The sequence below is a fragment of the Dermacentor silvarum genome, chromosome 7 (assembly GCF_013339745.2).
Source record: "Dermacentor silvarum isolate Dsil-2018 chromosome 7, BIME_Dsil_1.4, whole genome shotgun sequence".
Taxonomy (NCBI): domain Eukaryota; kingdom Metazoa; phylum Arthropoda; class Arachnida; order Ixodida; family Ixodidae; genus Dermacentor; species Dermacentor silvarum.
The window spans coordinates 44,800,997-44,871,372 of NC_051160.1; the positions used below are offsets into that span (position 1 = coordinate 44,800,997).

Here is a 70,376-nt window from a genome sequence, read left to right on the forward strand (position 1 = left end):
CGCTTCGAACTGAATTTGGCGTTGTTTTTGTAGAATTCACTTCGTTCGTAGCAAATGACTGCGTAAACGGCTTTTGCTTAGTCTCATGCCGCTTCGCCGAGAGAGTGTTATGGCTAATCTTGAGGAATTTTCGAGATCGCTTCTCGTTTCGAACGCGCCTAAGCCTAACGAGAGAAATTTTCTCTGTGATGCGAGCGCCATCTATCGCTAACGTCGGGAGATAGGCGCGACGACGACATATGGCCTCTGAGATGGGAGGATTTCGGAGGCTATGGTAAACAGCTTGTACTGCTTGTCTGTTTCGTTGCAGATCGACGGACATGTGAAGTAAAAATACAACGTACTCCTGGCTTCCATTGCGCTGCCTATCGCACTTTCCGGACGCACACACACACAGAATTAGGTGCCCTGTGTATGCGAAATTCAAAGCGTAATGCAATAGCGTCCCGCACGTAAACTACGCTATCACGCTATACTAAAACTCTTTCTGCAAAGTTCGTTTGCGGAACGGTAACGCTATTTCCCGTAACCCCGCTATTACGCTAACGCTAAACTAAAACTGTCTAATATTCATAACACCAGACCCACCATAACCACAGCTTCGCTGGCTTCCATCTTCACAATAGTGTAAGGCTCTTAATTTTTTTTTTTTTTTTTTTTGTATGAGAAAACGGTTATTTTTTTCGCTTTCATGGAGTTGCTGCCTTCAGCATCTGACGACGGTATCATAAATGAGTTTTTCACATTCGTAACATACCAGTCAGCAATAAGAACCGAGTTAAGAAGCAATTACATCTCTGAACAGTCGGCTGGTCTGAGAAGTTACGGCAAGTTTGAGTATACAGTCGATAGTAAGTCAGTTTATGTAGTGGCAGCTGCAGCAGTAAGGAATTACACATCAACTAGGCCTAACACAACCACCCCCGCAGCCCCCCGGCTGAGTACGCCTTCGTGTCCCAGGACGCGTGGAGGAACGTCAGCATCCCGGTCCATCGAGACGGTTCCGTGACGCGCAGAAGCCAGTGTCACCGGTACGAGCCTCCGTTCGAGCATCCTGCCGACAACCCCGACGTCGTCACCCCTCCGGAAAACCGCAGCGTGGTACCCTGCGACGCCGGCTGGCACTACGAGACCGGCGCTAGTTCGGACAACCGGTTGCACCACGGCGCCTTCGGCTTCAAGCACGACCACTCCATCGTGGTCGAGTGGGACCTAGTGTGTGACCGCGGCTGGATTGTGCCCGCGCTCACGGCTGCCTACATGGCCGGCGGTGTGGTTGGCGCTCCGGTGCGTTGCTTTCGACGGAAGCGCTTGCTCGTGCAGTCAAAATCATGGCCTCCTGTATTTTAACGCGATAGCGTTAAAGGCCCTGTGTCGCAGAAAATCCGGCTTCGGCGTGCGGCGTCCGCGGCCGAGAAAATCCTCCCGAACCACGCCGACCACGCAGGCCCTCCGCGCGGTGCAGAGGCGTTAGTGAATGAAATTCATATCTCAAAGTAAAATGCATCAGAAAAATGGTAAAGTACGACTTAACCATCACCTACAGACTTGATAGCGTCGGTTTGTAATTCGAATATACAAGAAAACATAATTCTCTTACGCGGAAACTCAAACACAAACCCCTTTTCCGGCATTTCTACCATTCATACAGCCGTTCCTTGCAAAAACACCCTCCAGATGGCGCTCGCCTCCTCGGCAGCCGCGCGCGGAGGCGTAGTTGGAGAAAAAAGAAATTTGCAGTTGCCGGGAAGCCTGATAAGCAGTCAGGGATCTTTGAATGCTATCGCGTTCCACTCATAAAGCTTAAGCGCCCTGCAATTTTTTTTTTCAGTGCTTGCGCATTCGCGTGCATGCACAGGAGTCAATAGAGAGCTTTAGCGCGTGTAGTTTGGGCGGATTGCAAGTTAGCGTTGAGCGGTAGCGTTAACGTGAGCAGCTGGAGTCGTGACAGTGTGACACCAACTGGTGGTCAGAACTCAATTATACAAACAGAGCTATTAGTGCAGTTGACGAGTGTCTTTACTTTGCTGCTGGTGTATATCTTCGGCAGCGGCGTAATCTTGTTGCTGCGGAAAATAAACACCTGAAGTGAAGTAAAACATACTTGGTCACCGTAATAGTACCTCTGTTTTTGGTTGAGCTCTGCACCACCAGGTGGCTGAACCACTCCGGCCGCTCACGTTTACGCCTCCCGCCCATCCGGCAAAACGCCCAGTCGTCCTGCATTTACGCGAATACCGTAAACGCTAAAGCTTTCTAATTGTTCACTGGACGGCATCACCATCCCAGTCATTTTGTACCTGGTGTTTCTAGAGCATGAACAAACTTGCTGGGCGCCACTGCCGATATATACGTGCCCATTCCTTTTATTTCGCATGACGTGCGACGAAACAAAGTTTACTTTAACCCTTATTATGACCATTAAGTTGTAACCAACTATTAGGAAAGTGGCGCCACCTAAATGGCCCACGTTTGGCTGGCATTGAAGAAATACATGAGGTTATGTAGAAACCAGAGTTCGCTACAAAAATTACTAGCGGGAACTTCGCGCTCCGTTTGTTGATCTACCGTGGCAATAATCGGTAGTATTCTACATGAATTTAACCAATGTATACGTGTTCGTGGTCTCAGACGGTCGTGTAGTGTCATTTACAACGCGGTAACTTTGTAATTTTCAAATCAATCTTTTTTTTTCTACACGCATGAAGACAATAAGTTTCTGCACACGTGCGTACAGGCTTCGAAATAACGCCACATTTTGTTCAATATCATGAATTTGCAAAGCCACAGAGCCGTCTGAAGACAGTAGAAGACAAATATTAAGGCACATCCATTTACATACCCATCATTCTGGTGTTGGCTGAACCGCCATACCTGCAGCTATAATAGACACTATAGGGCAATAGCTCCCTCGAGTAATTTTTCTACTAAACTAGCTGTATTCAAGAAGGTTCCTCCACTAAACTCTTCACCTCGACCCGATGGATGGATGGATGCTATGAGCGTTCCCTTTGAAACGGGGCGGTGGGTTGCGCCATCAAGCTCTTGTTGTTATTTGGATGGTTGAAGATGTGGATGGAGAAGTGGATGGCAGGGGCGGTCACTGCGCTTCAATGACCATGGCCTCAGAGATTTGCGCGCATCGGCAAGTTTTCCAGCCTCGTAGAGGCACGTGCTGCAGCTTGCACTTGAGGGGGATCACGCGCGTTTAAAACAGTCCAGACGGCATTATGGCGACGCCCAGTGATCTCTCATTGGAAAGGTCGCATGCTTATTGGTGAGCGCATGAACAACCGAGGACACAGAGGTAGAGGGACACAGGCAGGTGTCCCTCTACCTCTGTGTCCTCGGTTGTTCTTGCGCTCACCAATAAGTGTGCCTCTTTTCCAACTCACCCATGTTTCTGCCATACTGTAGTTTAGGTCACGTGGTCGGGCATGACATCCATGTTAGTCATTAATGTTCATGTCATCTACGTTATCATGACATGTAATGTGTCATGTCATGCATGCATGCCATCTCATTCATATCATGACATAACATACGCGACTACAAGTTACGGGAGCAGCGGATTGCGATGTGTTGATGGCGGTGAAGGAAACGAAACGTCAGCGTCGCGTCCGTGAAGTTGGCTTCTCCGCAGTGCGGCGGAACATTCGACGTCAATTTAGACCGCGTGGTGGCGCTCGGCAAGTAGCATCGTTTACTGATGGAAGAAAAAAAGCAGGGGAGGTATTGAAAAGACTGCATTCGTTACAGGCACTGGTAACTGCACAAGGTAGGTATAGAATTTTTAAGGAAGAAAGAAAAGATTAAGGAGATGTAGGCAAAATGCTAGACTGATAAGCATGTATAAGCATACCTGATTAACTCAGGTAGGTTATAGGTGCCGATTTGTCACCACCCCGTTTCAAAGTGAGTGCCTATAAATCACCATAGACATCGCGAGTGGCGCAGCAGGGAATAGGAAGGCGCAACTGTGTGCTCCCTTTGGAAGTTTAATATGAAGGGACGCACAAGCCCGTTTTCTCGCAGGTGGCGGGCATAGCGGCCGACCACATCGGCCGTCGGCCCGTGCTCTGCATCTGGCTTCTGCTGCTCCTCTGCTCCGGCACCATGCTCGTGTTCGCCCGCAACGTGGCCGTGTTTGCTGCGCTCCGGTTCCTGCTGTCGGCGGGAGCCTCGGGGGTGCTGGTGGCGTCCCACGTGTTGCTCTTCGAGGTGACCGACACGGAGCACTGCGCCCCGTACTGCGCCTGCGCTGTTGCGGGGGCCACGATCGCTGCGACCGTGTACACCGAGATAGTGCACGTCTACGTCCGCAACTGGCACGCTGCGCAGGTATGACTTGCTCGCCGACTTTGACCCCACCGACTCGTTCGTTCGTTCACTTGATTGACTAATCATTGAATGACCTGACTGATTTGGTCATCACTCATTCAATGGCTAGCTTGACTGGTTGCATGGTCTATCACCGAATGAATCATTTATTCGTTCACTGACTTGACTAATTTATCACTGATTGAATCATTCATTTACCGACTGATTGGTCGATCGACTGATTTGTTCGTCATTGATTGGCGTGACTGACTGATTCACCCTTTAACTGACAGACCTGACTGGTGACCTGACTGGTGATTCATTCGTTCATCACGGACAGGGTGATTCACGGGGTGAATGACTTGACTGAGTGATTCATTCATTCATTCATTCATTCATTCATTCATTCATTCATTCATCCATTACTAAATGACTTTGATATATCGATGAAGCAGCGCACTTGAAATAGACATGTTCACGTACACATTAAAAAGGACATAGTACACAGTAACCAAACGACTAACTAACACGTAGTTGTTCCTCGAGTACAATCCCAATTATGCAGTGTCCAAAGTCGAGCAACGATCGGCGGCGCCACACGTGTGTGACGTTTCGGACAGGGTGCACGGGAATTACACTTTCCAGCGCCTGCCCTCAAACCACTGCACCGCGACCGTATTCAGTTAAAAAGCCCCCTGTCAGATATTTTACACTGCCTGTCATGCTTTACTTAGTATGATTACACTGTGAAATGGCCCGATGGAAATGTTTGGTCGTACACTGGAAGTTCTAAAGCGCCTTAGTATGTTGTACCGCAAGATTTTGTAAAGCGGTTTCGTACTTAGGCAGGTGAAAGAAAAGGAAGTGTTGCCAGGTGATGAGAAGGCGAACTACCCTCTCCGTTGCATCGCCCCTTTCCCCTTACCTGGAACCAGCGTCCGCAAGAACACATTTCTCCCCCGTATTCTCCCATATCGGAGCCGGGTTCCCACGTGATGTGTACGTCACGAGCCCCGACTCCTTTCGTTTCCCCTCTCATCCTTTCTAGCTGAGTTCTCCATGTCTGGAGGTGATCTTGCGCGAGAAAAAAAAAAGTTTCCGTGGCCTGGGCCCGCCACCTGGAATTTAAATTTCCGTATTGTACCAATACATTGGGGGGCCCTTGGGCCCTCGTCTGCAGAACGCGCGGTGGAAGCATTGAAACGCGCGCCACAACAGTGCGCACGGCTTGGAGCATGCGCACCGATCAGGTTGGCTTAAGAATTCGCGCGGGGACTGCCGGGAAGGCGGCTGCCCGATAAGAAGGCAGAAGGCAGCGGCGACTGCAGTCGGTAGCTTTTCGGGGGTGGGCCTGGCGAGGCGCTGGTCGGGAGCTACCCGGCTTCGTTACGTCGGAAAGTTGAGTGGGTTTTGTTCCTTGCGCCACTGGTCCTTAGTCGTGCTGTTCGCGGCTCGTGGACCCCCTGAGCGAAGGCCAGAGGCCTTCAACATATGAACACTGTGTTTCCCAGGCTCACCAGTAGTCGAACAAAAAATCTCGCCGGAGTCAACGTTTCCACAAGGTAAACGATGGCTCCGCGGTAACATTCTTTGTTAGACCAATTGATATTCTGATCACTTCAAACCTCCATTTTGCTGTGAACAGTGTTGTACGACTTTACTGACTGCGGTCACAAACTGTTCATAAATTTGTTTTCTCCAAACCCGCGGTCTATAGACTGTTGAGGTCGACTGTACAGTACAGTCGACTGTTAACGAGAACATGGGACACCAAATTAGCATTTCCGGACTAATTACAGCTCAGTTTTGACATGAAGGCCTCGGCAACAGTTTTTACCAACACAGGTCTACCTATCACGCGTCAAACAATGCAATACCTTCTTTCCTGTGAATAGTATATGGTACGTTCAAGTTACGCTCGATTGAATACTGACTTGGTGCAGAAGCACCACTTTTTGAGCACGGTAAGAAAACGTTCGCAATACCGCAGCGCCCAGGACGTGTGTTGCAGTGTTGCTTGCAATGCACATACCTTTTGAGTGGCCCTTCCAGAAAGGACACAACCTACGTACGTGTGATGCCTTCGTCTCGCAGGTGGCCTACATTGTGCCCACGTGTGGCCTCATCGTCACGGTGTTACCTGATGGAGGAGTCTCCCTGCTGGCTACTCGCCGTCTCCGAGATGCGCTACGCCGAGAGCGTGCTCGTGTGGGCGGCCGGCATCAACAGAATCGAGCCCCGCCTGTTCAAGCGCCGCCTCTCCTTGCTCAGGGTCGAGCTGAACAAGCAGCATGAACAGCTGGTGATGCAGCAAGAACCGGAAGGAGCCATCGTCTCGGACCACGGTGATTCAATTGGCTTTCCTTCCGCGGGTATAAACTCTGCATACTATAGACAGCATAAACATTGTCATTTCCGAACGTAGACCGGTGACTTTCAGAGCAACCCTTCACCTGGGCTGACAGTCACAAGACTCACGTGATATGCCATGAAGGGATGCAGCTACTGAATGACCTTTCATTTAAAGAAAAAATAGCATCCGTGAGTCATAACATTACTGCCCACTGTACCCGATTATTTCTTTTAATTTTGCTATTTTTGGGTTCGTACGACGATTTTGCGAATGCTGCGTCACAATTTACGAAAAATTCTGTTTGCAAAAAAAAAAAAAATCGCCCGTTCGAGGGTTAAATAAATCACTGAAACTTTGGCTTCGATTTTCTCCTTTAAATCTAACCATTTCCAAGAAAAACAAGTGTGGAAAGAAACATACATTAATCTGGGACGTTGGGAGATGACGGCAGTACCATTACATAAACTATAGGCCAGGGCCGAGCCCGTAGCCTGGGCCGGCAAGGTTTGGCTGACGGGTCTACATCTGCGATTACGGCATGCAGTCTAGCTGTTACGACTATAGTTAAGCGAGCAGCCACCCATTCTGCGTATAGGTGAACGTGAACTAGACTGTAATAGTGACGTCGCATAACGGACTCTGTACAGTCATCGTCTTGAATAGCTTCTTGCTGAGCTATTTGCTGTCATTACACTGACGTAATACGCCTTCCTGTCTCTCAGTTGTCATGTTCTGCGTCGAATAGAACATAAACGCCAATATAAGAGCTCCGCCATCTCTTCGGCCACTTTTCCCGGTTCACACTTGCTAGCTATAAACACCTTGCACGTGACGTCACCGTGCTGGGTCACAAGCATGGCGCCTAGGATGACGTCAGTGCAACGGATCTGTAATAAGATAATTTGCACGTGACGTCACGGACGCAGCATTTCACCGTGCTGGGTCACGAACATGGCGGCTAGGATGACATCAGTGCAAGCCATCGATATATTCCCAGCCGCGCACGCACTTGGGAGCAGCTTCGGGAGAAAGCACAAAGCTGGATGAGCTGGTAGTGCGGTAGGGACCTCCTAGAGAACAATATCTGATCGACTCTCTTCGTCGCTTCAGAAAATGCGCACGCAGTCACGTATATATACGTAACGACCTCGAAAAAACACGTGTCCGCGCCCGCAGAGGTCCGCGCCTCGTACCTGCACTCGAACCAGACCCTGCGCCAGCGATCGGCCGTCATCCTCGGCTGCTGGTTCCTGGTGTTCGGCACGTTCTCGCACCTTACCACGGCCCGCGTGATGCGCACGAGCGAAGCGGCGCGGACCGTGCTCGTGCTCCTGCGGCTGCCCTGCGTCGTGGCGGACGTCTACGTCCTCAAGCCCGCCGGCCGGCGTCTCTCTCTCGCCACCAGCATGTTGGCCCTGTGCCTCACAGTCGCTGCCCTGTCCGCCGTCCACCTCTTGGGTGTCAACGACAAACTCGCTGCCGTCCTGCGTATGCCGTCTCCGCCGCCATGTTGCTGCTGTTGAGTACGATGGCGTTCGCGCTGCCGGATACGCGGCAGCTGCCGCCGTCGAACACGGTGCAGGGCATGATGGCGATGGAAGACAAGTGGCTGCTTTACTCCCCGTTGCGCGTGGCCCGAGGTGGAGGCAAGCGCCGGCGCTCCAGAACGGCCTCGCTGGAACGCGCTCAGGCGCGATCACGCAGTTCTTCCTCCGTGCGGCAGCTAAGTGGAGGCTACAAGCCGGCCACTTGCAAATGATGTGCTCGCAAAACATTCCGCGTCAATGGCCTGAGACTAGTGTTGTGTATTTTCCAGATTGCATGCCCCGTTGATTTCTATTTACAGTCATAAGACATTATTGACCAACTTGGACAAATTGCGAGTGACACTAAATGTTATTGAATGTTGAATGACTTGACACGAACAGTATGACGCGGAAGCGAAGAGCGTTCGCTTCTCGCTGTAACCGAACAACCGAACAAGTCGATGAGAGTCGCTTATCGATCAAAGCGGCTTTGATTCGATGGATTCCGGGCGAGTTGCAATTGATATGTATCGACTCGGTCGCGCTTTAGCCGCTGTCGAAGCCAAAATCTGGTAAACAGACTGCTTAGCTAGGACTTGTGAAGCAGCGGCAGATGTCGCAAGGTCGCGCTGTTGTTCAATGGCATCGACAAAGCATTGATCGTCACGCATTTCGCTTTCTTTTGCCTGTGTAACGCACCTCATCATTACACCTGTCATTTCTGAATATGGCTCAGCGGAGTGCGATTAAAACTGTTCTTCGTTGGTAAGTTAATAGTTCGCATTAAAAGTAGACCATCGCCGTCAAGTGTGCTTTAGATGTGACCCTATCACCTCACAATGGCTTGTACGAATTCGAAGACTGGCAGCAATCGTAGCTCACAGCGGAGCCGACCAGCGACTGCAGGAGGCCTACACAGAGGGAACTCGATCGCCTGCTTCCCCATGACGTAAACAGGTGTCTGCGTTCTCAGAACGCGCTGTGCGAACATTCAAATCGTCATTAATTGGGTGATTCTACGAGCATAGTTTGTGTTTTATTACTTCTTGAAAAGTGCTGTCTATTTCACGGGGTTCGCGAGAGGAGTGACGATTTAGGATTCAATAAGGCTGCAAAATGAGATTTTCAGAGGAGCATCTAATACTTATATACACTATTACGATATAACATCTATCATTTTGTAGGCGATTCATGCTTCGTTAGTGTTGCAGAAATTATTTGGCGGGTGCGAACGTTTCTTCGCCACGTTCTAAAACGTTTGAAAGTGTGTTTATGCAACTCATAATTTATAATACTCCTTTACTCATACTTTTCCGCTCCAGACTGTCCGTACTCCGATGAAAATGAGATGGGAAGCGTGGTGGCGAGTTGGGGTGGGCAGGTGAATGTGGGGGCTGTCAGTGTGGAGTGAACGTAGATAGGTGAAGGTGACGCAAGAGGAAAGCTGCTTTGCTGTTGCCCTGATCACGATTGGTTCGTCTTCTCGGCCCGAAAACAAAGGTACAACTACCAGAGATCCTGGACGCAAATGCGTAAGGGCGATCGATCATACCAACACCGGCTTTATCCGGTTCCAACAAAGTCTGAGGACGATTCTCCGCCGGAAATTCTCTCGAGTCCCTGTTTCGTTGCTGTTCAAAAATATCGCATTCCCACGTGGGGCGCAGTCCAGGGTGTCGCGCACTTACATGTGTGGATCACGGCACAGAAATCGCAATAGCATCAGGTAAATTGGAAACGGGTAATAGCCAACTGTTGTTCCCGTGGTCTCAAAACATGGATCACACCAGGAGGGAGAGAGAGAGAGAGAGACACATGCTTTAATGTAATGCTGGAGATGTTACCCTGGCTATTCGCCTGACATATGCTACTCCAGGTGCTGGGTGATGATTATGATATATAGAGTGATAAACATTTAACAGTACATCCGCAGTCATCGAGTGCGATGTGCTCATGTTTGCCTGTGCGCGTGTGACAAAAGTAAGCGAACGTTTACAGCAGTTTATGCAGTTGATGAAACTACTATCCTTACTTTGTGTAGCTGTCAAATAATTTGCTATCGCAATCAGTGCTTTGCCTTTCGGGTGAAACTGTCTTTTATAGCGAAGCTGTATATCCCAAAGCAAAAACACTAGTGGTCCGACCACAGAAATCCTCCGGCGGAAATATATCTATCGAAAACCTGTCGAAAACTCGCGTCTGGTTCACTTGGTATATACCAAAATTGGCATGGAAGGGTACGAGTGTATGATTAACATGACTGATAGGTCATGAGGTCAATAACATTACATGTTCGTCAATTACGTCACCATTAACGATAATAAAATCACGTGCGGTGCATACCCGCATTGGATATGCGGATATGAGCCAGGGATATGCGGGCATGAGCCAGGGACAAGAAAGAAGGAAGGAAGGAAAGAAAGAAAGATAGAAAGAACGAAATAAATAAATCACGTGTGGCTCATACCGGGGCCGCACATTTCATCTTCGCTGGTTTACCATCTGTACGGGGTGCATGGGCGGTGTCTTTTTTTTTTTTTTTTTTTACCGAAATAATTTTTTTCTGATCAGTAATTGAATGCCTGTTACCATACCGTTAGGAGACGAGGGCGACTGCCGAAAGAGACACTCTCTCCCTCTGCCTCAGGAAGCGTCCGCAAGAGACGCTCCTTTCCCTCCTGCTCCTCCTATTCGACACGAGATCGAGCTACAGGTGGCAGCACCGTCGCCGCGTGAGGGTGAATAGGCGGTAGGCGGCACGCATTGAAATGTACACGTCAGCGCTTCACCCTGAACGATTGGGCCCAATTTTATGGTAAATAAACGCGCTCGCTGCAGTGAATTGATTATATATTGCCTTCTAATGCCTCGTTTTTTGCACGAAATGTGCCGAAATGTTCTTTTTACTTGAAGGAAGCGTAAACTGCCATTTTACGGGGTACTGGCACTCAGCCAAACAATGTGTTTCGACACATCCTTGGGGATCTTTGTGTATGTTTCGCTGCCGTCCCGCCTGGTCAGTGGGCGGTAATGTATTCGTTTATGTACAGTTTTTTTTTAAGTGCTATTTTTTCCCTGTCGTACGTATTTGAATAAATCAATTCATTTCTATTTGGGTTTGGCTTGATCCTTTGGTTTAATGCGTTATTACTTGTTCTTTATCAAAAACATATGTCGCAGTTCTGTGAATTTCATCTGTGAAAGCATCTTAAACTGACAACTTTGATATATCTTGCGTGCTATTGGTACATTTATTACAACCACCGATTGTGCTTATCAGCGTTTACAATGGCCTTGCAAAAGCTTTATCAGAAATTAGTGGCATATTCCATAGAGGTGTGTAGTATATCAATTTTGTCCGCTTTAGATTTATCATTAGGTACAGTTTATAAAATTGTAAAATCGTTCCCTTTCTGCGAGGTTGGGGTTGTAAACTTATTATTTCTTTATATTTTACAATTTTCAAGGCTTTCCCAAATAAAGTTTACTGCCTAAATAAATCTCCTTCGTACAGTCACTAGATATTAACTTTTATCTTTTCAATGGCACAAACCACATCAATGTCGGCGCAGTGGCTGCCGAGAAAACGGCGTCTGCTTTCCCCCGTATTCAGATAGGAGCCTCAGTGCTAAAGCTTTCCTCTTGAAAGCCTCGAGTCTCGAGCGCTGATGTGGCGCAGAAACTGCAGTACTGTGCAGTTTTCTGTTCGAATAGCTTAAAACGTAGCACTGAACTATACAGCCACAACAAGAGGATGTGCATCGAATCTTAAAACGGTGTTTTGTTTTAACCCCTTGAAGCACCAATTATTTCTGTTCATTGAAAATTTGGTTTCGCCGCATTTCTTGCATCTTCAGAATCGCGAAAAGCGTACAGCTTCAAAACGGATTAAGAAATTTCAGTTCTCCGGTAAGCGTTGTCAAGTTTACAGAATGCGGACTCCGCGAGAACCCTCATCATGCAATGTCAAATATGAGAACATCAACTATTTTATGTCTAGCATAATTGGACAGCACCGATCCCGTCACTTGATTTTACGATGTAAAACATCGTAAAAGACAACACAACATGTGAACCCACTACATTACGACATACTGACACCGAGAGCAAACACCAAGCCATCTACTTTGCAACTCATGCGTTACATCACATCACGAGTTAGATGTTATCCAAATTTTCAGCAAAGCTCCAATCAGAAATGTCTCAAGATGTATGCGACACATATCTTTCGTCACTGTTTTTGCTTTTTACGCACTATCTTGGTGTGCACAATCGTGCACGCAGCTCCTGAAGGGTTTAAGCATGAACATTCCCGCATTTCCCAATATTTCAGGCAGCGTCAACCAGCATCTGCGTCACTGGACTGATCTATGCAAGGAACACAAGGAGGCAAGGGAGCTAATTAGAATTTAACTTCAAACATAGCCTCGCACTAATGAGAACTCACATTTCAACAGCGAAATGACCTTTCATCTATTCGATGTCGTCGCTATAATGGAAACTCCTGTAACAGCACCGTCATCGCCGCAACGTCACCCTACAGAAACTCGCTCTCTCGAGGTGTCATTGCTCAGCGCAGCCGCACAAAGAGTCCGTTGCACGAAAATACTTAACAGCTCTTCAGTTTTTCTCGTCTTTCAGGCGACGAAGGCGATAAAGCACGTGACCACCAAACGTACGAACAGTCGATTCAGAGAAGTTGGCTTTGAAGTCCCATATCTAGGCCTAACTCTCCACGCGTGCCAGAAACAGCCTCCTCACAACTATTCGATTTCGCGCATGCGATAATGTCCTCTTCGGGACGCGTCATACAAAACACGTTAGTCGTTCTCAGAGCTTCGCTAATGTAATTAGCAATTTGCAAAGCGGTTAAGCGAGATGTTCCGCTTTAACTGCAGGCACTTTCAACGAGGAATAGTCAACAAACGTCACAGGAACAGCGCGTTGACTTTAAGCGCAAAAGTAAAGCGTGACACACGATGAGGAGAAAAAACAATAAAATAAAGAAGCAGCCCCTTGCCGCAAGTTCCTCGCGCACTATGAGCTGCTGGCCGCCGGATTCTAAAGCACTCCAGCTTGCTGTCGCGATAAAGAAGAACTGCGACGTCGCATTTGATGGCTCTCCGGCAACGTCGTCTTGGAGCGCCTGCGCTTGGCTCCGCTTCGGGCCACGCGAAGCGGCGAGTAGAGCTGCCACTTGTCCTCCGCAACCATCATGCCCTGCACCGTGTTCGACGGCGGCAGCTGCCTCGTCTCCGGCAGCGCGAACGCCATCGTGCCCAACAGGAGCAACATGGCGGCCGAGACGGCGTACGCAGCGCTCCTGAACGGCGGCGACCGGATCTCGTTGACGAATGGCGCCACAAAGGCACCGAGCCGACCGCTCATGTAGCAGAAGCCCAGCGCCGCCCCTCGGATCACGGTCGGGTAGAGCTCCGTGGAGAAGACGAACACGGTGATGGCGGACAGGTCGAAGACGAGGAGCCCCGCGACGACGAGGACGGCGGCCAGCTGGTCGAAGACGTGGGCGGCAGACAGGGCGCCGATCGCGAGGGACAGGGTCAGAATGCTGGCAGCGAGGGACAGGCGCCGGCCGACGCGCTTGAGGACGTAGACGTCCGCCACGACGCAGGGCATCCGCAAGATAACCAGGGTGGCGCGCGCTACTTCGTTCGTGCGCATCACGTGACTCGTGCTGAGGTGCGAGAAGGTGCCGAACACCAGGAACCAGCAGCCGAAGATGACGGCCGACCGCTGGCGCAGGGTCTGGTTGGACAGCAGGTCCGATAGGCGTGCCTCTGCGCAACGTTTACCGCTACTGTGGCATCGGTGTATCCAAGGAGGATGCCGAAATGTCACCAGGTAATAGCAGGCATGCGCTCGATTGTATTACGTCAGTATACATTGGCTCTTTTAGACGTCATAACCGGTTCTCACTTAAATATTCGTGCTTTTTTGTCCGCCGCTTCATTAGCTATCGGTCACCTATCGTCGGGTACTGTTATGTGGATGTCGTTGGCTGTTTTTAGTGCGATATCAATTGTATGGACACGCCAGGCGTAGCTCAACCATCGGCGTCGCCGTGATGTTCCGGGTAAAGTCCAAGTGCGATAATATCGCGGCCGCGCGCCGTATGCTGTGGGTGCGAGTGAAAGCGTGCGAGGGTGAGCCGAAAAGGATGGTGGCTCGATCTCGCGCAGGCAAGGGAGGAAGGCGGTGAAAATGCATGCCGTCTTCCTTCGCGCGCAAGGCAACAGTGGGTGATGGCTGTGTTCGGCGTTGGCTGCGTATGACGCGGCTGAACGCGGTCGCACTGGACATACATCGTAAATGTGGTCTGCAGTGGGTTCAGCGTTAGGCGTGCCGAGGACTGATGACGTCGGTGTGTTGTGCTCTCGCCGTTTAGTTCATGTTGAAACGAGAAGCAGCACGAAGGGCAATTCGCTCGCTGCTGCTGCTGCTCTTGCTCACGCCAGCGTTTTGACAGCGAGTGTCCGCGTTCATCGAGTGGGATGTGTTCATGTCTTCGTGTGCGCGCTGCACTATGTCAATTTAGTTAGTAATAGAATGTTTGCCAAGTTTATATTGCCGATAATAAGACTACTATCCTTACTTCGTATAGCTAATAATTTGCTATCGCAATCGATGCTTTGCCTTTCGGACGGAACCGCGAAGTTTTTCTCGGTTGTCTCTAAAGGCTTACCTTAGCACGTGCAAGCCAGCGGTTTCACATCCATACATCCCCACAGGAGCTAGCTATATATCCCTGTCTTCTATCACCGACATTATCCAATAGCTCACATGTCTCTCTCATAGGGGCCTCGCAGGAGCTGCTAGCCGCCGGTTTAAGCGTGTAAATGGCAAATTTGTCGCAATAATCACCGTGGTCCGAGACGATGGCGTGGGCACCGTCCGGTTCCTGCTGCGTCCCCGGTTGCTCGTGCTTCCGCTTCAGCTCGACTCTGAGAGCCGACATGCGGCGCTTGAACAGCTGCGGCTCGACTGCGTTGACGCCCGCTGCCCGCGCGAGCACGTTCTCGGCGTAGCGCAGCTCAGAGAGGGCTAGGAGCCAGCAGGGGGACTCCTCCACCAGATACACCGCGACGACCAGGCCGCACGTTGGTACCATGTAGGCCACCTGCGTAGAGGTCGCGACCGCGAAGTACGCGGACAGGTCCTCCTAAACCCAATAAGAACGCTACAGAATGAAAGTGTATAGACCTCCTTCTGCTTGTGATAACTGGTGCATTAACTGGGTAAACAATGGGAATGTGAATACATTGATCGATTTGTGCCACCGGTGCATAAGAAAAAGAATCGCGTGAATGTTTGGGTAAGCCGATCTACTATACAAATGCAGAGAAAGTTAAAAAGGTTAAAGAAAAAACACCGTTTGGTGGGCGAGTCACGGGCATAGAGCAAATAAAAAACATTCTGATTTGTCCTTTCTATTTAGAACTGAAGTAGCAAGTGACAAAGATAAATATCTCGGAATTTCATTGCCTAGTTTTATTACAAGTTCACCACAGAAATTTTGGCGAACAATATCCCCAACTTCAACCAATGTAGACACTTTTATTATATAAATATAATAAGGTTTCCAATGGCACAAGGATAGGGAATGCGTTTAATAGACAATTTCAGTCCTTTTTTATTGCGATAGCAATTATATGGACACTCAAAAGCAGATTTCTGCCGTCGGCGTCGCCGTCGCCGTGAGGTTCCGTATGACGTCAATGAAGATGAAATCGTCGCCGGTGGTAAGTGGTTCTTGAGGGAAAGGGAAAGGTTGGCGCTATCTTCTGCAGCCCTTGAGGGAGCACGGCTCAGCGCCGCGCGCCGAACGCTGTATGTGCGAGTGAAAGGGCGCGAGGGACGCGCTCTTTCACGGGGAGTGAACGCACGGCGGAGAACAAACGCGCGTTCTGCGCCCTGCTCGCTTAAGGGCTGCAGAAGTAGGCGTCTCTTTCCTCCTTTACAATCACCATATATGTAGAGCAAACGCGCCTTCTTCCGACGCGCGAGAGGCCGTGGGGGAGGGTGAGGGAAGGGAGGCGACGTTTAGCTGCGGCACCAAATGCCTATTTATATCAGAGGCTCCGGCAACAGTCACCAACGCCGCACGCATTTTGAGCGAACGCGGGCAAAACGCTGACGGCGTCGACAACAGTTCTGCGTGTTGCCGGTGCTGCTGCATGTCCAAGTTTATACAGCTGATAAAGCTAATATCATTACTCCGTATACCTCTCTACAAATTTGCTATCGCAATTGATGCTTCGCCTTTCAGGTGAAACTGCGACAACTTTTTCGGGTAGGTTCTGTCTTCTTTTTATTGTGATAGCAATTATGTGGACAATTCAAGCGGATTTCTGCCGTCGGCGTCGCCATCGTCGTCGTCGCCGCCGTGAGGTTCCGTATCAAGTCCAAGGGCGATAAAATTGTCGCCGCGCGCCGTTTGTGCGAGTGAAAGCGTGCGGGGGACGCGCGCTTTCACAGAGAGCGAACGCACGGCGGCGAGCAAACGCGCGAAAGGCCGTGGGGGTACGGGAGGGAGGGATGGGGAGCGACGCTGTGCTGCGGTACCAATGCGTATCTTGCAACCGGGCGCAAGGGGAACTGGTGATAGTGGGGGCTGTCGCGCGCACCGTATCTTGAAAGCGATCTCCAGACGGCTCTGACCTTTGTATGCGCTGTGGTTTCGCCGCTCAGTTTTCATTGAAGCGATAGACCGCATGAACATTAGCTCACTGCCCCCGTACTTGCTCACGCCAGCGTTTTGACACTGGTTGTCTGCGGTCATCGAGTGTGATCTACTCATGTGTGCTTGTGCGCGCTGACACCACGCTTGTTAATTCAAGTAGTAAGCGAATGTGTCCAACTTTATGCAGCCGATAAAACTGCTATCCCTACTCCGTATAGTTCTCTACTAATTTGCTATCGCAATTGATGGTTCGCCTTTCGGGCGAAACTGCGACATTTTTACTAACGACGATGGTAAGTTGCCAAATTTTGTGTCAACATTACCACCGATACCTGACATTGTCGTAAGCGAGCAGGGAATCTATAATATTCTTTTGAAACATGATATAAGGAATCCGGTGGGGCTGATGAAATACCCATTACCTTCCTCAAAAAATATACTGAATGTATTTCTAAATACTTGCACATTCTGTTTTCCAAATCGTTGAATGAAGGACAAGTGCCGACTGACTGGAGGACAGCCCGAGTAAAACCGTTATAAAAAAGGTAAAGATGCAATAAATAAATATCACTAACTTCAACGGTTTGTAAATTACTCGAGCATGTAATTAACAATTATATTTCAGAATTTTTTTTAATTCTGAGTGTCAACACGGATTCAGAAAATGCTATTCGACTTGTATGTAAACAATTAGTAGAGACTGTTCATGAATTTGCATTGGCAATTAACAATAGTATCCAGGCAGATGCTATCTATATAGATTTTTCGAAAGCATTCAATAAGGTGTCACACACACAAAAAAAATAATTTTGAAACTAGAGAACATGCTTAAAAACTCGCAGTTAACTCATTTGATCTTAGCTTACCTCAACAACCGGCAGCAATTTGTGTCATTTTAAGATGAATGCTCTGAAAAAGTTTCCGTAGAATCTGGCGTTCCCCAGAGAACTGTGCTTGGACCTCTTCTTTCTTTTTTGTTTATAAATGACATTGTCGACATAAAAATGTATGCAGATGACTGTTTTATTTATTTTGAGGTAAAAATCTCTAATGATCAATAATGTTAAACGCCGCATTTCAAAAAGTAATCACTTCGTGTGACACTTGGCAGATGCCTATAAACGATGAGAATAGAAAAATCGCCGCCCAAGAACTCTGTATACAGATAACCAGCGAAGCTAAAACGTGTGGCCCGGTATTTATCACCGAGTTAATCCCGAAGGTTCATTAATGTATTTCTCAATGGTTACGGCTTTGTGTTTCTTAATGCGGTTACACACACGTTACGCTACGACGGAGAGAACGACGTCACTGACGGCATGCCCGCTCAGTCCGCCGTTCTCGCATTGCCGCTTGCGATTCGTCAAAATTAAATTGCTTCAGAATTAAATTGGTCTGTCCCGTAAGACAATGAATGGCTCATACCCCCTTAAGCAATGGCTCATATTCCCTTAAGCAATGGCTCATACCCCCTTAAGCAATGGCTCATACCCCCTTAAGCAATGGCTCATACCCCCTTAAGCAATGGGTCATACCCCCTTAAGCAATGGCTCATACCCCCGTAAACGCGGCCTCCCTATTACGACGACAGAAGAGAAGTGAAATTCCCGTCCCCGTCACTTCGTCCCTGTCTGTCTCAGGAGGGGGGGGGGCGAGGGTACGAAAACGCTCCATAGGGGAGTTAAACAAGGACGTACAACGGAGGTAATGACAAAGCAAAGAGGCCATAGCGATCCCTTTGTCCTTGTGACAGAGTACCGGTCGCTTGACCCCACTCCACGAAGTCGACTGAGCTTGCGCTTAGCTCCGAACTGTATATTCGGCGTCAACGTAAGAATGCGACAGCAAATACACTGTCTGACAGTGTATTGCACCAAACACACCTTGACAATTTGTACAGATGCGCCAGTCAGTTATGTTCTCTCATTTCGGCGACGGTATACTACGGTGGAGGCGAACTTTCTTCGCTATTGGCGAGTCTCCTTTGGGAACTGTGCTTTGTTGTATATACAGACGCGCACACAGGTCGGGTCTACGGAGTGCGGATTTGTGGGCGAATTCTTGCACCGAATTCTTACGGTTGCATTACCGAGTATATACAGACTGCGAGCCAGTTATACCTGCGCATCGTGCCAGTTGAGGATGAAGACGTAGACGAGCTCGCTGTACACGGCCGCGGCGAACGTGGCCCCCGCGACGGCGATGGCGCAGTACGGGACGCGGTGCTCGGTGTCGGTCACCTCGAAGAGCATCAAGTGCGACGCCACCAGCACTCCGGCGGCGCCCGCCGACAACAGGAACCGGAGCGTGGCGAAGAGGGCCACGTTTTGGGCGAACGCGAGCGTGGTGCCGGCGAAGACGAGCAGCACGAGCCAAATGCAGAGCACGGGCCGACGACCGATGCGGTCGGCCGCTATGCCCGCAACCTGGAGGCGGTGGGTGCGGATTAGGCTTAAGGTTCGGCCCGGATCTTAAATTTAAGCTTTTGTTTGATCTATACTTCACTTAATTTCCAGCGGTTGGTGCTTCTCGCTCTATATACCTTTTACAGCACCATACCCATAAGCGCCGCCATATTTGGGCACGTGACATCACCCGCCATTGAGCGCCTTCTGGTCGGCGTTGGCTCGCTTGTTTATAGTGGCCACGGTGGCCGCCTGGCACGGCTCAGATCAATACTATTTTGGCAACCACTGTGAGCAATGTATGGGCATACGACACAAAACTTTGGCCAAAGGTGCCGAGGGAGTGTAAGTTTATACCGGGTGTTTCAGCGAACACTTTCAAAAATATTTAGAAGCTACCTGTGGCAGATAGCACAATTCTTGTTCATGAGCAGCTCTACTCGAAAAGGAGGACATTACTTGGCGGACATTATGACCCATATTGCATTGTACAAATTCTAGCTGCCGTGGAGTTCGCAAGGCGGATCCACTTGAACGAATTCTCATGATGACACTAGTTTCAAGATATTAATTCCCGAACTTTGCGGAGAAATCCATTGGCGTTCCAGTTCTTTTGTGCTTCAATGCATAAAACGACGTTTTTTAAAGAAAGTAACTGCCTCAAGAAAGTGACTCGAGCGGCCAGTCGCCCGGCAATTTTGCGTGTATTCGCGGGCCTCTTTCACGCTCGGCAAAACACTTTTATGTAGCACGTATTAAGCAACAGAAAGCTGTATCGGTAGTTATTCAAGTTGCTCTAAAATTTTCTCATTGACACTTTTCATCCAATTATAATATTTGACAAGTTGATTAATTAAGACTAATTATGTATTTAGGCGGATTGCAAAAGGCAATCTGAGTATCTTCAAGCGAAGTCAAACAACATTACCTTGGTTCTGTCCAGCTACGTGGCATTTGCATATTTTTGAATCTTGGTGCATGATAGTTGGGACACCCTGTATAACGTTGCTCTTACACCCGGACACCCGTATAACGTTGCTCTATAACGCTCTTAATTTTATTTTGGTGATGCTTCTTCACATGCGCACCTAACTTGTAGTTTTTTTTTTTTTTTTTTTTTTTTTTTGCATACAGCATTACGCTTACTTTTGCGTTGCGCTCTTTTATTCTGTTACCTCGACGCGATTCCAAAGCATGTTATATGCCTGAACACAAACAGGAGGCAGGATCATTTATCAGGCCTATAGGTAGTGCCCAATCCACGCCCCATCGGTGGATCTATCTGCACAAAAGAATCAGACCTCGAAGGCTATGCTTTTGCTGACTGCATGTTCCGGAAGTGACGCGAGAGCCGAAAGCAGGTCATATATATAGACGCCACGTTTCTGACATCACCTATTAAGCAGCCTTTTTTGCTCTTGCTCCCGTTTCTGTAACAGAGACAAAGTAAACTTCAAACTATACCACGAAGAACAGCGATTGGCTGAACGCACCGGAGCGCCGACCACACCTCCGGCCATGTACGCCGCCGCGAGCGCCGACACGATCCAGCCGCGGCCGCACACCAGGTCCCATTCGTCCACGATGGAGTGGGCGCGCGAGTCGCCGAAGAAAATGCCGTGGCGGGGTTTGCCCGAGCTTGCCCCGGACTCGTACTGCCAGCCGGCGTCGCAGGGCACCGCGGTCCGGTTGTCCGGGGATTCGGCCGACGTCTCGGCGTCCGGCAGCGGGGGCTCGAAGCGCTGGCACCGGCTTCGGCTCTCACCGCCGTCGTCTTCCCGGATGATCGGAATGCTGATGTTCCTCCACGCCTCCGAGTTCATGTACGAGTACTTGGCTGGAGGCCTGTTCCCGTTGAGAGGAGTTCGAAGATGCGTCCTTAGAGTACAGCCAGCATACAGCCGAAGTTCAGGCTGAGAGGGCAGTGGCTATAGTAGGCTCAGTGGCTATAGTGTTGTGCTGCTGATCATGACGTTGGGGGTTCAGATCCCGGCTCCGGCGGCCGCGCTTCCATGGAGACGGAATACCCCAGGCAACAGCAATTAGTAAGGAGCTATCGACTGTGGCGTCTCCTTGGAAGTTGCTTGGGAGCTTTAGGATTGCTTTCAACTTCATTTGTTACCTTTATTTCACCCGCTCAATCACCCCGCAAGTATTGAATTACGGTCTTCATTTTGTTATACATGCTATAGGATAGGGACAGCATGCCAGTAGACAGCATGCTCACTCACTGAGGGAACTGACGTTATGAACGTCAGTTCCACGTGACAGGACAAAACCACTTTGCAGCCCCCCCCCCCCCCCCCACCCATACATGACTATACAAACATCGGCATTGTTCAACACACCACGCATAATGGCTCTACGCTTAGTTGCGAACGCGTTTCGTACCGGTTACTGATGTATGCACAATCAGTGCACTCTAGCATAAACCTATGGGGCCGAAAATTGCAAGGATGACAAGAAAAAGTATCGAGAAGATAAAAAACGCTTAAAGAGTAATGGAAAAGAAAAATTATGGACCTACAGTAAACCGACAAGAAGACGGTATCGCAGATAAGAGCAAACGCGGCAAGGTGCTGCTAAAAAAAAAAGTGTTGCTAAAAAACAGTCTACAGGTGCACCACACCTGCACCAGTGGTCCAAGGGCCTTGCCAGGTTGGCGGAGGCGAGCGCGTGCACGATGGTCGTGAAGAAGGCCAGCGTGGTGCAGACCAGCACGATCGCCTGGAACCGGCCGTGGCCGCAGATGAGGACGTGGTCCCGCGGCGACGAGGGCGCTGCCGTCGTGGCTGTGGCCGTTGCTGCGGTCGTAGCGGCTACGACGGTGGTGCTGTGGCCAGCGTCCTGCTGGCCGTCCGGTGGCGACAGCGGGGACGTCGGATCGGACGTGGGCAGGACGAAGGGAGCAATCTGAATCGCCGTGCACTCTTCAGCGCCGGCAGCCGCCTGGACGGCCTCCCGCTGACCGTCGTGCGGCGACAGCAAGGACGTCAGAGCGGTAAACGGCTCACTGACGGTGGCGGGCTGCTTGTGTTCGGCTCCGGCCATCTTTGCGGTCGCCCGCTAACCCTTATGGGGCGAAACCGGGGGAGGCCGAGCTGTCTTCGGCTGCGTGAAGGCGGTAAGGCGGTTTGCGTTGCAGAGGTCGAGAGTTCGTACTGGCCACCTATGGCGCGAAGGGTTGTGCGCGACTGCCGGAGGGCGTCCCGTGCCTTGGCTCGAGACGTTGCAAAGGAGCGATGCCGAAATGCGACCTAAACGCTGCGTTCAGAGGCTGCTTCTCGCCGCGTGATTCCGCGTGCGCCTGCCACCTCGTGATGGTTTCGTCTGCTTCTTCACTGAAGAAAGGTCGGCGAAATTATATACGGTCGCGGTTTATAGTTAAAACCACTAATAGAGAAAACAGAAGCCGTCTGTTATGCATGCAGAAGGCACATTCCCTCTCATTTTGTTACCTGGTGTTTCCTGTTTGATTGATACTTTCATTTTTTTTTAGATTCTTCAATGCCTCATCTCGTAGAGTTTCTCACTATAACATCCCTCATCTCCTTTGCCCCGTGCTGGATAGGCGACTGGACGTCCCACTTGTTAACCTCCCTACATTTCCTTCTTCTCGCTTCCTATCTAGATTAGATATTTAGCCGGGAGATAAAGTGGAGAATTTGATAGTATGTCTAACCTCCCTGTCTTTCTCTCTTTCTCTCTATCTCGATAGTAAGTGTTTCCTACAGCTCCATTTCACTTCGCTGTAGGCTACAGCGCTATTATCGAGTGAAAAAAATTTTTTAAAAGATGCCAATGCACAGGGAAAAGTTACAAAAACGATTAGTGGAGAACATAACGCCACTTACGATGTGTGCAGTTTTCTTCCCCTTCTGTGTTGTCGATCCCCTCTCTGCGTGTGAGCCATGTTCTAGCTGAGACCACAAGAACAACAATTGGCAATTACCCGTTCGCCGTTTACCTGCGGCTATTGCAATTTGTGTGCCGTGACCCACGCATGTTAGTAAGTGTGCGACACCTTGAGCGGGGAGGGGAAGGGACTTTCTGTAAGTGTCCACTTAATGAACATGTCCATTAACGTCTGCTGCTGAAGTTCTGATTGGCTGATCTGTGGCGCACGTCAGGAGGAGACAGGCGCCCCCAGCCAATCGGCACTTGAGCAGCACACGAAACTGACATGGCCACTAGGTGGACACTTGCAGAATATTTCTTCCGGACTGCGCACCATGTGGGAATGCGCCATTTTTGAACAGTAACGGAACAGGGGGCTCGAGAGAATTGCCGGTGGAGAATCGTCCTCAGACTTTGTTCGAACTGGATAAAAGCAGTGTGTGTATGGCCGCCCTTACTCATTTGTATCCAGGATATCTGGTCGTTGCACCTTTCCATGTTTTCGAGCAGAGAAGGTGAGCCCATCGGGATCAGGGCAACAGCAAAGCAGTTATCTTCTTCGTCACCCTCACTTGTCCACGTTCACCCCATACTGACATCCCTCACATTCACCCGTCCACCCCAGCTCAACACCATGCTTCCCATCTCATTTTCAGCGGAGGACGAACAGTCTGGAACGGAAGTATACGTTTTTTTAAAAGCACAATGAATACGTTTGAAAACATAACAAGCATGAAGGTTGGAGAGACACTTGCAAATAATTTAGGACGTGGCAAGCAAGCCTTCGTACCCGCCAGACAATTTCTGCAACACTATAACGAAACATCAATTGCCTGCAAGGTGATTAAATTGTAATAATGTATATAAGTACGATGTTCCTCTGAAAATATCTTCTTCTGCAGCATTATTGATGCCTTCAATCGTCACTCCTCTCGCGAACCACGTGAAATAGAGAGCTTATTTAACGAAGTGCAAAAAGTCGCAGTTTCGCCCGAAAGGCGAAGCATCAATTGCGACAGCAAATTACTAGAGAGCTATACGGAGTAAGGATAGTAGTTTTATAGGCTGTATAAGCTTGGACACATTCGCTTACTAACTGAATTAACAAGCATGATCTCAGCGCGCACAAGCAAACATGAATAGATCACGCCCGATGACCGCGCACAACGGCTATCACAACGCTGGCGTGAGCAAGCGTTGCGGCAGCAGCGAGCGAAGGTTCGTGCGGTCTATCGCTTTAACGAAAACTGAGCGGTGACAGCACAGCGCATACAAAAGTAGGAGCCGTGCGCAGATCGCTTTCAAGATCCGGTGTGGGCGACCGCCCGCAGCCGCGCAAGGTACAAGTACGAAGTTGCTGGCAGAGTAGAAGGCGCGCACCCCCTCATTCCCGCGCTGCCTTCCTGCTTTCCTCCTTTCGCGTGCCAGATTTAGTTTCCAGTTCCCCTTGCGCCCGGTCGCAAAATACGCAGTTGGTGCCGCAGCACAGCCTCGCCCCCCTCCCATCCCCCCCATGGCCTTTCAGGCGACGGAAGAAGTCGTGTTTGCTCTACGCCGTGCTTTCACTCGCACATACAGCATACCACGCGCGGAGACGATTTTATCGCCCTTGGAATTTATACGGACCCTCACGGCGACAATGACGACAGAAATCCGCTTGGGGTGTCCTTATAATTGCTATCGCAATAAAAAAATCCTGCAGGTAGAATCACTTAATGACGATTTGCGTGTTCGCACAGCGCATTCTCAGAACGCAGACATCTGGGGACTAATTCTGAAACGATCCACTTCGGCGACAGTATCGCCTCGGCGACAATATCGCCGTAAGGCGCGCGCCGGTTGGCTCGTTGAGCAAAATTGGATGACGTCGTGCTCAACCAGCCAATCAGCTCATCCAATTTTGCTAAAACAGACAACCAGCGCGCGCCGTTGGTGGAGGCGTGGCCAAGGTCCCCTGGTTTGTGTCATGAGGAAGCACGAGTGTTCTGCGCATTTGCGTCTCTTGCAGTCTCTTGTTGGCCCCGCTGTGAGCTAACTCTTGGCTTTGACTTCTGCTCGTTTTAGCTGACTACGACTATACAACTATAGCGGTGTGCGTCTAGACGGGAAACGGCGTGTGGCTGCCATCTGGCTACGATTGCTGCCAGTCTTCCAATTCGTACAGGTCATTACGAGGTGATGGGGTCACGAGTTCTAAAGCACACATGACAGGATTGGTCGACTTTTAATGCGGCCAATTTACTTGCCAGCGAAGAACAATTTCAAACTCACTTCGCTGAGCGATATTCAGAAATTACAGGCAAAAGAAAGCGACTCACTTCCACCATGTAACACGGGGGCTGAGGAACCTCAGGCTGCCTCATTGCAGCTTTTACCTTATCCCCCGCCATTGCTTGATTTCGCAATGGATGCGAAGAAAGAAAGAAAGAAAGAAAGAAAGAAAGAAAGAAAGAAAGAAAGAAAGAAAGAAAGAAGACACTTGCCACCAAGAGTAAGAAACCAAGAGTAAGAAACCAAGAGTAAGAAGACACCAAGAGTAAGAAAGAAAGAAAGAAAGAAAGAAAGAAAGAAAGAAAGAAAGAAAGAAAGAAAGAAAATTCTTGACGGTCGATGCCTTGTCGACGGCGTTCAACAGCGTTACCTTACCGCTGTTTCCCAAGTCCTGATCAGTCGGTTTGCCAGAGTTTTGGCTTCGACAGCGGCTATACCGTGAAAGAAAGAAAGAAAGAAAGAAAGAAAGAAAGAAAGAAAGAAAGAAAGAAAGAAAGAAAGAAAGAAAGAAAGAAAGAAAGAAAGAAAGAAAAGTTGTCGCAGTTTCACCTGAAAGGCGAAGCATCAATTGCGATAGCAAACTTGTAGAGAGCTATACGAAGTAATGATATTAGCTTTATCAGCTGTATAAACTTGGACATGCAGCAGCATCGGCAACACGCACAACTGTTGTCGACGCGATCGGCGTTTTGCCCGCGTTCGCTCAAAATGTGTGCGGCGTTGGTGACTGTTGCCGGAGCCTCTGATATAAATAGGCACTGCGTGCCGCAGCTAAACGTCGCCTCCCTTCCCTCCCCCTCCCCCACGGCCTCTCGCTCGTCGGAAGAAGGCGCGTTTGCTCTACATACATGGTGATTGTGAAGGAGAACAGAGACGCCTACTTCTGCAGCCCTTAAGCGAGCACAGCGCAGAACGCGCGTTTGTTCTCCGCCGTGCGTTCACTCCCCGTGAAAGACGCGCCCCTCGCGCCCTTTCACTCGCACATACAGCGTTCGGCGCGCGGCGACGATTTATTCTCCAAATGACGTCATACGGAACCTCACGGCGACGGCGACGCCGACGGCAGAAATCTGCTTTTGAGTGTCCATATAATTGCTATCGCAAGAAAGAAAGAAAGAGAGAAAGAAAGAAAGAAAGAAAGAAAGAAAATTCTTGACGGTCGATGCCTTGTCGACGGCGTTCAACAGCGTTACCTTACCGCTGTTTCACAAGTCCTAATCAGTCGGTTTGCCAGAGTTTTGGCTCCGACAGCGGCTATACCGTGACCCAGCGATTGCAACTCGCCCGGAAGTCATCGTATCAGAACGGCACTGATCGACAAACGACTCTCGTCGACTTGTTCTGTTACAGCTAGAGGCGAACGCTCCTCGTTACCTCGTCATACGATTCGCGTTCAGTCATTCAATATTCAATAACCTTTAGTGTCACAACTCGCGATTTGTCCAAGCTGGTCAATAATGTCTTATGAATGTAAATAGAAATCAATACAATCTGAAAAAGAACACAAAACTAGTTTTGGGCCATTGACGCAGAATGTTTTCCGAGCACATCATTGGAAAGTGGCCGGCTTGTAGCCTCCACTTAGCTGCCGCACGGAGGAAGAACTGCGTGATCGCGCCTGAGCGCGTTCCAGCGAGGCCGTTCTGGAGCGCCGGCGCTTGCCTCCGCTTCGGGCCACGCGCAGCGGGGAGTAAAGCAGCCACTTGTCTTCCATCGCCATCATGCCCTGCACTGTGTTCGACGGCGGCAGCTGCCTCGTCTCCGGCAGCGCGAACGCCATCGTGCTCAACAGCAGCAACATGGCGGCGGAGACGGCGTATGCAGCGCCCCTGAGCGGCGGCGACCGGATCTCGTTGACGAATGGCGCCACGAGTGCACCGAGCCGGCCGCTCATGTAGCAGCAGCCCAGCGCCGTTCCTCGAATCACGGTCGGGTAGAGCTCCGCGGAGAAGGCGAACACGGTGATGGCGGACAGGTGGAAGGCGAGGAGCCCCGAGACGACGAGGACGGCAGCGAGCTTGTCGTTGACGCCGAAGATGTGGACGGCGGACAGGGCAGCGACTATGAGGGACAGGGCCAACATGCTGGTGGCGAGAGACAGACGCCGGCCAGCGTGCTTGAGGACGTAGACGTCCGCCACGACGCAGGGCAGCCGCAGGAGCACGAGCACGGTCCGTGCCGCTTCGCTCGTGCGCATCACGCGGGCCGTGGTAAGGTGCGAGAACGTGCCGAACACCAGGAACCAGCAGCCGAGGATGACGGCCGATCGCTGGCGCAGGGTCTGGTTGAACAGCAGGTACGAGGCGCGGACCTCTGCGGGCGCGCGCGCACGTGTTTTTTCGAGGTCGTTACGTATATATACGTGACTGCGTGCGCATTTTCTGAGGCGACGAAGAGAATCGATCAGATATTGTTCTCTAGGAGATCCCTACTGCACTACCAGCTCATCCAGCTTTAGTGCTTTCTCCCGAAGCTGCTACCAAGTGCGTGCGCGGCTGGGAATATATAGATGGCTTGCACTGACGTCATCGTAGGCGCCATGTTCGTGACCCAGCACGGTGAAAAGGTAAGCTGTCTATTGACCCTTTTCGCGGAGCAGTTTGTTTTAGAGAAACGAGATGGCGCTCACGGCGGCGCGCCATACCTCTCCTCAGTGACCGCGCACGAATACGAGACCATTACCGCTTCTACCTTGCTTCTGTGCGATCAGCTGTCGGAAATGCAACTGAGTTTTCGCTAACACACTGTGCTCCAATCATGCTAGATTGAATCATGTGGATTGAAGACGTGTGCAGTAGTTGGCTGCAAAAATAGTGACTGGCATTTTAAGGAATAGAATGAATCTGTGTGGCCAAGTTCGCGGACCGCTGCTGCAACTGTCCGAACGTGTTACCGGCACTTCGTGATGTACGGCTTTCCTCGAGGATACAGAAATTTGCTCATCCGCCAGCCTTGTATCGCTAACCTTCAAAGAAAGGGCTTCATCCCCAGAACGTCGGCAAGAGTGAGTACCATTCGTTAAACAATGACAAAGGGAGTAGCGCCGCTTTCTGTCATAGCAAGTTTCGCGCAGGTTATCTATACACATCTGTCCTGAATGGCAGGAAAACTTACGCCCACTCTATCGCCGACGTATCAAGAATAAGTGAATGTGCGCACACTTGAATATATGCGCACTATATACGCACAATAAATGACGGACTACACCGATGGCGCACGAATGGTCGAAGCTGAATGTTTCGTGACGATCCGCAAGAGTAAGCGAGTTACTAACTGTAATATATATTTGCTACACAAGGTATTACAATGTACAAAACAGCTACGTTTCAAGCCTTGTGCGCAACAAGAACAAATCTATCGGAACTGAGCACAACCGTGAGAGATTATGCAGAAAATAATCAGATAGTGGCCGCACCGATGAGCTTCACTCAGTAAGAAACTGACAAGCCACTGCTTCAAAATGTTTGCCGAATGAAGAACAAAGAGCAAAACACACTAAACCCGACTGAATTCATGAGCAGAATGTTTGGATAGCTTGGAATACATGTTTAGCCCCGCTTTTAGAACAAGCACCATATACGCTGCTTGCGCCGTTTGGACGTAGCTTAAATCAGCTCCGAAAACGCTTTTTTCATGTTCTCTGAAGCATGTGATCAAAGCTTCGTGTCGTCCACCTAGTCACTGTCTACGATATCTCCGAAAACAGAGGTTTTCTAAGCCGCGCTGGCGTCATACACTTCCATTGTGAACAAGGAGGCAGCGGAGGCAGCTTGAGGCAAGCAATGGACGCGTGACCACGTGATCAAACATGGCAGCGCCCACGGGATCGCCGCGAAAAGGGTCAATAGCTAGCATGTGTGAACCGGGAAAAATGGCCGAAGAGATGGCGGAGCTATTATATTAACGTTCATGCTCTTTTCCGGCGTAGAACATAACTGAGAGAGAGGAAGGGCTATTACGTCAATGTAATGACAGCAACTAGCTCAGCAAGAATATCTTCAAGACGACTGTACAGAGTCAGTTATGCGACGCGGCTATCACAGTCGAGTTCTTATTCGCCTGTACGCAGAATGAGTGGCTGCTGTCTAACCAGGGTTAGCTAACTATATATAGTCGTAACAGCTATAGGTTGCCGTAATCGCAGATGTAGGCTAGTCAGTATAGCCTTGCCGGCCCAGGCAACGGGCTTGGCCCTGGCATCTGCCAATAGTTTATGTAATGGTACTGCCGTCATCTCCGAACGTCCAAAATTAGTGAGTTTCATTCGACACTTGTTTTGTTGGAAATGATTCGATTTAAAGGAGAAATCGAAGCGAAAGCTTGAGCCTTTTATTTACCCCCAAGTGCGGCATCGATTACGTCAGTGAGATATCACGAAATTTCTTGAATATTTAGGTGGTAATACATGAATTTGGGTCACTGCTCGACAGGAGATGTCGAACATAGTTACCTGGTTAATCATTCTAATAACTTTCGAACGCGGCGTGGCATCGCTGTTTGCCAAAGTTCTATCACTTTTGTATCTATAACATTAAACTTCAGTCTACCCAATCGGATCCAATCGCGGTGTGATTGGAGGAAACACTACGTGAACTGAAGACGCCGACTTGTCTTGTTTCATGTGGGCTGGCTGCAATCTTGGCCAGCGCTTAAACGCTCGTAAATGTACCTGGTGGATAGTTTCTCGTCTATTCTGCTTCCAGGTACAATATTACAATTACATTTAGGTTTCCCTGGGCGTGCCCCTTTCCTGGAATGCATGCGTATTTTACAAATGATTATTTACAACTTTGGATGCGCACACAAACCACAACAAAAGCAGCATAAGATGACATGCAGCACACTGTTTTTTAACAGTGACGTTTGCAGCGACCTTGCTGTTGACGATTTTTGCCTGCTGTGGGAAATTGTATGAGCAAACTCGCTCGAAGCATGTATCCCTCTGGTGTCCTTTCGCCGTCAGAAGATTAAATATATATATATATATATATATATATATATATATATAAATTTTCGAAGACCGACGGGCGAAATTTTTTCGCAAGCAGTTTTTCGTAAAATGTTACGCAGTATTCGTAAAATCATCTTACGTACGAGCCAAAAAAATCGCATACCTTACAAAAAGTTCGGCAGAGTTAGCGGATTATACTATTGGTATACTATACAAGGGTATACTATTTCTCTTTAAATAAAATGTCATTCAGTAGCTGCATCTCTTCTTGTCATATCACGTGAGTCTTGCGACTCTCAGCCGAGGTGAAGGGTCGTTCTGAAAGTCACCGGTCTACGTTCGGAAATGACAATGTCTATCCTGTCTATAGTACGCAGAGTCTATACCCGCGGAAGGAAAACCAATTGAATCACCGTGGTCCGAGACGATGGCTCCTTCCGGTTCTTGCTGCATCACCAGCTGTTCATGCTGCTTGTTCAACTCGACCCTGAGCAACGAGAGGCGGCGCTTGAACAGGCGGGGCTCGATTTTGTTGACGCCGGCCGCCCACACGAGCACGCTCTCGGCGTAGCGCATCTCGGAGACGGCGAGTAGCCAGCAGGGAGACTCCTCCATCAGGTACACCGTGACGATGAGGCCGCACGTGGGCACAATGTAGGCCACCTGCGAGACGAAGGCATCACACGTAGGTAGGTTGTGTCCTTTCTGGAAGGGCCACTCAAAAGGTCTGGGCATTGCAAGCAACACCGCAACACGTCTGGGCACACTGCAATATTGCGAACGTTTTCTTACCGTGCTCAAAAAAGTGTTGCTTCTGCACCAAGTCAGTCTTCAATCTAACATAACTTGAACATACCATATACTACTCATAAGAAAGAAATCATTGCATTGTTTGACGCGTAATAGGTAGGCCTGTGTTGGTAAACACTGCTGCCGAGGCCTTCATGTCAAAATTGAGCTGTAATTAGTCCGGAAATGCAAAGTTAGTGTTCCATGTTCAAGGGTAGAGAGAGGCGACCTCAAAAGTTTAGAGGCCGCTGGTTTGGAGAAAACGTTAACTTTCCAAACAGTTTGTGACCGTAGTCAGTAAAGCCGTACAACACTGTTGAAGGCAAGATGGAGGTTTGAAGTGATCAACATATTGGTCTAACAAAGAATGTCGCCGGAGCCATCGTTTACCTTGAGTAAACGTTGGCTCCAGCGAGATTCCTTGTTCGACCACTGTTGAGCCCGGGCAACACAGTGTTTATGTGTATTAGTACAGTACGGAAATCTAAATGCCAGGTGGCGTGCCCAGACCGCGGAAATATTTTTCTCGCGTTCCGTTGTTCCTAAACTTTTGACGCCGGCTGTGTTTTACGAAAACAGCTTACAGTTGAGACGAAAGCCCGAGCCCGCTCGTTCTTGAACCAGCCAGTCCTCTCACCAGCGAAAAAACAAAAAAAGACAAAAAAAATGTCATATACACCCACCGGCAGCAAAGAGAACACTGAGATTCCCCTGAAACGAAAAGCGCGCGAAATCGCCTCCGTATTCTCCCATATCGGGGAAACCCGGCCCCGCTATGGGAGAATACGGGGGAGGAATATGTCCCTTGCGGACGGTGGTTCGAGGGAAGGAGAGAGAGGCGATGCAACAGAGAGGGTAGTTCGCCTTCTCATCGCTTGGCGACGCTTCATTTTTCTTTTACCTACGCTAGTACGAAACCACTTTACAAAATGTTGCGCTACAACATACGGCGCTTTAGAACTTCCAGTGTACAACCAAACATTTCCATCGGGTCATTTCACAGCGTGCTCACACTAAGGAAAGCAGGACAGACAGTGTAAAATGCCTCATAAGGGGCTTTTTAACTGATACCGTGGTGCAGTGGTTTGAGGGGAGGCGCCGGAGGGTATCATTCCCGTGCACCCTGTCCGAAACGTCACCCATGTGGGGAGCCGCCGATGGTTGCTTGTCGTTAGACACTGCTTAACGAGATTGTACTCGAGTAACGACTACGTCTGGACGCACGCCCGCCACCAACCGCGAAACGCAACAAGCAACAACCAACGCAACAATGCAAAAGCAACAACTGCGACCCCGATTAGGGTCGTGCGGAGGGCAACCCATGGGCTACTAATCTTTTGAAAGGGTATTCTGGCGTTCTATTTTTATTCAGTGTGTATATTTGCATTGGTAATTCCTTCAAACCCAGATAAATGGCTGACATCATTTTCACTCTAGCGCACTACAATGTATGAATAAATCAGTCCATCAACGACCCATCAACAAATGAATGAACAAGCCAGCCAAATAATGAATAAAATTAGTCATCTGGCTAATGTGTATCCATGGCCTTTTTCATGTGTACGTGAACGTGTCTACTTCAAGTGCGCTGCTTCATCAATATCAAAGCTATTTAGTAATAAATGAAAGGATGAATGAATGAATCACTCACTTAAGTCAGTCACCCCGTGAATCATCATGTTCGTGATGAAAGAATGAATCACCAGTCAGGTCAGTCAGTTAAAGGGTGAATCAGTCAGTCACGTCAATCAATAACGAACAAATCAGTCGATCGACCAATCAGTCGGTAAATGAATGATTCAATCAGTGATAAATTAGTCAAGTCAGTGAACGAATACATGATTCATTCGGTGATAGATCATGCAACCAGTCAAGTGAGCCATTGAATGAGTGAGGACCAAATCAGTCAGGTCATTCAATGATTAGTCAATCATTGAGTCGGTGGGGTCAAATTCGGCGAGCAAGTCATACCTGCGCAGCGTGCCAGTTGCGGACGTAGACGTACACTATCTCGGTGTACACGGTCGCAGCGATCGTGGCCCCCGCAACGGCGCAGGCGCAGTACGGGGCGCGGTGCTCCGTGTCGGTCACCTCGAAGAGCAACACGTGGGACGCCACCAGCACCCCCGAGGCGCCCGCCGACAGCAGGAACCGGAGCGCAGCAAACACGGCCACGTTGCGGGCGAACACGAGCATGGTGCCGGAGCAGAGGAGCAGCAGGAGCCAGATGCAGAGCACGGGCCGACGACCGATGCGGTCGGCCGCTATGCCCGCCACCTGCGATAAAACGGGCCGCGATGTTTACGGTGATTTATCGGCGCCCACTTTGAAACGGGGTGGTGACAAACTGTCACCTATATACCTACCTGGGCTAATCAGGTATACTTATACATGCTTACCAGTCTAGCAGTTTGCCTGCATCTCCTTAATCTTTTCTCTCTTCCTTAAAACTTCTGTATCTACCTCATGCAGCTACCAATGCCTGTAGCGGATCCGGTCTTATCAATATTTCATTTTTTTTTCACCAATAAATGCTGCTACTTGCAGAGCGCCATCACGGGGTCTAAAATGACGTCAAACGCTCAGCCGCACTGCGGAGAAGCCAACTTCACGGACGCGACGCTGACTTTTCATTTCCTTCCCTGCCATCAGCACATCGTAATCCACCGTTACCGTAACATGCATGACATGAAATGAGTGTTATGATTGGCATATGTAATGTCATGATATAAATGACATGGCATGCATGACGTGACGCATTACGTGTCATGACATGACATCGTGGATGACATGAACATGAATGACTGACTCATGCCCGACCACATGACCTAAACTACAGTAAGGTAGAAAGGTGGACGAGTTGGAATGGATGCATACTTATTGGTCAGCGCGAGAACTGAGGTCACAGAGCTAGAGGGACACCTACCTGTGTCTGCTCGTCGCGTGTCCCTCTACCTCTGTGTCCTCAGTTGTTCTCACGCTGACCAGTAAGTATGCGACCTAAATTAGTGCATGACATGACATGAATAACATGATAAAAAAATAAACAGCGTCTATGGCTTCTGCTACCGGGCCAAGTTTGGCTTCTTCGCCCGTGAGGATCGAGTGCCTTTACCGCACAGCTTTGGAACAAAATGGCGGGCATTTGCTCCCTGTGGGTACATTAATAGCATACGCAGGAACACTAAAATGGACTAAAGTCCCTTGAAAATTTAAAAGTACCGCCACTCTATGAACTCTACCACCGCCGCCGCGCGACCTCCTAATTGACCTCCGGATTTTCTGCGACTTGTTGCCTTTAACGCTCTCGCGTTAAAATACAGGAGGCCATACTTTTGCTGCACGAACAAGCGCTTCGGTCGAAAGCAACGCACCGGAGCGCCAACCACACCGCCGGCCATGTAGGCAGCCGTGAGCGCGGACACAATCCAGCCCCGGTCGCACACCAGGTCCCACTCGACCACGATGGAGTGGTCGTGCTTGAAGCCGAAGGCGCCGTGGTGCGACCGGTTGTCCGAACTGGCGCCGGTCTCGTAGTGCCAGCCGGCGTCGCAGGGTACCACGCTGCGGTTTTCCGGAGGGGCGACGACGTCGGGGTTGCCGGCAGGATGCTCGAACGGAGGCTCGTACCGGTGACACTGGCTTCTGCGCGTCACGGAACCGTCTCGATGGACCGGGATGCTGACGTTCCTCCACGCGTCCTCGGACACGAAGGCGTACTCGGCCGGGGGGCTGCGGGGGTGGTTCTGTTAGGCCTAGTTGATGTGTATTCCTTACTGCTGCAGCTGCCACTACATAAACTGACTTACTATCGACTGTATACTCAAACTTGCCGTTACTTCTCAGACCAGCCGACTGTTCAGAGATGTAATTGCTTCTAATTAAGTCGGTTCTTATTGCCGACTGATATGTTACGAACGTGAAAAACTATTTATAATATCGTCGTTATTGCCTGAAGGCAGCAGCTCAATGAAAGTGAAAAAAGTAACTGTCTTCCGATAAAAAAAAGAAAAACAATACTTTTTGGGTTGCATACACACAGAGATGAAGATGTAACATCGCGTAGCAGGTTCGCATGTTCATGCTGCGTCCTGGATTTTCATACCAACTGGTGGTATTGGAGAAACACTTTACGCGTGATCTTAGTCTCCTGTGACGGCACAATAGTCTGGATCAATTTTATATCAATTTTCACTAAAGGTTGCCCGAAATAACGCGCTTAAACCACTTTCATTCAGTTCCACATGCCTTTGACCCTATACTCGGGATGAAGATTTTACGTAAGCAACTCGAATGGGCACGCGCGTGCTGAGAAGGAAAAGCCGGCACTGTGTAGACAGGCAACCACGAAGCAGTTTGGCCTTGACTCAGTATCGGTACCATCTAACGCAGCCGCCCGTTCAGGTATACTTTCTCTTTTATTATTTCAAGGATGGCTTTCAAAAACGAAAGACAGCCATTTCATTTTGGATATTCACGCACCGACCACGGCGGAGTACGTCAGAGCTACACCACATACTTCGAAGTGCTTCCGCGTGTTAGGACCATTTTGGCCCTATTTTAGTTCAGATAAGCTTTTTTTTTGAAAGGTTGCTCGGGTAAGTCTAACAGTCGGTGACATACAACCTGGCATCGAAGTGACAAATGCACCGCTCTCTAACGCAAAGCGAATCTGCACAGGTGAGCCGGAACGTTCATCATCCACACCCCATTTTATGTCAACTGCAGGACAAGGGAGGAAAGAAAATATACATTTTTAGCATAGCGTGGACGCTGCGCTCCGCTCAGACCGCTGTCTTATGCAGAAATCATCGAGTATGATTGTGAAGATAAGCGAATAGCTTTTTAAATGCGCTTAAATACCTGTGGAAGTCCGTTAAGGCAGTGTTTCTTCCCGTTCGCAGGCGGTCATGGCGGCCTCCCATTGACGCCGAACCCCCTTCTACCCTTTTTCCAACTTCTGTTGCTTTTCTCCCTTAGTCATCGTAGCAGCACGCTGGTCCACCGCTTTGCTGACCCAATAAGTCCACGAGCATCCAGCATCACATCATCGCCTCTCCGACCAAACAGCCTTTGACGCCCATCTGGTCATGGGTTTTTCTGCTCGGGGGCCCTCTTCCGGCCGTCGACCACGAAAACGGCGGAAAGGGCCAAAGAAGGCTAACCGCCTTTATAACATTGATCACACCCATAGAAACTAAGGTCAAAGTCCGGATTTCTCTAGTAGGCTTGTGTCTCCTGGCCCAGCCCATTCTCGACGTGCTTAACCATGCAGAAGCGGCTACCACACTTTTTCGAACTCTTATGAGTGGTTCAGTCCTTCCGCACGTCGAGCCTGTTTGGAGGTAAACGTGGAAAGTCTAATGTTTTCGACAGCGAATTTCGCAGGGCACTGCCTCTCTCAAGAGTTCTACAGAGAAACAGACAAAGACGCCAGGTGCACATGTTACGCCTGAGCAACTGTAAGGCGACAAAATTATAGGGGACGGCCCACCCATGCATTTTATTGCACTGCCTCCAGGATCAGCCCATTTTACTATTACACTGTCTTCTGGATCGGCCGGCTTTACCTATATGGGGGACACACAACGACGACACGCCGAGGCAATCAAAGCTTCACCTTAAAACATCCGTCGTCGCCCTTGTTTAGCTGAAACACATGCAAGACGACAGAGAAGCCGAAGACATGGCGCTACGTCAAAACTTTGCACGCCCTTCTTCCGTCACCAAACGAAGATACAGAACCGCCAAACTACTAACTCATTACACGGGAGCAGTCCATTTCGGACGCTTCTAGGATTGTGGCGAACTGAAACGGCACACAGTGATAAGCTGCAAGCGAGATTACAATGCTCGGATCGGTAGAATGACAGTTAGCAAAGCCCATCGATGCAAAATGACAGATTGATGGGCTGGCTTGTACCGCATAACGTAATGGGTAGCGCACACGGGCCGCGCGAGACGACAAGAAAGACGTCTTCGTGTGTCCTTCCCAGGCGTGTCGCGTGTCCAATTAGCGCTACACATCACGTTATGTGATACCAACTATATAGTTTGTCCTTAGCTTTCGAATTTGTTTAGAATAAAAAAAAGAACAAATACCTGCACCAGTGGTCCACGGGTTTCGCCAGGTTGGTGGAGGCGAGCGCGTGCACGATGGCCGTGAAGAAGGCCAGCGTGGTGCAGGCCAGCACGATCCTCTGGAATCGGCCGTGGCCGATGATGAGGACGTGGTCGAGCGGCGACGAGGGGCCGACGGTCGTGCTGGCCGCCGCCGTGGTCGCGGTCGTCGTGACAGCTACGGCGGTCGTCGTGGTCTGACCAGCCTCCTGCAGACCCGCCGACAGCGGGGACAGGAAGGTCGACGTCGGCAGGAGCGAAGGTCGCTTCGCGGCCTCCTCTTCGCCGACGGACACCTTGGGCGTCTCCGGCTGGCCGTCCAGTGGGGACCGCAGGAGCGACGACGTCGACGTGGACGCCGTCTGGAGGACGAACGGGACGACGAGCTGATGACGGTGCTCGTCGTCGCCCTTGGACAGCTTGGACGCCTCGTCCAGGTCTTCGGACGGCGATCGCGGAGACGAGGTAGGTGGCGTCGGATGGGACGAGACGGCGTGCTCGACAGTGTCGTGTTCGTCTTCGGCCCTCGCCATGATGAAGCGAGATGAGCGCGGGGTGTTGGGGGAAAGAAGGCGATGTCCCGACAAGGTTTTCGAAGGAGCGATGCGCAGCTGCGTCCGAACGGCGAAGTCGAAGAGCTTCTTCTTGGCGCGCGCTGGGCATGCCCTCGTTTGTGATGATGATTTCCTTGAAAAAATGGCACGAACTCCATGGAGGGGATAGGCCGAGAATCGGGCGGTATTACGGTAAGAAAAAAAAAAGATAAACGAAGATGAATAAAAGAAAAATAAAGACGGATCTTAAATCGAATAATATAAAGTAATGCGCAATACAGTAGGCAGGTTTATAGAAAGATGAAACAATTTAGGAAAAGTAATATAAATAATTGAGTGAAAACAAAGGAGATATTCAGTTCAGTTTTGTGCAATTTGTCGTTTAGTGTTTGAATTTGATAATTTTATGAAGTAAATTGTACAAATATGGTCGGGAACGATTAAAATAGGAAATCTTGAACAAGGCAATAATTTTGTTTCGCGGAGGTAACCATAGACAGCGCGGCAAAGGTTTCGATGGCTGTAGCTTAGCCCCAATGCTGAAAGTGAAAGTGCAACGGTACTACATAAGCTCAGGCCAATATTGCGAAGCGGAATCTCCAAAATTTCCTCATTACGATTCCTTCCACGAGGGGAATTCGCCCCACTACGGCAAATGAAATCAGTAGTTGTAAATGAAAAAATTTTGAAATAAAAGCAAGAAAAGGAAATCCGAAGAGAAAAGATAACGAAAATAAAATAATGATTAAACGTACATGTGATAGAAATGGCAGCAGAGATGGCGCCCCTACCAAGCAAATTGCTTTGCTTGGTAGGGGCGCCATCTTATTGGTTTATGCAATTTGCATAAACGTCTAAAAGCTATGAACCAACTAGCCCGCCAGAACATCCTACCAAAGCAATTTGTTCGGTTCGTAATTTCTTCTGGTTCTTCCGCTGTTCGGGCTGCTCGTTCACGGCCTTACTGTAGTGGATGTATGATTACCCGCGACCACGAATCCAAGCAAGGTCACGAGATTTGAATTGACCAAGGTGGGCTGCAGCTGTAAATAGCGCTCCAACGAGGAGTCTTGTCCTCGTTATGACCGTGGGCGTGAAACGCTGGCCATAGAGAAACATACTTACGTAAACAGCGGACACTCGAGTCGTTGCGCGGCCGAGCAAGTAAGGGTCTGACCACTCGCCAGACGGCGTAACGATGCCCGCTTCCACTTCACCTCAAAGGTAGCGCACACGGGGCTTGTGTGCTTATCATACATCCACGGGGTTAGCTGTCAACGTAGACCGCCTCTGAGGCTGACCATGATTGGAACACACCCTATGTTACGACGCCTAAGGCAGTGTAGGATGCTTGTCGAGTAAAGAATTAATGTTGATGTGAGTTGTTTGGCACAGAGGTGGGCGACACATACGTAAATACATATAAGGATTACTTGAGTCATAGCTATAGTGGAACATCTATTCTGCGGATTGGCCAATGTTGAGCACATATATAGTCAGTGGCATGTGCCCCAATAAGTAAAGAATGCGTAGCCCAAGTATACGGAAATCTTGAAAATCATGAATGTTCGCTGTAATGCTCTGTGTTTCTTTTTGCGCCGTATATAGTCACGCATCTCAAACCGCAACTATGGTCACTTGAACGCTATTGTCTGTGTAACTCCCGTAACTTTACATGTCGTTTATACGCTATTCTTTGCATAACTATTTAGTAATATTACATATGTGAAGTAGTAGTATTGTTCTGCTAACCAAAAGTATTGAACTTGAAACTTTTATTGGGATTTTTGCAATACTTAATGTACCTTTTTTAAGCATGTAATACTTTTAGCTCCCGCTGTCGGTGACATTCAAGAGACCTTGAGCCAAAATCCACAGCCGTTATCCGGGCACTCAAGAGGAGAATGGGGCGAGAACGGAACGAGAACATCCGGGCTGCGAGCGCAAAACGAGATCATCCGGGCAACCAGGCAAAACTTAAGAAAATGTGGTCTCCAGCCCCAACCCCTTGTACAGGACCACATTGCATACGCTAGTTACAGCCCAACCAAATTACAAAATAAAATATTGCTTCCGACTAAACTGCTGGTTCTAAAAAAGTTCAATATCTCTCTCTCTCTTCCGATTTCTTCCCAATGTGTGTTCATGATATCACTCAAGCTGTAACTTTCTAGTATGCTGAAGTTTAATTTGTCACTTCCAACAGCGACGTTCAAAAGGCAGATACACTGCACCATACACTTGGTTGTCATCTTTTTGACGTTTGTCGTTCGGTTGCCTGTGCTCTTTCCAACGCCAGCGGTCCGTGAGTTCCGCGGCGCGGGTTTTGCGCCGCCTCCCTCGAGAGATGGCGCCACGCTGCGTGACCAGGCCAGCATAAGCGGCACCTAGAGTTACTGTATATGCTACCAAAGCCCCGTAGGGAGCATATACAGTAACTCTAGCGGCGCCCAGCCGAAAGCGCCATCTCGTTTCTCGAGAACAAACTGCTCCGCGAAAAGGCTCAACAGCTACGGTTTACAATTTCGGCATTTTACGTGCCAGCACGAACCACGCTCCGATTATGAGGCACGCCGTAGTGGCGTGACGCGCCTTCTGCGTCATGACGTCACGACAGCCGTGCGTGCACCTCCTGGGGAAAACCGAACTGAAAGTGGCTCGTAGTTAGTTAGTTATGTAAGGTTTTATGGCGCAAAAGCAACTAAGGCTATGATGCGCCATGCACAAGATGAAAATATATAATTTTATGAAAGTGCTTCAAGCAACAACGATTATTAAAGACAGTGCTGGTTCGTAACTATAGCAAATTACTTGGGGCGCTCTGAGGCCCCTGTCAGCTATATTTCTTCTGGGCATTCGACGTCGAGAATCCATATTTAAAGCAAAATAATTAAAAGTCCTAAATGTCATGTCATTAATTGGCATTTCATGTCATTAAATGTCATCTCATTTAATTGCGAGCAAGCTGCTTCAGACCATACATATACGTTGTAAGTGGAAAGCAGCGAGATCATTCAAGCGCTCAATTATGGCGATGACAAAAGAAACAAGAACGATGAAATAATAATAATAATAATAATAATAATAATAATAATAATAATAATAATAATAATAATAATAATAATAATAAGCTCTGAAAAAACGCACAATCGTTCGCGCAACTCAAGGTCTCGGTTTGTGCAAAACGAATAATCCGATCAGAACACGCCCGCCAATTGTACTTACATGCATAAGTGAAGCCGGACGAAGAAAGAAACAAATAAATAGTGCAAAAGAGCTTCTTCAATCGCCTCTGTGCCTGGAAAGCTTTACAAGGCGCGTACACGACTCACTTCCCCAGCATTTGCAACTCGGAGGGAGGTTACGCGCCGGGTGATTTGATTTCGCCGTCTTATAATTACGTCAACGCTACAACTCTTTCTGCCTCGTCACACTCAAGTGAAAGTGTCGACACAACCGCACTTTCGCGGCCCTTTAAATGTAGAATTATTCCGGCCAGCCAGCGCTCGCACCTACGCCCTTGGTCTTTCTTTGCTTCTTTCTTTTCTTTAGTTCTTTCTTTCTTATTTTCATTGTTTCCTTTCTTGTCGCATTGTCTAGTAGTACTTCACAGTTCGTTTTGATTATTTTTTCTTTCCGTGTCATCTCGCGCCTCGCAGTTCTTCAGACTTACTCAAAAGTGCCGTCCACGTCAAGGGGAGCGCGCGCGCGAGAAATCCTTCGCATTTTAAAAGGCAATGTTTGCCTTGCTGTCAAGTCGGCGACGTCCATCTCATTCCACCGTCGTGGCCACTGCGGCGTTTGTTCGATCGCGGGCAAACTCGGCGACCACGCGCAGTTTGGCGCATAATCGGATTTGAGGGACCGCAAAACAATTACATCGCAAAGGGCAGCAGGGTCCCAATTGGTCGAGGTGTCCGAACGAGGATCTTGACCGGTGAGGACACTCACGCAGATGGACTACGGCGCGCACCTTGAGAGACGAGACAGCGAAAAAGGCGTTTCTTCGAAACGCCTTCTGCCGAACACAACGCTTATACCGCATGTATTCGAATCTAAGCTCTAATCTAAGTTTGTTTTACACGTAACGTCGACAAGTTTCGGGGAAGTCCTGTCCGGTGAGTCGATAAGCTTCGCGCAGGCGGTGCCGCATGTTCGAGAGGCGCGTCCCCAACCAATTTACGGTCGTCCATTTAAGTAAACCTGGAGGGCCACTCACAGGAACACTTACTCAAAAGCCGGTATAGTGCCACCTGGAATATAGTGCCACCTGGAAGATAGCGGAAGCGCGCGCGCGCGTGTGTGTGTGTGCGTGTGTGTGTGTTTTAACTTTGATTTAACCGTAACGTATAATTCCACTATTTTGAAGGGACAATACCGATCAAAACGAAATCGGTTTATGCTAAAAATGTATTTTTCTGCATTTTTGTTAATTTAGAGGTAATTGGTTGAATAATACAAGATAAAATGGCTGTAAGGTTTCATTTTTTTTCTCGCGCCGAAACCCCATTATCAGTACGTCAGTATGACGTAACAGGTTTCAGTAAATGTTGTTCAAACAGATGGCTTTTTTTTTAGAATACAATGGATAGGTAATATTTACCGATACAAAACTAACTATTCCCCGAGCAGCTTGCGCAAAGGTAATTTACCAACTCAGCTGAAATTATTTTTCTCTTTAGTGTACCTGCATCTATCTATCTACCGACCGTCCGTCCGTCCGTCTGTCTGTCTGTATATCTATCTATCTATCTATCTATCTATCTATCTATCTATCTATCTATCTATCTATCTATTATCTATCTATCTAACCGTGCGTCCACCCATCTATGGCGTCCACGTTTCCAGTGTTCCGCTAATATTACGTGTCGTTTGAATAAATCATACGGACCTTATACGTTTATGTATAATACGAGGGCTGTACTGAAGATATGTTGATCAGATTTTTTTTTATTTTTTTTTTTTTTTTTTGCAGCGAAGCTGTATACCTCTCGTTGGTCGGAAGATTTCGTGGCGTAAACACAAAAATTGGCCGCATACCTGCTTGCTTCGATGCAAATGACGTCGAAAGACGATAGTCTTCTGCCACCCCTTATACGTAACACCCTCTATTCTCCCTCCTCCCAGCCCTCACGCTCTTCCCCTCCCCTCTCACTCCTCCCATGATGGATGCAATCACTGTGGGTGCAATGAGGGTTTTGCTGAATTCAATTCAAATTTCCCGCGTTCGCCCCGCTCTCGCGCCATCTCTTGGGACCTTTTTACAGTAACATTTTATTACTGTTGTCTTAAAGCCGGCTTCAGTCGGCTTGTTTTTAACGCGTAGCGTCTCTTCGACACCATTTCTAACCCGTTGATTTTTCATTTACTAACGTAAAAACCAGTCCAATGTGTATTCTGAATTAAATGAACGCTGCGCATCACGGTTATGTACATATATTTTGCCTCAAATAGTCCTGAGGTTTCCTTTGCGCTGTGCAATGTTGACGTGTATGACCCCGTGCCAACAGTGCTTGTAGCTTGGTTGGTTTTGGCCGGGCGGTTGAATCGAGTGACACACAGATAAAGTTTTTCGCGTTTAGGTAGCTCAAGAAAGACTATCGTCTTTAAATCTCCATACACCATACCAGCTGGGGGAGAGATAGCCGAGAGAGAGTGAAAGCAGAGTATAAAAATAGCATCGCGCCGCATAGCGGATGCGAGGTGGAGAGGAGGAGTGAGGCATGTGTAAGTTGCATCAAGGGGCCTTAGTTGTAGTGGGACGCGTCGAGCTGCTGCCGACGCCGATCGCGTTTCCCCGCGTTCGCGCCGAACGTGCCTGGTGTCCGTGACTGCAGCCGATGCCTCTGGCAATGCTTCCTTTCCTCTGGCGGCGACTCGACAGGTTTCGACCAGAGAACTGGACACTAGTTGCTTCCGAAAGACTGAAGCGAGAACTAGGGAAGCTGAAACCAAGCGTCGCAGAAGAGGAAATCCCGAGTTTAGATCGAGGGAAGCCGAGAGTTCGTGTAGGCGAAGAAATGAAGATCCGGATCGAGGCTCGTGAACGTGGCCCGTTGAATTCATCGCGATACTACGCAGAAAATCGCGAAGAAATCCTGAGTGCCAGGAAACTAAGTGTGTGGTTTGCCACTACTCTACTATAGGCTTTCCTCAGCTCCGCTGGTCCATGGTGTTTGCGGTGGAAGAGCCTCGCATAGTTTTTACAGCGAAGCTATATACCTCTCGTTGGTCGAAAAATTTCGTGGCGTAAACACGAAACGCTATGTTAACAGTTGAAGGCAAACGGCATATCTTTTTTTACAATCAGGCATATATATATATATATATATATATATATATATATATATATATATATATATATATATATATATATATATATATACTTAGTGACGCGTCACCACGCTTTCATATATACAAGGGATACCCGTCTAGCAACTTATTCAGTTCATTCAAAGACTACCATGGGCAGACCACGGAAATTACAGACACCAGAATAACAGCGCGAATACAATGCTCGACCATGTGTGGTGTTTGATACAGCTTCACTGGACATTCACGTTCGCAGGGCGAAATGGCGGCCCTTTTTTTTTTTTTTTTTTTTTTTACGCAAGTCTGAAAGCGCGCAAGAATCACAGTTAAATAGTACGTGGGGTCATCTTTTCTGCGATCACGAACGGCAATGTTTGCATCAACCAATTGCATAATCTATAGCCACTAGTTTACGCTAAACAAAATGACGGCCAACCGATGCCTCATTTCGTTGTGTTTCGTCAACGTGAAGGCGATTTGATTATCGGGCGAAAATGCAAATTTCAGACGCAGGAATTCGTAAGAAGTTTTTCCGCTCCCGTGTCGCGATGCGCCAGTGTGGCCGAGCATTGTGCGAAGATGGGTCAGACATTCACCACGTAATTCACCACAAAATGAATACATCTTAAGGATGGCCAGACGAGCATTGAAAATTAGCCTCCGAGTGACATGCTGCCCTGAATACCTGACAGCTAACCACGATTGATACCCACGAAAAGAACATTGACGCACTTGTCAAAGAAGCCAGGCGAGTAACAATGGACGAAATAGCGAGCATGCTTGAAATACCACACGGTGCAATAGAGGAGATGTTCGAAAGCTTGGGCTACCGGAAAATAAATGCCATTCGATACGTTGCAACAGTGCTGAAGCTCCGTCGCTTATTCAATTAACCTGAAAAAAAAAGTGAGCCTAATTGTAAAACAACCAGTGCGCCCTCACACGCTTCTGCAACAGCCTCTAAGGATATCAGCTGCAAGGCCGTCGATATGAGACCCCAGAGGCAATTCGTGCAGCTGTGTGTTATACTGTCTCCTCGACTTTCGGTTTCATGTTTAATCAAACCACCCTGTATAGCGAGGAATCACGAAAATACAAGGTAGCTTGATAATTGTCGGAGTACATTGCGGGAATACAATGTGTACAATATGCTTGACAAGAAATGAAATCGAAACTTTGACATATCATGTCCAGCACAGAGGAGCATACGTGTATTCAAGCTTCCCGATAGGTGGGGGGAAAACGTGTGTGCGGAGAAATAGAGATCGACTATGCGGGGGAAATGATCGAGCAACAGCCTGAAAAAAAAAATGAGGTGACAATGTTTAGCTTTCAGCATAAGGGTACGGCCACGCTAGCGGCAAAAACGTGCGTTTTTTGCCGCTAGAATGGCCGTACGGCGGCGTAATCACGTGTAAAAAAAAGTTGCTCGTTATACTGTCAGTACTATACCCTCGCACGTCCGTGTTTCCCGCATGAAATCGTACGGAAATCGCGCGGATTCCGTATGAAGTACGCATAATTTTGATAGTATATAAGAATTCCGAAAAGGTACAACATGGTATTATATATACTGTAGTGACAAATACGGCCGGACGCCAGCAAAAGACGCAAAAGAAAACTGTTGTTGGCGCTCGCACTCTCCCTGCTTGGCCGTTGATCGGGCCGCCTTCGTACCCTTGATCTTTGTGATAAATCACGCCCACACCTAAACAAGTATGCATGCAATATATATATATATATATATATATATATATATATATATATATATTCTTTTTCTCGCTTTGCCGATGCCCCTCACCCCTTCGATCTTTCTAATACTGGCAAAGATTCGATGCATGCCTATATTCGGGTAAATGCGGTATACGTGCATGCTGGAGAATTCCCAGTAACAGCGGATCGGTGTAGCCGTATGACGGACGAGCCAACGCGGTGATCGGCGCACATATAGGATGGGCCGCTTGCTTTTGCAACGCATGCTTGCGAGGAAAGCTCGGGGCAACACCTTTTTTTTTTTAAGAAATAAGTATACATTCCCCTTGATGGAACGATACAGCTTGACACTAAATTATGGAAACGACGCTGTTGCGTTCCGGGAACCGTTTCGTGTTTGAAGGCTGAACTTTAACCTCTATCCTGTGGCCGGTTGTCGCAATTTCGCAACCTATACGACTTGCAATACCATAAATTCAACCGGCAGGCTAAAGCAAGAGAGAGCTGGATTCCCATAACCTTGTGTAGTAAAAGTTGTATAAACAGGTGGCCGAGGTTCGTTGTGCCGGGTGTTATGCCGGGTGTTATGCCGGGACGTTGTGCCGGGACGTTGTGCCATATGTGCACAAAATCTGGGGTTGTGTGCACAAGTCGCTGGCTGCGCTGGCACCATTTTGACCAAAAGGTGCGGCCCCGTGTGAGGGCCGCACCACATCAAAATTGTGGGAAAAAAGTGCGGCCCTTAGACGAGTCCTTACGGCACGCATGCCGTTAGCATTCGTTTAAAAGATGAAGCTCTTACAGATGAAGCTTCTGAATAGATTGAGCAGTTCATGAAAACCGCATGCACTACTCAATCCATTTCGAGGTGAGCAGATTTTTCGGAACGCGGGACGACATTGCGGCATTCAATAAACTTGCGCGGCAGGGGGATGTATACTTATTTAAAAAAAAAAAGTGTTTCCCCGAGTTTTCCTCGCAGCCATGCGTTGCAAAAGTAAGCGGCCCGTCGTATTGACCCTTTTCGCGGGGCAGTTTGCTCTAGAGGAACGAGATGGCACTTTTGGCGGCGCGCCATAGGTTGCCTCAGCGAATGCGCACGAATACGAAACCATTTCTGTTTCTGCCGCCCTGCTACTGCGCGATCAGCTGTTGGAAATGGAACTGCGTGTTCGCTAATGCACTGTGCCCAATGCATGCTGCAAAATGTGCAACGATATAAAGGGAAGACGTGTACAGTAGTTAGCTGTAAAAATAGTGATTCTCATATTAAGGAATGAAATCAACCTGTGCCGCCGCTGCTGCATAAGGACCTGCCTGTGTTGTCGGCCCTTCGCGATGCACGGCTTTCCTCGAGGTTAAAAAAAATAAGATAATTCATCCGCCAGCGCTGTATAGCTATACCCTCCAAAGAAAAAACTTCAACTCCGGAACGTCGGTACTTAAGAGTGAGTACCGCTTGTTACAAAAGGAAGTAGCGCCACGTACTAGAATAGTAAGTTTCTCGCACGTTATCTACACACATCCATCCCTACTCGCACACAAACTTCGCCCACCCTATCGCCAACGTATCAATAATAAGTGCATGGGCGCACACTTGAATCAATGTGCCGAAGTATGAGTGACGGCGACTACACCGACAAGACACGAATGTTGGAAGCTGAACGTTTCGTGACGGTCCACAGTGTAAGCGAGGGACTAGCAATAATACGTTTTTGCTACAAGCTACTACAAAGTACAGAACATTTACATTCCAAGCTTTGTGCGCAGCAATAACAAATTAATCTATCGCAGCCGAGCACACCCGCGAGTGATTAGGCTGAAAATAAACTATCAGATAGTGGCCGCACCGAGGAACTTTACTGAGTCAGAAACATGAAAAGCCGCTGCTTCAAAATGTTTGCCAAATAAAGAACGAAGAGCACACCGATCCTGATTTAATTCATAAGTGGAAGTTTGGAATACATTTCTAGTTCGCTTTTAGTACAAGCACCGTATACGCTGCTCGCACCGCTTGGACAAGGAGTAATGAGCTCTGAAAGCACTTACGCGTACATGTCCTCTAAAGATGTGGCCAAAGCTTCGTGTCGTCCACACAGTCACCGTCTACGATATGCGTCGAAACGGAGGCTTGGTGCGCCGCACCGGCATCACGCGCTTGCACTGTAAACACGGAGGCACCTGAGGCAAGCAATGGACGCGTCGCCACGTTATCAAACATGGCAGCGCCCACGGGAGCACCGTGAAAAGGGTCAATATGTGCGCCGATCACTGCATTTCTGAACAAAGTAATCAATGCGGTTTGCGTGAAGATCATTTGGTAAAAAGGGCTTATTTATAATACATGATTTTATACAGTCCTTTTGTCTTCCCTGTGCGTTTTGAAGAGCACATAAAAAAAATCACACCACCCGCACGCATATCGCTACGAACTGGGCACCCATTACAAGTCTTACGGCCACGCTCCCATACAACTACTTTCTCGTCTTTTTTTTTTTTTTTTTTTTTTTTCGCACAGCATCAGACTGGAACGCCCTTCCCCACCACGTCGCTGAAATCACTTGCCCGACATCGTTCTTCGACAATGTGTCTTTGTTGGCTGAAAATAATCAGCTTCTATCACGCGTCATCCCCCCCCCCCCCCCCCCCCCCCCCCCACACACACACACACACTTTCTTCTTCTTTCTGTTTTTATGCACTTTCGAAATGGAGCTTTCTTGTACAGCTTTTCTGAATACCTGTGTTTCTGTTGCATTATCAACTGTACCCACCCCTTATGTTAATACCCCTAGCAAAGGGGTCTTTAAGGAAATAAAACTGAACCACTCTAACAGGACGATACACGAGAACACCTAAACTGCACCCGCCAACAAACGTGATTTCGTCAAGCTTCGAAAACGCACTAACCGTTTGTAGACCGTTCAATTCCGTAATGAATTGCACGTTTTCAGGGGGTTTCCAAGCGTGTAAATGGAGACCACAGGGTAAGCGGCTCGCTCACACCTGACGAAACGAGACGTACTTTCGCAAAACCCGCCTTTCGACACTCAAGCCGGCAGCGCGATGGTGGCGCCACCTGTGATCTAGTTTTGAAACCCTACGATACGTGAGATACGGCCAGTCACTGCCGCCAGTTTTCAAGAACACTGTCGTTCTCCGATGGCAGCTACACGATAGTATCCCTGCATAAGCGTACCTGCTCCTGCATAAGCTACATAAAACCAAGCGTCGATGATTCGTACCTTGATGCCAGCATGCGCCGATTGACGCTTGCGCGCTGCTAGGTTTCATTGACTGTGGCGGCCTGCTGTGGAGCACAGGGCCGCAAGATTCATTCACAGCTGATTTGCACTTGTTGCGATGAAAGGCAGAGTGCAAAAATATCCGCGGAGGCGTACATCGAGGTCTCCGTGTACTCTAAAGAGCCCCAGGGAGTCGAAATTAATCTGGGTCCCCCCACTACAGCCCCCCTTGATTGCAACTCTAGAATATTTATTTATAATGTCGACACAAGAAAAAGCAATACATTGCTATTTAGTGATTTAAGTTTCTTCTGGCAGTGTTCTGGCATACGCACCATCCCGAAGTAGCAAACTCTGGCAGAAATTCGTCACGTGTCTTCATTATGCTTCGATGTTGGCACCCCACCGTTTGGTTGGTTTCACTCAGCGTGTCTTCAAATCTTGACAGTGCACTGCCTCTGTTATTCATCCGAGCATGGCTGAATTAGTGACAACATCAAGCGCCTTCTTGATACTTCAGCTGGTTCATGTGAATATGACATTGCTTGCCTGCAATGGATTTCTCGTTTCCAGTGGTTTCTGAATCCCAGACATGTTTTCATCGATTCCTTGTATAGTTACGACAGTGCAGTTGGTCCTTAGTTCCGACTTGGTTTATACTAATGCTGCACTATTATTTCTTTGTAAGTTGGTACTTGTAATTGCTTTCTGCGTCATTGCATGCTTAGGCTATAATGACTACTGTGAACTTTCTTTTTTTGTCCTGTGAGCATTATTTTAACAATCAAGTGCATGGTACGTGCTGAAAGCCGTGCGCCATCAAATTATGGTTATGTAAATAATTTATCTTTTCCCTGTGTAACGTAGCTTTATACTCAAGCTCTTGTTTTCCAGCCTTTTCTTACTGTCTCCCCCATCTCCTTACATTGAAAAATGAAGTCATTTTCATTGAGTTGAAAATGTTACGACAAATGTTAATGCTATGAACAATCGCTCCTGTTGACGAAGAGCAATAACTGTTCGTTCAAAAATAAAACGGCTGGAAGGTGAAGACAAAGGTGCCAAAGTGCACAAGAACAAGCAAACGCTTTATTTCATACCAACAATGAAATGCGACCAGGTAATTGTACAACGTAATGTTAATTCCTACAATTCTACAGACTAGGTGCTAGGACTCTCCGGACTGCTGCTTCATCATTTGACGCTCTTTGAGAATCTTGTTGTACTCGTTGCCCTCCTCCCACGGCCGGGGCCCACGAACATTCTTCCAGTTGTCAATGTCAACGGACTGTATCTCCTGCAAGAGAGAAAGAGAAAAGCAGGCAAGGAGACAGAAATGTCAGGTCCGTAATTTTTCAAGTCCTAAGTAAGTGCATAAATTAATTCGCCATGCTGAATGATTGAAAGAAGCCACATATGCATGGTTCTTTGAGCTAAACCGCTGGCTTATTTGCGGACAATTCTTATTTATAAATGGCATTTGACATTCAAATAATGCCAAGTTTGTGTGTGGTACCTACCTATTTCATCCAGAATAAGTTAGAAGTATGCATCATCTGTGTCAATGCCAGACGAAAAGTGTATATTTTCTCAGCAATGAAACTGTGGTATTATCTGTCAATGTAACATTACAGCAGACACTATATTGTGACCATTCTGGACAAAACCAGCAAGTACTGCATCCAAACATGGTATTCACTAAACATAAAAATCCTCCCCCTCCCCCCCTCCGAAAAATTTTATTGTATACAAGCCAACAGTTTAGCCCGAAAAGCAATGTACACGTGGCTACGTTATTTCTGCAGCATTCAGAATAAAACGACGGACTGAAAGAATGACCTTCGTGACACTTGTGCACTGCAACACTGTGCGCGCCCGAACATGGAGCGCTTGAGATACTGTGAGCTAGCTTCACTGCAGGGCACAATGGTGCAAATATGGCATCCTGACAACTTATTTCGAGACCTAAACATTATATTCCTCAACGGATCATTTAGAGCCTAAGTATGAGCAGCAATTATCATCACACTGAGAACCAATACTGTGAAAACAAGTCCTAGTTCTCAAGACAGGAGCTCCTCCTGCTTTGCTCGAGAGGAAGCGTTGGCTCAGGGACTCCTATCGAAATACATGGGAAAGGAGAAATCATTTCTCTCGGCAACCAGTATGCTAAGTTTGATGAGGTTTGTGCATTTAAAAGCAAAAGTTAAAATGAGTGACTGTTGATTGCAAATATATGGTTTAGTTCGTCAATGTTTTAATAAAAATTGGCAGAAATTGTTCATTTTCAGAAAACGAAGCTATGAAGTTTACAACTCCATAACCCCCCCCCCCCCCCATCAATAAAAAACGCTATCAGAATTCTTTAATTTGCACCTAATAGTGCATCTAAAGCAGACAAAATTGATATATTACACATGGCTCTCAAATAAACCACTAATACGTAGTAGAACTTTTGTAAAACTCTTGTTAACAGTGTAATAAATTCACATAAGATATCAATTGACATATTCACTAACGTATGCAGTTTGCAGAGCTGCGATATCTGTTCCTGGTGCAGAGCTCTCGATTTGTAAACTTTGTGCTTCTATTTCTTTTTGAACTTACCAATTTTTGAAAATACCTTTTAAAATATTCAGGCCCTAAATCGAAATTCCGCTTCCAACAGTCACCAGAATTTAACTTTCTCTCTCAAAAGCAATAAATATCTTTAAAATCGGCCAGCGGTTATCTCGGAAAGGCGTTTCTGCATTTTACATGTATTTGAAGAGGCAGCATCAAAGTTGGGCCTGAGCTAAAGCTTCCTATTAAGAGAAACAAACATTATCTTTGAGGACATACAGTTAGTCTTGGAAGTTGTGAAAAAAAAAAATCGGGTAACTCCAATTTATTTCTATACAGTTGTTTTCTGGGGTGGTCCGGTGTCATCTTTAGAGAGAGATGTTAGACAAGCGAACAACAAATTTATTTTTCTATATTAACAGAAAACATTATGTGACAAAAATAATATTGAGACGTAAGGACCACATAAGCCAGATCATCAGTACATGCAAGCTTTGTTCATAGTGTCATTCTTCCCCACCTGAGGTGGTTGTTCAAATTTCTGATGTTTCAAGAGCACATTCCAGGGCCTTCAAAAAAAAAAAAGGAAACTCAACACTTGCCTTGTATACAGCTTCTATAGAGACCTCCTCGGGTTCCTTCATTTTGATGCCAGCTTCTTCAGCATCCTCTCTCGTGAACTGAACAGAATGCAGAGAAGGATGTGTAATGCAATATACAGTAAGACATGAAAGGTCAGCCCTTGGGGACAGAAATGAAATACACAAGAGAAAAACTAATATTGTCATGTGCAGGCCCACATTACAAATCCTTACTGCAAAGGCAGATCAGCACGTTGCACTTCTGGAATAGTAAACAAGTGGATACTTTTGCATGCCAAAAAATCATGGAGGAATGTACATTGGCTGTAAATGTCACCTTGAAATGCCAATGCTAGAATGCATCCAAGATTGGGACAATATCTATCTGAGGCTAGTAAATTGTTCACAGGCCTGAGAACCTTTAAATATGAGAAATACTGCAGTTGAAAGCAATGCAATACTAACACTAGGTGAAAAATACCAAAATGTATTTAATAACTCAAGACCCCCCCCCAGTGACTCCTTATTAAACTTTTTTCAAAAATACTGTGAAGTACTCTGCTCCTAAGTCCCAGCTAGGAAGATCTGTTCAGCAGAAAAACAAATACATTCGTAAATTGTTTATTGGTAAAATATTCCTGTAACACCAGCCAAAATTTCTATTGCCTTTATATTTATACATTTTTGGAATGAAGTAGCTGGCAATGATGTGGGCAGGATTGTATTAACGAGGACGTCCAGAAAGTTAGTCAGCAATTGCATATGTGTTTTTTGTAGATACATTTACCCCAAACTAAATCACATAAAAAATATTTTTATTGGTGTCCTCACAACAATTGTAAACAAGCTCTAAAAACAGGGGTATTTTGCAATAAAGTTGTAAAAGCTCGCAGGTATGTTGTTGATTATGGGAAACAATGTATTAGTTCAAAACTTATGATTAGTCAAAAAAACAAAGTATTGTGCCAATGAATAAAAACTAACCTGCAGTGTCTCAAAAATCTATGAGCTTGGCTATGATCAATGAATGAATAAATTATTTGACAAAGGATCATTATGAAGTCATTTACGAGGCTTTAGTAGTAGTAAACATAAAAAAAGAGACAACAAAATTTGATGAACTCATGCTACAGACCTCTTGTTTCCTGAACTCATAGCGTAGTGAAGTAAACTGCTTGAGGCCTATAGATCCACCAACCATGAAAACCTAGGAAATAGATTTGAAAGTATGTATAGGATGAGTATAAAATTACAATACAAGCATGATGATTACAACATATGATGACACTATTTCTACTTGGCAAGCTCATAGCATCAAGGAACGGGAAGAAAAGGAGCCGAGGGACCCAATTTTTGTTAGTAGTCACAATCATATGAAGCCAAGGAAAGCATAGGGACAATTATTTGCTCTTTTATTTGAAGTGTAGAAGTGATAACCAAAGGGAAATGAAAATTTCAAATTAAAATAATAAATAATTCCCTTATGCTTTTCTTGGCTTCGTTGTCTGTTGGCTTCATATAGCATCAAGGAAGACTTTTGTTGCAGACAGTGTGAACTGCTAGAAAAAAAAAAAAAAAGACTTGATGGCCCACCTTGCCTGCTCTCCACAACTGCTACAACCTCTTTAGCAAATGTTCTTGTGTCTGTTCCTCATATTGAATCAGTTAAAAAGTACATAGCTCTGCACAAAATTATGTGTGTAGCTTACATAAGTAATGTGCACTTGGTGTAGAGGCTACTTTTGCTTGAAACTAAAGTGACAGGCCCCCAGTCTGAACTTCTAAATAAGAGTGCCTGATTTGCCAAAAGGTGCGAAAACATATAATTATGACTGCATTCCGAGTGAAGACGGTGACCTCCACTCTTGCATCAAAGTGTAATATAAATTAAGCATAATATGTACCTTAGACAGACAAGAGTCAATTCTAAGCACCGGCAAATCCCGGCTGTAGTCTAACGAATGTGTGTAGCAGCTACGGATGAAGGTGTTGCAGAATTCAGCTTGTCCTTTCAACCACAAAATTATTATATTTATTCATGTCGTGCAATGACTCAATTTGTCATTAAAACATAGTTTTAAGATTTGTAAGCACGCTGCACCACACTATGCGAGTAAGACATACACAAGCACCATTTTTCAATTGCCCTGAAGGTCTTCAGTTGACGTGAATGATTCATATATCAGGAGCCCGAAAGGGTACACATCGGAATGCCTTTGAACATAGGATTGTTTGAGATAGCATGCAATGTAGAATCAATCATTCCGGAACTGCCTTTTAAGGAGAGAGAGAGAGAGAGAGAGAGAGAGAGAAATAAGCACGGATCCGCGGTCTGCTACTCTACATGGGGAATGGGCCGGTTATCGGAAAGAGAAAACACGCATCGCGCGCGCTCACCCGTCTATCTCACGAACTGCAACATGTGCGAGTGCGCCGCTTGTAGAATGAAGGAAGGAGAAAAAAGGAAATTAATAATGCGCGGCTAGCAGAATGTACGTATATACGCACACTTACCAACTGACCCTCTACGGCCAGAGCATTAATCGGTGCGACATTGAATGCGGTGGTGATACATATCTGCCAGTCACTTGCTAAACATGCCGAAGCTCGATGTCCGGGCATGAATCACGCGTACCGGTCCGCGCGTGCGGAAGTCACACCGGTTGTAGCAGACGAAGAACTGTGCTTAGCCAACACATCGAGTAACCTGTGACAATCAACCCACTCAGCGCGCATTTTATGTACTGAATTAATAATGCACTTTGTATATGTCATCGTATGCGCGTCATATCAAACATAATTCAGAAGTTTACCATGAACGGTACGCCGAGTCGGAGAAATTTGCGCTTGTAGACATACTGGAAAACGGACCTTAAGTAAACTGCAGCCATATTGCAAGATACTCAACTAGGCAGCAACGTAAATGGCGCTGCACCTATGAGAAAAACTAGCGCATTTGGTTACACAAACATACTTTGTTTTACGCAGGTATGTGAAGATAAACCATCAGAAAACGCATGAACCAGCCGCGAAGACAAGGCGGCAAAACAAGAATGAAAGTTATTTAAACGGCAACTGTTATAGGCTGAGTTTAGCACGCCGTAGTTTACCATTTGTTCTTTGTTTGTCTAGTTACAATCTAATCTAATTTACTATTAAAATTTTTAACTAGAAGCAACAATTATTTATTGTACTATAAGTGAGAATGTAACATCAAATAAAACACTTAGGCTAAGAACAGAATCGAAACCGAAATTGAACGCTTGTACTCGGCGTGCACTACGAGAAGGTGCCCTGAAACAAAGATGGCGGGGCTCGCACGCCTGATCGGCAGGCTCACGCTTCATCCTAGCACAGGTGACAACTTCTCCTTCAATTTAAGTTGTTGATATCGTTTGCAGTTTACACATCACAGTTTAGAGAGCATACTTACGGAGTTTTGAAGAGCTTGTGTATTGCTGATCGCGCCCGTACCGGCGGGCAACAGAGTCACATGGTAGCAAGCCGGCTTTAGGAATTTTTGTTTCGCTTTGCGCGCTGCAAATTGCCTTTTTCTTCGTGTTTTCTTTTTTTTTTTTTCCCAGGTTGCTTTACCCAAGCAAAAGCTGCAGAATGCTTACTCAAGCCCTCCATCGCATCTACAGTTTCTGCTGAAGCAGTGAGAGGCACGAGCTTCTTCGTAAAACGTAAGTTGCTTCAGCAGAACTTGCGCGATTACGATTGAAATCCACTTCGTCGTATCGTAGCTTGCAATTTCTGTTGTTTAAAGAAAAGAACATGGTTGCAGCCGACTTTGGCACTGACTGGCATCGGCGGTGTGAATCACTGGCATATTTGCTACGTTTGACATCATCGGTCTGCTTGTCATTTGCAGTTACTGCCGAGCAGTTGTGGAAAGGAGTGACAAGCGTGAGCAATGCTGGCCGCAAGAGAGGTCGAGCTGCCGGTTCTTCGCGGAAGCTAGCGAAGGACCTGAACAAGGGCCAAGTTATCGGCGTTGGTAAGCTTCCTCGCGGAACAGGTCGCATACGTAGTGTCCAAGAACAACACATAGTTCCTTACTTCTAATCCTTCCGTTTGACCTTCTTGTTCCAAACAGCACTTCGAGAGCAAAAAAAAAAAAAAAAAATTCTTCCTTAACCACTTAATAAACTTACTGCACGTGAAAGAACCCCAGGTGGTCAAAATTAATCCCGAGCCCTCCACTACGGCGTGCCTCATAATCAGAACTGGTTTTGGCACGTAAAACCCCAGAATTAGAAGAAGTACTTCAGGTTTGTTACAGCAAGAGTGAGTGCTACCTGTTCAATGCATGTAACTCGGCATTATGAATGTGGAAGCTGTTGGACATTACATTGCGTGCACATTAAAGAACCCCAGATGGTCAAAATTAATCCAAAGGCCATCACTATGGCATTTCTGGTAATTAGATTGTGTATTTGGCACGTCAAACCCCAGAATTGAACTTCTTGTGAGACTTGTTCCTGTTAGATTCTCAATGACCTCTGTTCAATGCCGTAGCCCATGGTGTAGTGCAAGGTGTGAGGTACAGTAACTGCAGACAAGAGCTTTGAACAACGTTGCACTGACTTAAGTCGCGCAAATAGCATGTCGCTGAAAGTTGAACACAACTGTGAACTTTGTAAGGTTCAAAGTTGTGTGTGCGTATGTGTGTGTGTGAAAAACAGCCCTCATACAAAATTTTCCACTTTCTGTAGAAGCTCTCCGACTCATTCAGTCACAAAAGCGGCCCCACCAGAGCTCATTGGTGTGTATGGCTTCACGACGGAAAAACCAGGGGAACGAGCAGCGCTTCATCCTGTTTGTTCTTTCTTGTCCCATTATTCACGCTGTTTTTTCGATCACGAAGTCACTCAATTACATATTCTTGAGCACAAACATAACCTACAGATTGTGCGTGTGAAAGTTTTCATTCACCTGTGCAACAGCTGATCGGCATTACTTGTTGCTAAGGTGGTTGGTTCATATCATACTGATTAAGATTAGTGAGCATCAAAGGAAGATATGGAGACCGAAGAAGCAGAAACAATAGGACAGACGCTCGGTCTGCATTTTGCGCTCTCACAATGTTTTATCAGTGCAGCTGATAGCCAGCTAGACCAAAAGCTGAGAGCTTTGCAAACATAATGTGGCAAGCTGCACAAAAATGGGACACACCATTAACTGGACAACAGAGGCACCGACTTTGCAGCTATCGAGTTTAAACCTCAGTTGAGAGCCAGCGCCTGTTCCCTTCGTACCTTCACTCTTTTGCCCCATTTTTGCATTGTTCGCCGTATTGTGTCAACACACCAAGAAGCCTGCCTAACAACCATTTTGCAGCTTTGCAAAACTTTGAAGAATGGCTCCGCCTCCGCCTTTTGTTGTGCAGGCAAGGTGAACATGGTCTGGCCGGGCCTTAATGCTCCGATCGTGCGTGGCCGCGAAGTCGTGGAGCGGGTGGAGCTGCCGCCAGACAAGGAGCGCGAGGAACGGCTCATTCAGCTGCGCAATGCCATGCACAGTTTTTCGCCGCCAAAGCTGACTCCACTCGAGCGTGGTTGGAGTGGGCATCGGATGCCCGGGCGCAGCATTGGTCCTCCAGACCCCGTCGGAGACGGTGAGCATGTTCTCAGGACTGGGATTTGCATTGTGCTTGCATTGTGCTTACAACATTGTGCATTGTCATGCTGGTGTGAATCGTGTGCAGGTTTTTTTGAACATTTTGTTTTTGCATGTGAGGTGTTGGTGAGTTGGAGTTCAGGTGAAAGAGACACTGAAGAGGAATGCAGTTGCTGACCGATTATTCGGACACTGACAATTCCGTACCCGGCAACAATTCGCAACTTTTTTTTTATAGTGTACAAATTTGGGCTCATTCGACAAGTTTACAAATGATGCGTCAAGGTTTACGAAAAGTACATTCTGTCCATGAAAAAAGTTTGAAAGGTGTCAAAGGTGGCGCAACATTTTGGATGCAAGAAAGACACTGTGATGGTGACTGTACCACCCTTTCGTGGCCGCACTATATGCCATATACCATATAACTTGCTTCGAGGAAGTTTATCCTGCCATGTTCGTGAAGCTGGCAAAATCGGCAACAGCAAAGTCACTGGAAAAGTCACTGTGGGTTAAAAATACGGTGTTGTTTTCGGCCTCTGCTGTTCTTAGTTGGCTGTTGCTTGTGTGTTGCGTTTAAAGATAACTTGGTGTTAATAAAGCGCGTATGTATCCCACAAAAGGGGAACTCTCTGGCCAAATTGAAAAAAAAAAAAAAAACATTTTGTGCATTTTGCTCCGCGGTCAATTTGAAAATGCTGAACCTTTTTGCGAGCATAAACATTTGTTCTTGAACAAGTTGGTTCCTCATTACGAATAGCAAGACCTGGTGATGACAGAAAGGGCATACAGTCAAAACCACATTTAACAAAGTTGCACCAGACATGAAAGTACCACCATTATATCCAGTATTCGTTATAAGCATATACAGTGTAGACCGCTTATAACGTAAGTCCCCGCAGTTGCTAATATCCGCACTATAAGCGGTACCGCACTATAACCAAAGCAACAATTTTCAAGGCCCACACATATGCAAAACATGTGCACCGAGCCGCCACGCGTATGCGACAGTCGAGGAATGCGGCTAGAACGTTTGCATTCATTTTACAATCGAATCTCGTTAATTCGAACCAAATCACGCGGCGGCGCCTCTGACCGGCATTGCTCCGGCACTGCCATAGTGTAAAAGCTTAGGAGAGACCCCTCAATGTCGCGCGCGAACAGAACAAGAAAGAAAAAAAATGCGGCGGAAATTTCACCCTCTCTCAAATGGTAAGGCCGCCGATTCTGCGTTGTGCCGGAACATGCGTGTACGTGCCGACGTCTCAGCCATGCTACCGTAGCCACGCGTAGAAAATGGCAGTGAACCCTTCTTTCTACTTTATGCTTCCTCTACTTTCTAGTCACGTGTTGACCTTGCACACTGCGCTACGGCGCAGAGGGAAGCAGCGGCGCTGTCCCAGGCGGGCCAACGAAACTGCCCACGCCGGCAAACGCCCGCTTCCCGATACCGGCAGAAAATGAAACTTCGGGGAGCTCGCGCCGGGCTGGCTGGAGCGGCGGCGCCTGCACGGCGGCGGGCGCGCACAGTGACAGTCGAAAGTGAGGGAGCTACGAGGGAGGGCGAGGGGAGCCACCGAAGCGGCGCAGTTGCCGAGGCGAAATCTGCTTCCCTGCCGCCCTCCTCCCTCACATTCCACGGTCTCCGTGTGCGCCCTTCCCCGTGCCGTGCCGGTGCCGCCCGCTCCCTGAAGTTTCGTTTACTGCCGTTATCGTGAAGCGAGCGTTGGATGGCGTTGGCAGTTTCGCAGCCCTCGCTCGATATGCGCACCGTGATATTTCACGACTCGCACTCAAGATTCTGGTTTCAGCCTCACTGGCTGTTCGTTCGCACCACGTGCCCTTCTCCACTTCGTCTCTCTTTCTTCCTCGAGCACTCCTTGGGGTGCCCGTTTGAGGGGAGCATTCGCCGTCTCCGCTGACTTCCGTACTCCCAGGCAGCCGCACTGTAACTGGTACTTCGTTTCCCGCAACTGCACTATAAGCGATACGTGTATACATGGAGTGCTATGGGAAAATTAACGGGAGTCTGAAAAGACCGCGCTATATCCGGCCCTGCACTATAAGCGGTTACGTTATAAGTGGTCTATACTGTATACTTGTTATACACTGACTCTGGCAGTAAACTCTAAATACTTCGTCATATTGAGGTTCGACTGTATGAAATTGTGACCAGCCTTGACCTGTCTTTTTATGCTACACTTTACCATTCTTGTAATTGTAGTTATGGCTGCTTGTTCTAAACAAGACTTTAAATGTGGCATGTTCTTCACAATATCCTTGACTAAAAATCCACTTCTTTTTTTCAGTTAAATTTAACACATTCGACACCATTGTCCTTGAGGTGAGTACTACACTTTTTAATTATTGCAAGTTCATGAAACAGTGAAATGGTTGACTTTTCTCCTATTTACTGCCTCTTTCACACCCAAATAAATTTCCAGAATAACCTGGAATTTCGCAACTGTCACTTGTTCGAAGGGGCTTGATTGTACTTGCAGTTTCTGTCGGCTTGTTACCTATAAGTTCATGTAATGACAACTTGCCAATGTCCATGATTTTATTGTAAAACGCCATATTTTTTATGGCATGCTTTGCAGTTGTCCTATTGGCACCAATAATTTTACTATACTATTTTATTTGCATCCAGTCTAGGGCAAAACTGGATTTCAGTTAGGGCAACACTGATTTCTAACGGATGCAGATACAGTCTCAGACCGATATTTAGAGCATAATTTCTTGGACTTGCGCAACTGGTCATACGTAGCGGTAGCGAAACCAGAGCGATTGTGTAATAGCAGCCTAAATCTTGGTCATCTTCGTATCAGTTTCATGAATACACTTCATAAACATTTCCGTTTGTGGCGTAGGTAATTCCGGCTGTGTTCGTAAAGCAGAGCGCCTGCTCATAGCATCCACACACACAGAACAACGCATGCAGATTTTTAGACAAAAATGTATTTGAATCGTCAAACAATTTTTAGCATTGCTCACCTAATTTTAGTATTTGTTGGCTTCGAATTTAGTAATAGCAACTTCTATGGTTGGCAGGTTTTAATAACCACACTTTTCATTTTTGAACTTTTTGAGCAAGATGTTAAGCTGTGGTTATTAGATTAACAATAACCAAATATTTCATCCTTTTTTTTTGTGTGTATGTTCTAGAACTGACTCTTTTAGAACAGGCACAGTTGTCCAATGGTGGTCAGTATAATGTGCACTAAGGTACAGCTCTGGATATGGTTTGAAACAAATAAGCTGTGTTCTTTTGCTGCACCTTTCTGACTTAGGTTGCTGATTTTAACTGGATTTTGAATTGGCCACGTTTGAATTATTACGAGTCGACTGGGGTATTGTGGGAGAGACTTATGGTATTGCGCAAGTTCATATATATGTGCCCTGCATAATAATGGCAGATTTTTAAAAAACTAAATTTCAATGCATCAAGCTCGCTTGACATGTTGTGTTTGGGTACGAAAGATTCTGTGGGTATTAAGTGTGTCTTGATCGTATTGTGCATGATCATTTAAATTTTTTTCTCTAGATTCGTAGCTCCAAAATTGTCCTCTGGATTATTATGTGTAGGTCTTTACGGTAGTTGTAGTATTTACTACAGACGATGTGCATCGCCCAGTGTCCTATCTGTTGGATTCTTTGTCTGTATTCCACAGCTTCGAATAGTCACCCGAATGACAGGCAACCTTGGTAGGATGCGACGTCACAAGGCACTGGTAGTTGTTGGGAACAAAAATGGACTTGTTGGTAAGTCTCACACAATCTTAAGAAAATCGCCAAGCGAGCGAATATTCGTGTGGTGTTTTCTGCCCTTAACAAACTTCAGTCAAACTGGCCGATGTCTGAATGATAGTCTGCGCGAGCATAGCTACAATGCTATGAATTGCATTACAGCCGGGGGGTTCCTTGCGCAGCACTGCAAAACGTGTGGTTGCAAACCGTTTTTAGAAGAATGCATCATTCTAGGTCGTAGTCACAATCACCTTACAAGAGAAATCATTGAAGCGAAAGCTATCATAGGTCTTGGCCATGCATGTGTAAGCTCACCTTCATTGACGCTATCAAGCAATGAATTGGCGTATCTCGGACTGCCGCCACATGCTGTCTGAATATGTTATTACATTTTTTTTTTTTTTTGAGTGGTTGTTATTTCATGTCACATGGTTCGCTGAGTGTATAAGTAGCCTTCTGAGTCACGAAATAGACCATCAGTTGGAAGTTAGCGTTCAACCTGTTCTCTGGCCCTTTTCATTACCCCTTCTACCTTCCTATCTGGTCGTTCTGAGCTGCGCTACAAGCTTAAACGTCATGGCTTACCAACTCACCCAAACTGCTACGCTTCGTGGATTTTGTTTGTGTTGTGGAAACGCTGACGTGAATAGTGGCATAAGAGCCAATTGTGGACGAGAAAGATGACGGACGTGCGAGCAGTGGTGCAAGCAACGTGCGAGCTGCGGCTGGGCGCCCTTGGGCGCGGCAGGCCAGGACTGGAGCTGTGGCCGTGGACTGCGGAACGGAGCTGTTTTCCCTCATTGGCACCCAACATGGGGCCCCGGCTGCGTTCCAGGACGGACCATGGTCGTGGGGAAGGCTGGAGGTACCCGTTCCACGGCTAGTAGCGACTTCTACCCGGCCATGGCGTGTGACCATTTCCGCGGTGCGGGCTGCACATCTGGCGTTCCATGACGTGCAATTCCGCCAGTTCCTCCTCAGTCACCGTCATCGAGCATGGCGTGGGTCCTGGTGATGACGTGGTCTTCTACACGCTGCCGCTGCTCCCGGCACCGCCGTTCGAGAAGGGCATTGCCAGCGCAGGTGACGTCATGCGCGTGATCGCGCCAAAACCACCTTAAGAGCGGCTCCGTCCCTCCGTGCGTGGTTCTCTGGTGCGGTGTGGTCTTTGGTGGCAAGGCATTGAGCGGGTGGCGGCTCCTTCCGGCGACCTGCTCAGTGCACTTGTCAGAACGAGGTCGGAGAAGAAAAAACCAGACCAGGTGTGCGCCAGGGGATGGTTTAGGGCCTTTCGGTTCCTGCAAGACCTCAACATGGTTTAGGGCCTTTGGGTCCTGCAAGACTTCCAACTACAAGGCTGCACCACCTGGTTCTGCTCAATCTTTGCGAGGAGTCCGTCATGGAAGCCAGTCAGGTTTAGGGCCTGCGGGTTCCTGGAAGACCTCGGTGACTCGGCCTTGACGGCTCCGCCGATCCTCGTTCGGTGCATTATCAGTCTCCAAGGTTCGCCCGCCAGTAGGAGTGTCATGCCATCGTTGCCAGCCACCATGGGCCAGTGCCGTCAACGCCTTCGCAGCGCAGCTGTGGGGAAAAGCGCTGGCCATGGAGGAAGGAATGGCGCTGGTGAATGCTTACTCCCGTTGTGCCGACGACCAACTACAACACCCGCCGCCGACTCATCACTTCTCATTCTGTGCCTTGCGGTGCGCTCGCTGTTACGACGTGGCAGAGTGTGCGAGTGATTTTGCATCACGGAGCAGCCGTGTGTGTGTCTTTTGTTGTTGTGTGTCTTTCGTTGTGATCGTGGCCGTGCTCAGCGAGCACATAGCATCGTTGCCCATGGCGACTCAGCATCTCTCGTCGTCCGTGCCACCGGGTTCGACCTCCGTGTTGCCAGCCAGCGTCGTCAACGCCCTCGCAGAGGGAGGGGCAGTGTGGGAACGCTGACGTGAATAGTAGCATAAGAGCCAACTGTGGACGAGGAAGATGACGGACGCGTGAGCAGTGGTGCGAGGAACGTGCGAGCTGTCGCTGGGCACCCTTGGGCACATTCGGCCGGGACTGGAGCTGTGGCCGTGGACTGCGGGACCCAGCCGTTTTCCCACAGCGTATATCTGGCCACAAGGTTTATGCGAGCCCAGAGTCGAGCCAGCCTGATCCAATTAGTATCTTTGTGGTAGGGAGCTGTCTTGTTTGTGGTGGCTAAAGATAGTTTATGCGAAAGAGACTTAGCGAGCACTTTTTTGTTCCATGTGCAGTAAAAAGTTTGCTCATTGTTTAAGACAGTGTTTTGTCTTCCAGCTGTCAGGCATCGTTGTGCTGTAATCATTGAAAGTGCTTTGTCAGGACCTTGAGAATCCTTTGAAACCCACATTTCCTTCTTTTCAGGTTTTGCAAGTGGCAAAGCGAACGATGCGAGATCAGCACTGCGTGTGGTACGTGTAAATAGGGCTTTTGCATACACCATCCGAGACTTTTTTTTATTTTCTCTCTCTCTCTCTGTTTCTCAAAAATTCTTGTCTGCTGCGTTTTAGGATTGCTTGGTTTTAGGATTCCACTGGGTGATTGAAGCCCTTGCTCCCTCTCTGTTTTTTTGTATTTTTTTTCGCAGGTCAGCTTCGAAGGAGCTCATGTTTTTACTGACAGCTCTCCTGTTGCGCAAAATATTCAGCTAGTTATACATAAAAAGCATGCAGCCTCACTTCCGTCTTTTGAGCGGCAGAGTTCATTCAGATATAGCACTGTTATATAAACATTGGCACATATTGTAATTTCTCACGCAGTTGGTGTGTTTTCTAGCACCACAGGGCTCGATTTTAGAGGTGGGAATAATTTGGCAAGCAGTGGGAAGACTATGACTTTGCTTGCACTTTGGGTGCTCAGCGTGTGTTGCCCACTGCCTGGTGAGAGTGTTGCGCGTGCCTTATAAAGTGTTACATCTCAGACGTCTTAGCCATCCCCGACAATAATATGCCTCGAGACATCAGAAGCAACAAGCAGCCGTCCTCAAATGAAAATCACGACGTTTGAAACATGTAGCACATGCAGCTTTCGTCTTTTATGATAAATGAGCGAACTGACCAAATAAAATGTGCTTTGTATTTGACCCTTGATGACCTCGGCTCATAATGTGCAGTCATCACTTCTCGGCTTATGACGAGCCCACTTCATAGTGGGTATTTTGATGCCTTCTCAATGGTTTGATGCATGCAGGGGAAAAGTTTCTTTCTTTAACAAATGTAGATGACAGTAGTCATTTTATCATCTCTTTTATTGGATTAGGTTTTCCACATTAGTTGTCATATTTTTGTGTTCTAACCATGTTGTTGAAGCATACCACGTCAGGAATTGAGCCACTGTGGTACAATTTTTCAGAAAAAGTAAAATGAGCCATTAGCTGTGCTGCAGAATCTTTTCTCCATTATGGTAGAATATTTTCTAAAGTAAAAGTTCAACTGAGAGTTCAACTAAGGGCTTAACTGTTTTGCAGAATATATATCATTTTTGGCATTTTTTTTTTTTACCTCAAGGCAAGGGGTCAATCTATATTCTGGTTCAAGCTATACTATAAGCGTAATTAACAATATATAGTGGCAGCTTGTGATGCGCACTGAGAAGAAAACGACCTTGTGCTTGTGCTGCAGGCCAAAAACAAGGCGATACAGCGGCTCAGGTACATCGACAGGTTCGAGGACCACACAGGTGAGTTGCACAGCCTTCAGTCAGTGCTTTATTTTTGTTATCACACTACTTTAAAACCCTATTTAGGGGTGTTACATAAGTTGGTTACATGAAAAAGGACAACTCGAGCACATGTGTGGAATATGGTCCGGCAATTGCTTCAAGAAATCCAGATTAAAGTTTGGTCGCCATGACGTGGTGAGGAGGGCCTTTACAGTATTTTGTTTACTCAAAAAATGAAGCAGGGAAAGTTGTAGTGCAGACAGATTGGCTAGCAACCTGAACAGGGTGACTAGTCCTCTGTGTGATGGAGGAACAATGCAAGTTGCATAATTAAGCTGGCTATAGAAAAGCTTTTGAAGCAGCAAGAAACTGGCAGTGTGACAGTGAACAGAGAGGGGTAACAAATCGGACTGTGCTTTTAGGGATAAAATGATCTCTAAAGGGTATCAGGAATGAGTGAACCATGTAGCATGATTGTGAATAAATTGAAGCGTGCAGTGTTTGGTGCATGTCCCGGGTGGCAGAAGCGCATTCGTGTTTTCATCTCATGAGTGATTTGTTTGATTTGTACAACGTCGTTGCCTTTGTACTATGTTTGTGAATATAATCTACCTTCACCCTTCACGGACAACTCCCCAATCTTATGTACTGCAGTGTTCCACGACTACTTCTCACAGTACGGGCCGATGAAAGTGTGGGTGCGCAAGAAACCAAAAGGTTAGACTGGAGGAAAAGTTTTTTTTACTCTGTACGTAAAGCGAGTACACAGCCAAGCAACATCTTTGCCTCTTTTGTTTTCTGTTTCAGGCTATGGCCTGAAGTGCCAACGGATCTTCCGGGAGATCTGCAAGCTGGTGGGCATCACGGACCTCCATGCCAAGCTGGTTGGATGTCGGGCGCGCTCCGCATCCAACCTTGTTCGGGCATTCATCCTCGGTCTTCACAACCAGGTAAAAACATCCGTGCTTCTTTGGTTGCACCTTGGCACGGCAGTGATATTGCATGGGCTAAGTGCTGTAGCAATGTTGGGTGAGTTGGTATGAATCTATTGTACATAAAGGTTAGTGTAACAAACAAGGACGAAGGTGCCACGAGTGCTTACTTGCAGCTAAAATTCTATATATAAAAAAATGTATTCTATAAATGCAGGCAGTACTAAGTGTGCAAGCACCAAAATTGAACCAAAGGACAATTTTCAAGCAATCATATTTCTCTGGGTGCATGAAGGCAAAAAATTCACAGGGTCTCTTATGTTATCCCAAGACGACTTGAAAGCGAAAGCCCAAGTGCCGATGCATTAAAGACAGACACATGACATACATGTCCACCCTTAATTCGCTTAGACTACTTCATTTAGTCATCCCTCTTAATTCACTTAGTCATCCCCCTTAATTCGCTTATCTACTTCGCTTAGTCATCCTCTTAATTCAATTAGTCTAATTCGCTTACTCATAGCAAGCGATGACGACGGTGACCCGCACACCATCAAAATTGTTGCCTGAGCGTTTACATATAGGTAAGACACGATGCGGGTTTGTGTGGTGAGTCACTACACGAACCCAGCAACAGGGGTATGAGCCATTGATGATGATAGTGTTCGTACCTTTCGCGTCGTCGCTGTGTTTTCGCTCAAGGACATTGAAGGTCGACTGAACGATGAGACATAATGATTTCGCCTTAATAATGACTTATTGTGCACACGTGTAATATTTAGAAATTGTTGCACCTATAGTGCAACATTTTGTTGAGAATGATTTTAAAGCCATTAGGATGAAGTTTAGACAAATCCATGTTCATCATTCCCATTCTAGCCAAACTGCCATGCTTGCAACCTCCCTAGACATCAGCAGCAGAGTTCAGTAATTTTTGTAAAAGACTCTATACGACAGGTATCATTGAGACTTGTAATAAACCTATCATTTATGTGTACGAAAGGGCTCCGGTGACCCCTGCAACAGAATGTGTCTTGCCCACGCAGAAGACGCATCAACAACTGGCAGACGAGAAGCGACTGCACCTGGTTGAGTACAAGGACGAGACCGACAACTACCCGCGCGTAGTGGCCTCTCCGCGGGATGGATGCCGCACTGCCGCCGAGATTGGCAGAGACGAGGAGCTCGACTTTGACCTGGTCGTTGCAGAGGGGCGCTTGTTGAGGGTGAGTGCTTTCACTAGGGTGGCCGTGTTGTTGGCACTTCGCTGCAACATCCTGCAGCAACGGTTGTTAGCAGCACTTCTTAGTCTGAATTCACAGCGTTGCCGTACATGCTTTGCTTAAACTAAAAGGAGCACTAGCTCACTTTAGACTGATTCTTTCAAAACTTTATTTGTGTTAATTTTGCGGTGATAGGTTTATTATTGAAAACAAACATCAAAGTTCCATTTTTCAAATTTCGCACTGAAATCCCAGTGCCGATGCGCCAGTGAGGTGCACGGATTTCGAAGTATTTTCTCATACTTGGGCCATGGTAGTGTAGTAAAATTTTTCAAAACTTGCCAACTTCAGTTTTTGGCTCGTTTAGTGTATACTATATAGTCCAACTTTACCAATAAAGAGTTCAACTAAATCCAAGCAAATGCTGTCAAAATCCATGACATCACAGGATATTCCTGTGCAGGAACCTCAGTGTGGTGTTGCCGTTCATCATTTTCTTTTTCTGACTTACCATGACTCTTCTCGGTATTGTAGAAGACTAATTTACTAATATGGCTGAAATTATTTTTCTCTTCAGCGTCTCTTTAAAGGGAAACTATGGACCGGCACTGAATCAATCTAGACTGATAAAAAGCATTCTTTCAAAAGTCTGTTTTCATTCATTTTGTGGATGAAGGTAGGTTACTGTGGGAGAAAACGAGCACTAAAATTCTCCATCTTTAATTTCGCGCCGCAAACCACAGTGATAGCACATCAGTGTGGTGTCACGGATTTCAAGGTATATTTTTAGCTGTTCTGGTGCAGGAAACGTTTCTGAAACTTGCAAGGTTGACAATTTGGTTATTTTTAGACTAAAGTTCAGTGTTATCCCATATTGTAGACAAACAATTTAGCTGGACGCAAGTGGCGCTGTCGAATATCCATGTTGTCGTGGCAAGCTGGCGCAGGAGCCTCAGGGTGGTGTTGCCACCTGTCTTTCGTTTTTGCAACTTTTCTGGCTTGCCAAACCTTATCCTATGGCAAAGGTGACTCTTGTGCCATTGAAGAAATGTGCCGTATTTACCTGATTCTAACACGTCCACTGATCTAACGAGCACCCAATTTTCGCGAGTTCGAAGTAGGCACATAAAAGTTTACCTGAATGTAATCTAACCCCGGTTTATAAGAGAAAGTTATAACATGCCCCCCCACTCACACACACTCATGATTAGAAAAAATGAGGTGTTGCTCATGATTAGAGAAAATGAGGTGTGCAGAATTTACCTTTACGGAAGCGAAACTTTTTTTTGATGAGCTTTCATAATGAAAGCGGCAAGTCGTCGCCATTTGTGCTTCACTGGCCACATACCAAGCACAGAGGAGCGGTATTCTCGAGCGATTACTTTTACTGATATGTACTACAGTATCACTTTCACGAGATTTGACGTGACTCTGCACCACACTTGTCGAAGTATGTGGCCAAGAGGGTTCCTGGCACAGCGCCAGAAACACTGTCGGTCAAATACGCCTACTCATTCGGTCCCGAGTTGTGTGAAATTTTGCGAAAACGATAGTATCTCCAAAAGTGATTGCCAAAGAATGGCGCTCTGGGTCGTAGTTGGTCGCAAAATGAACCCACATCTACCTTCACGAAAATATGCTGTGTCGCGATCTTGTGAACGATGGCGTTGCCTCTGATGGCAATGGCGGTAGGCTGTTGCTAACACCGTGAATGAGGTTTTGATTTCGTATCTGATTGCAACACAATGGCAATTTTCGGACTCATTTTCTCTAAAAAAAAAAGCGTGCATTAGATTCAAGTAAGTATGGGAATTTTAATTCAGATTAAACAAATAAATGCTCTCTGTGTAGGAGTATTATATATCACCTCATATACCATGTTTCACTTTTCTCTGGCGACGAGCTTCTCCAGATCGCTGCTCTTAGTTACTGCTGTCGCTCAAGACATGCTTAGTGTATACAAAACTTTGCCGACGTCATTGCCAAATTTAAGCCATGTCTAATCAGATTGCACATGCTACAATAATGTTGCACATTGCATCTATTGACACGTGAGTATCAGTGATTGCTCTAGAATGTGCGGTGAGCACATACATAAACACTGAACCGATTCTAGCCTTGAGAGTAGATTTGATGACGAACGACCGTGCTTGCAGCTGTCATCGTTACTTGAATGTTGCTTATCATTCTTGGACACGTTCGCCCAATAAAGAGTTCGTTCTCAATTCACTCTTTCCAGTAGTCTCTCTGCTTTTTCATCATCACTACATTGTGACAATGTTATTAGTTGCACTCTTAATTTGCTATTGCCTATTTGACGTAAGATAGTCAGAGGCTTAGCCCAAATCCACAAAACTTATCCGACGAAAGTGGCATTCACTATAGGCTATCATTGTGCTCGTTAATGCACCATTCCTCCTCATAACTGGTTGGCACCCAAGCACTGGCCAATAAGACTAATATTCTTACGTAAGAGAAGACTTGTAAATATGGCCCCCAACTGTGTATTATGGTAGAGCCAATCAGCGACAACAGCCTAGCCAGGAGGCCGTATATTCAGCACAATGGCCGTTCTTTTCGTTTTCCAGGAGCGGAAAAAAATTGAGCCCTGGTACGTCAGGCACGATCCAAAGGGCTGGGAAATTCATCTGAAAAAGACAGACCCATTCAGAAATGCCTACAACACACGCCTGCAACTGATGCATCGGTACGGCAAGCTGTGCAGCTTTGTCAATCCGGACGGATTCGACACCTATCAACGCAAGAAGGACGACAGCTCCTAACATTTCGTTGCAAGCACCATGCTGTTTAAATAAATGTTGTAGAATTGTTTTCTGTGTGCATGTGCGTGTGTGGTCAGTGGTGGCCCGCTG

At 47.4% G+C, this 70,376-nt stretch overlaps 5 protein-coding genes across 5 annotated transcripts; 1 reads left to right on the top strand and 4 right to left on the bottom strand.

Moving 5' to 3' along the window:
• Positions 1 to 13,260: 13,260 nt before the first annotated feature.
• On the bottom strand, positions 13,261 to 22,356 carry LOC119458832 (solute carrier family 22 member 12). The gene is made up of 5 exons (XM_049671461.1): positions 21,935 to 22,356; positions 20,799 to 21,183; positions 19,021 to 19,326; positions 15,082 to 15,379; positions 13,261 to 13,997 (listed from the first exon to the last, which is right to left on the bottom strand). The coding sequence occupies exons 1-5, from the start codon at positions 22,354 to 22,356 to the stop codon at positions 13,261 to 13,263; spliced, it is 2,148 nt and encodes a 715-aa protein (XP_049527418.1).
• Positions 22,357 to 27,022: 4,666 nt separating this feature from the next.
• Positions 27,023 to 29,707, bottom strand: LOC125947108 (solute carrier family 22 member 12-like). The gene is made up of 2 exons (XM_049671462.1): positions 29,644 to 29,707; positions 27,023 to 27,786 (listed from the first exon to the last, which is right to left on the bottom strand). Exons 1-2 carry the CDS (start codon positions 29,705 to 29,707, stop codon positions 27,023 to 27,025), a joined length of 828 nt encoding a protein of 275 aa, XP_049527419.1.
• A 1,050-nt stretch (positions 29,708 to 30,757) lies between these two features.
• LOC125939644 (beta-alanine transporter-like) lies at positions 30,758 to 37,866 on the bottom strand. The gene is made up of 4 exons (XM_037720694.2): positions 37,316 to 37,866; positions 34,588 to 34,945; positions 33,185 to 33,490; positions 30,758 to 31,087 (listed from the first exon to the last, which is right to left on the bottom strand). Exons 1-4 carry the CDS (start codon positions 37,864 to 37,866, stop codon positions 30,758 to 30,760), a joined length of 1,545 nt encoding a protein of 514 aa, XP_037576622.2.
• Positions 37,867 to 50,222: 12,356 nt separating this feature from the next.
• LOC119457970 (cytochrome c oxidase assembly protein COX16 homolog, mitochondrial) lies at positions 50,223 to 55,365 on the bottom strand. Its single transcript, XM_037719754.2, has 4 exons — positions 55,112 to 55,365; positions 53,434 to 53,505; positions 52,320 to 52,397; positions 50,223 to 50,452 (listed from the first exon to the last, which is right to left on the bottom strand). Exons 1-4 carry the CDS (start codon positions 55,187 to 55,189, stop codon positions 50,324 to 50,326), a joined length of 357 nt encoding a protein of 118 aa, XP_037575682.1. The 5' UTR covers positions 55,190 to 55,365; the 3' UTR covers positions 50,223 to 50,323.
• A 221-nt stretch (positions 55,366 to 55,586) lies between these two features.
• LOC119457971 (28S ribosomal protein S5, mitochondrial) lies at positions 55,587 to 70,336 on the top strand. The gene is made up of 12 exons (XM_037719755.2): positions 55,587 to 55,655; positions 55,883 to 55,984; positions 56,173 to 56,298; positions 57,691 to 57,918; positions 60,227 to 60,261; positions 61,589 to 61,679; positions 64,053 to 64,099; positions 65,309 to 65,366; positions 66,003 to 66,065; positions 66,156 to 66,298; positions 67,327 to 67,506; positions 70,092 to 70,336. The coding sequence occupies exons 1-12, from the start codon at positions 55,604 to 55,606 to the stop codon at positions 70,284 to 70,286; spliced, it is 1,320 nt and encodes a 439-aa protein (XP_037575683.1). The 5' UTR covers positions 55,587 to 55,603; the 3' UTR covers positions 70,287 to 70,336.
• The last annotated feature ends 40 nt before the right edge of the window (positions 70,337 to 70,376 follow it).

Excerpts from the sequence above, each read along its gene's own strand:
- LOC119458832 (XM_049671461.1), bottom strand. The coding sequence starts at position 22,356 with ATGGCCGGAGCCGAACACAAGCAGCCCGCCACCGTCAGTGAGCCGTTT. Across the intron at positions 19,327-20,798 it reads GAGGTGTGGTCGGCGCTCCG|GTTGCGGGCATAGCGGCCGA; the intron begins GTGCGTTCAGCC and ends CACCGCCTCCAG. Across the intron at positions 13,998-15,081 it reads CGCCATCGTCTCGGACCACG|AGGCACGCCTATCGGACCTG; the intron begins GTGATTATTGCG and ends AACGTTGCGCAG.
- LOC125947108 (XM_049671462.1), bottom strand. The coding sequence starts at position 29,707 with ATGACGGCAGTACCATTACATAAACTATTGGCAGATGCCAGGGCCAAG. Across the intron at positions 27,787-29,643 it reads CAAGCCCGTTGCCTGGGCCG|AGGTCCGCGCCTCGTACCTG; the intron begins GCAAGGCTATAC and ends GCGCGCCCGCAG.
- LOC125939644 (XM_037720694.2), bottom strand. The coding sequence starts at position 37,866 with ATGGCGAGGGCCGAAGACGAACACGACACTGTCGAGCACGCCGTCTCG. Across the intron at positions 34,946-37,315 it reads CCCGTGGACCACTGGTGCAG|CCCCCCGGCCGAGTACGCCT; the intron begins GTATTTGTTCTT and ends CCACCCCCGCAG. Across the intron at positions 31,088-33,184 it reads GCAACTGGCACGCTGCGCAG|GTGGCCTACATTGTGCCCAC; the intron begins GTATGACTTGCT and ends TTCGTCTCGCAG.
- LOC119457970 (XM_037719754.2), bottom strand. The coding sequence starts at position 55,189 with ATGGCTGCAGTTTACTTAAGGTCCGTTTTCCAGTATGTCTACAAGCGC. Across the intron at positions 53,506-55,111 it reads GACTCGGCGTACCGTTCATG|GTTTTCATGGTTGGTGGATC; the intron begins GTAAACTTCTGA and ends TCTATTTCCTAG. Across the intron at positions 52,398-53,433 it reads ATGAGTTCAGGAAACAAGAG|TTCACGAGAGAGGATGCTGA; the intron begins GTCTGTAGCATG and ends CATTCTGTTCAG.
- LOC119457971 (XM_037719755.2), top strand. The coding sequence starts at position 55,604 with ATGGCGGGGCTCGCACGCCTGATCGGCAGGCTCACGCTTCATCCTAGC. Across the intron at positions 65,367-66,002 it reads CAGGTTCGAGGACCACACAG|TGTTCCACGACTACTTCTCA; the intron begins GTGAGTTGCACA and ends TATGTACTGCAG. Across the intron at positions 66,066-66,155 it reads GGTGCGCAAGAAACCAAAAG|GCTATGGCCTGAAGTGCCAA; the intron begins GTTAGACTGGAG and ends TTTCTGTTTCAG.